Source organism: Equus quagga, chromosome 2, assembly GCF_021613505.1.
Source record: "Equus quagga isolate Etosha38 chromosome 2, UCLA_HA_Equagga_1.0, whole genome shotgun sequence".
Taxonomy (NCBI): Eukaryota; Metazoa; Chordata; class Mammalia; order Perissodactyla; family Equidae; genus Equus; species Equus quagga.
Window position 1 is genome coordinate 70,477,112 of NC_060268.1, and position 55,149 is coordinate 70,532,260.

A 55,149-nucleotide genomic window follows, 5' to 3' on the forward strand; every position below is an offset into this window, starting at 1 on the left:
AAGGGGCCTCTGGTCACAGCAAAGATGTGACACTGAGGAAAGGGAAGCTCCATTGCCCATGTTATGCCTCCCCATTTTGCAGTCCTAGGCCTTTGCCACCTCTCTTCCCTTGCTCCCACTGTGCCCCCGACCGGGGAGCCCCTCCCAACCCCATCTTTCCCTGGTGAAATCCCAGCCTATATCAGGCTCAACTCAAAGGGCCTCTTTTCCGTAAGCCATCACCCCTGGGGACACTCTTGTCTGGGCCATGGGCTGCAGAGCTGCTCTGCCACTTCTCTGCTTTCAACCCCTCTCTGGGTGCCCCCCTGCCTGGCAGTGCTCCCTCAAGCTTCTTCATTGAAGTACTCTGAAGGGCTCGGCACTCAGTCATGAGTGAAGTGTTCCTTAAAGCCTTGAGTTTTATTTTCAAAATTCATCCAATTTTCAGTCAGCTCCATACTATATTCATGTTTATTTTGCAAAAAATGAATGTCCCCCTCCCCAATACTCAAGGGACTGACACTCTTAGAAGATGCTCCAAATATACTCTGTGTAGCACTACAGAGAACCCCAGGGTGAGAAGCAGATACTTGCAAGATAAGACCCAGAATCCTATGCCTCCACCATGGGCCCCGTCTCCAGCCTTCTCTGGACCCTAGTCCCTGCATAAATCTGCTCGCGCTGTTTCCTCTGCCTGGCATGCCAGCCCCACTAGCTGGGGAGTTTGTTTGTGTTCTCACAGCCCTTTGCTTATTCTGTACCGTGATGCTCCATTCTCCTGGCTGCTGGCCCCCTGGATTCTCTGGATCCTGAGTCTGAACCCCATTTCCCTCCCCACTTCTCAAAGCACTTTTTGGCTGTATCTTTTAAAGCACTCAGGGGCCACAGACAGTGGGTTGGTCCTGACTGAAAAAATGTTTCAGGACCCCCAGTTATGTATGGCGGGTTTGCAATAAGTCATGCAGTCCTACCATCATTGGTTTGGACTTCCTCCACTTCCTGGGGATCCTGAGGGCACCTGCCACAGGGTGCCCCGTAGTTTGGTCCCTTATGGTCATGACCCCCTCCCTGGACTGAGCAGGAGCCCCTCAAAGCCAGGGACCTGCTTCTCTGATCTGCTCTGATTTGTATCTCCCTCACAACAGCCTCTGGCACGGAGCAGGTGTTGGAAGATTCCTTGCTGAAACAGAAATCTGTGTGGCCCTGACTCTTGACCCCTCAGCTTTCAGTTTCTCTGCTCTTCACTCACTGATTGAAATGTCAAGTAAACAGGGATCTGTAAACCTACTTTTAATTCCCTGAGGGTGGAGTGGGCTCCATTTTAAATGTCCTTCTGTTGTGGTTAGGATAAATTGACATATTTCATGAGTGGACAAAGGAAGGGGGTGTGTGTGTGTGTGTGTGTTTGGGGGAGAGGGTGTCTTTCCTGCAGGAATCCAGTTGTCACCTTGGATTATTGTAGTTGATTTCTTAGCACTGCCCCAAGGGAGGTGGCAAAATGGGGACAAAAAAATGACATTAATTTGGTCAGCAACCCATGGATTCAGAAACCGAGGAACGCATCCTCAGAGGTCCTAGCTAAGCCCCTGTTTTAGAGATGGGGAAGCAGAGGTCCAGGGAGGGGAGGCCACTGTCCAAGGTTACACAGGGAGACTATGTCACAGCCTGCCTCCCACAGTCTGACAAGGTCCCAGGAAGAAGGCAGGCCACCCCTGACCAACCATCCAATTTGCCTGGGACTGGTTTCCTGTGCGAAGACTGGGCAAATCTGGAAGGTGCTCACGCCACCACTGTAGGTCAGAATTTCTCTCTCCTCTCTGTCTGTAAAGTCTCCCAGACAAATTCTAGGGGGAGAAAAAATGAAAAAGGCAAAAATATCTGAGGCTCAGCCTATCACTTGGACCCACCAATGGCCCAGCCTGGCAGTGGGGTGGGCTGGGTTGCCCAAGGCAGCTGGGGCTCTGATGCTGCCCAGGCCCTGCCTTGCTGTGAGCACTTCCCCCTGGGTCTCCAGCTCATCCACAGTTTTGCTCTGTTGTACAAAAGACAATTTAAAAGCTCTCTTGGAATTGCTTAACTTTGATCTTTATAAACAACTCTTTTGATGAATGCCAGGATCCCTGTGGCAGATATTTTGAGAGACTCTGTTTAGCAATGTGCTGGCATGTTTTTCTGCTGCTTTGCAGTCTGAAGGAGATCCAGACAGCTGTCCCTAACTCTCTGTGTGACCTTGGCAAATTCCCACACTTTTCTGAGCCTTGATTTCCCCATGTGTGAAGTGGGAAATGCTTGTATCTATCTTGTTGAGTTGCTCTGAGAAGTAAAGGAGAAACCATTGGAAATTGCCTGCCACATAGCAATCACTCAGTGAGAGATAGCTGTTGTGATCTCAGGTCCCTGATGGCTGTAGGTCCAGTTGATCCCTTCCTCCACGGTCTGGGGAAGCCAGTTAGGGGTTAGTGAAGACACTGGGATTCTCTGTGGATGGAAATTTGAGATTTCTCTCTCCCGGCCCCTGCCAGTCCAGAACTCAACTCTGCTGTTAAATATTTATTAGTTTCCATGCAGAGGCTTTTCACCAGAGCCTCTTTCTTAGATTATCAGAGCATGGCTAAAGTTCTGAAGGGTGCTCATGATAGAGCTACAATTAGCTAACAGTGGAGGAGGTTGGACTTGGGTGGGTGGAAGTGGAGTAGATGGAAGGGATCAGGGCTGGTAGAAAGGGCACTAGCCTGAGCATCAGGAGACGTAGGACCATCTCCCAAGTCTGCTTCTCATTTGCTGGGACATAAACAAGGCCCTTTCCTCTCTGGGCCTCTGGCGCCCCATCTGTGAGATAAGCAGGTCAGAGTCAGTGATCTCCAAGGCTCTATCTAGGTCTTAATTCTTTGAGTCTAAGTTTCTGTACCTGACTGTGCTAGGTACACAGGCATTAATCAGTGTGGCATTTAATAAATGTTCATTCAGTGAATTAATTTGTGGGGAGGGTACTGACACCAGATGTGGACTTTGACCCCTGCCATTCTCTTCTAGGAGAAGGGCCCGGCCCCAGTGTGATATTTGTTTTTCTGCTGTCCAACCCACAGCAGCACAGTCCTGAGGAAAAGAAGAAGGGTTGAGGGCCAGGATATCAGTCTGCCTCCCTGGGGTCCTAACCCTGACTTCCTCCTTCCAGTGAAGCAAATTTCTCTTTCAACTCAGCTCCTCCCTGAAAGTAGCCAAGAGACCCTGACTCCTTTATCAAAACAAACTGAGGCTGCCTGCCTGATGGTATAAACTGGGATGAACCCTAGTCTTTAAGGTACCTGCAGGGGTGACTCTAGCAGAGACAAGCCTGTGTGCTCGAGATGCTTCAGGCCTTGATGGCAAGGATGGTTTGGACAAAAGAGCAGTTCAGAGGCTCTGCAGTTCTTGGAGCCGATAGGGTGACCGCCGTCTCCAGCATAGGCTTCCCTGTGTGAGCTCACTGCACTTTAACTCCTTGCCGCTGTTCCAGATGAAAAGGCGCAGCTCTCAACTTAGAACAGCAAAAACTGGATGAAGACAACCAGAGTTTCTCTTGGGAAGGAAAGGGCTTATCTGTCCTCAGTCACTGGCCACAGCCACGCCAGTCTTCTTTCCAATAATTAGTCTTCTCCTCCAATAATAACTTCTCCCATATTCAGAACTTTCACTCTTGAAGTTAGCTCTGTCTCTCCAGGACACTTTGCCTCCCATCCCCCGCCCCAGCTGGCAACCTTCAGGTCTCAGCCAGAACAGTACTTCCTCAAACAGGTCTTCTCTGCCCTCTAATCTAAAGTAGGTGTCCTTGCCACATTCTCTCAGAGTTCTTCGTACTTTTTAAAAATAGTACTTACTGCCATTAATCTTTCTTTCTTTCTATGTGTGTCTATTACACTCTGCTACTCTATTCAAAGACCTATGGGATGACAGCTTGCCTTCTTCATCACTATATCCCTAATACCTGGTAATCTTTTCATTTCTTACAGTCTTTTTTTCCCTGGTATTAATATAGCATCAGGGCCGCCCCGTGGCTGAGTGGTTAAGTTCACGTGCTCTCCTTCCACGGCCCAGGGTTTTGCCGGTTCAGATCCTGGGCGCAGACATGGCACCGCTCATCAAGCCGTGCTGAAGTGGCATCCAACATAACACAACCAGAAGGACCTACAACTAGAATATACAACTATGTACTGGGGGGGCTTCAGGGAGAAGAAGGAGAGGAGAGAGGGAGGAAAAAAAAGGAAATTGGCAACAGATGCTATCTCAGGTGCCAACCTTTAAAAAAATAATAATAATATAGCCTCACCAGCATTCTATTTGCTTGATATATCGTTTTCTGTGCCTATTTTAGGTGTATCTCTTGTAAACAATTATGGCTGGATTTTGTTTTATTTTTAATCTAGCCTGATAATCTTTGTCTTTTAACTTCCTAATTCAGTTAATTCACATTTATTATGGTATTGTAATAGCTGGATATGTTTCTATCTTATTTTATGCTTTATCATTATCTTAGTTTTTCTGTTTTAATTTCCTCTCTTTTCATTTGGATTCAGTTATTTTTCTCATTTCATCTTTTCCCTCTAGTAATATGAAAGGTTTTTTTAGTCTTTTAGTACCTATCCTATAATGCTCTACATTTCTTTTTAACCGCTCGACTATGGGGTGAGCCCTTCCAGATTTTTTTATTGTGGCAAAATATACATAATATTTATCACTTTATCCATTTGTAAGTATACAATTCAGTGACGATAAATACAGTTAAAGTGTTGTATAACCATCACAACTTCTATACCCAAAACTTTTTCATCGTCCCCAACTCATTAAATAATACCTCTCCCTTCCCCTCTGTCCCCAGCCCCTGGTAACTAGAGCTCTGTTCTACTTTTTGTCTCTATGAATTCAACTATTCTAGGTACCTCATATAAGTGGAATCATACAATATTTACAGTATTTGTCCTTCTGTGTCTGTTTTTTTTCACTTAGCATAATTTTTTAACATCCATCTGTGTTGTAGGTATATCAAAATTTCCCTCCCTTTTATGACTAAATAATATTCCATTGTTTATCCATTGATCTGTTGATAGACAATTGAGTTGTTTCCACCTTTTGGCTATTGTAAATGCTGCTATGAATATTGGCGTACAAATATCTGTTCAAGTCTCAAAGATTTTAAAATGGCTCTGTGAGGACCTGTTTCCTCCTTTGGAAAAGGAGCAATTGGGCAACTTCCAGCCCTAAGACTCCATGAAATGAATTGTCTCCCAAAAGGACTAAGGGGGCTGAGAGATCAAAGGTACATACACATCAGTGACCTGTCCCTCAGAATGTCAGGGCTGGGGCCAGCCCCGTGGCGCAGCGGTTAAGTGCACACGTTTTGCTTCGGCGGCCCGGGCCTCTCTGGTTTGGATCCCGGGTGTGGACATGGCACTGCTTGGCAAGCCATACTGTGGTAGGCGTCCCACATATAAAGTAGAGGAAGATGGGCATGGATGTTAGCTCAGGGCCAGTCTTCCTTAGCAAAAAGAGGAGGATTGGCAGCAATTAGTTCAGGGCTAATATTCCTCAAAAAGGAAAAAAGAAAAAAGAATTCCAGGGTTTCTCATGTGCCCACTGTTTTAGGGCCCAGGGCACTGTGTGCAGCAGCCTTCGTGGACAAGGGTATGGCTTGGGCAGCCCCTCCCTCCACAGCTGCAGTCCCAGAGAAACAGAGCACAGGCTCTGGGGAAGAAGTGTTTAAATTGAGCCTGGCAGCCAGTCTGATCTACCAGATCAGGTTCTGATTCCCTGAGGACCCAGGGTCTCAGGGTGGGGGGTTCCCAGCCAGGGGCTGGCCCTGGAGGGGATGTCTTTGGTGGAGAGGTGTGGGGCGTCTGCTCTCACCCTTGATGGCAGGAGCCTCAGACCTCAGCTGATCCCCACCATGCCTGAGATGGCAGGAGGGCAGGGAGGCCTGTCCCCACCATTGAACCAGTCCTGGGAGCTTCAGTGACTGACTCAGTCTACTCCAGAGTGTGAATATTGGCACACTGCAGGTTATAACTCACCCACAGGCAGGTTCTGTTTAGCCGAAATAGTATTGCGTTAAAAAAAGGTAATTGACAACACTTAAAAATCAGGAGTTTTTGCTTAAAATCTAGATTTCTGATTCATTTTTAAATAAAGTCAGAAGAGCTGGTGGTCCTGGGTCTGCGTGCCCATGGCTGCCTCTTTCGATCAGACATAAAAACTCTAGTCTCTCAGGCACCCCAACCCCTTCACTCATCTGCCTGGCCCTACAGTGCAGTCATTGGCAGACCAGGGCACTGGAGCCCTTTCAACTATACTTAAATCACTTTTCAACCAATCAAGAAATGCTTCATAAGTCCAAGAAAATGAAAGGTCAGATTTAAGAACTTGTTAGTTGACTGGTGCATAATGGCAAGAGCGTGGGTGCTCGGAGCCAGACTGCCTATACCAAGGTCCGGCTCTGTTATTCATGAACTGTGTGACCTTGAGCAAGTTACTTAACTACTTCGTGCCTCACTTCCCTTATTCTTATGAGGATAATAACAACAACACTTTCCTCCCAGGATTGTTATGACATTTAAATGAGTTAACACATGTAGTGCTTAGGAAAGTTCCTGGGTGATGGAAAATGAGAAGGGGTATGAGAGGAAGTGATTGTGGCATGCATAATTGGAAGGCGTGACAGTGCCCAAGCAACAGCTCGCACCACAGGTGTGTGTGAAGCCCAGCTCTGCAACTTGTTCGCTGTGTAGTCTTGGACAAGTTATTTAACCCAGCTGAGCTGAAGGTCCTTTCAGTACTTGGAGGCACTTCACAGAGTAGAGACTCCACAAATGGCAGCTATTACTATTAAGTGCTTGCTAAATGCTGTTGGCTCCCTTCCACAGCATTCACTAGCCCTCTGCCCACTCCTTTCAGAGCTGCGGAATGAACGTTGATCTGGAAGACGAGGAGACTGAGCTAAAAAGAACAAAGAGGCTCTGCTGGGCACAATGGCACCACTGTGAGCATATGGGCTCACGATTTCCTTTCTGTCCTTTCAACCAGCAGGGATGTCATTTGGGGCCTTGTGGGAAGGGCATGGGAGCCCATCCAGAGTTCTACCAACGGGTCTCAGGGAAAGTCAAAGAAGAACCAGATGCCAGAGTAGGAACAGCCCTGCAGGATCTTTGTGAGTCAGTCTCCTTGTTAGGTAGATAAAAAATCTGGGGCTCAGAGTGGGAAAGACACTTGTGTAACATCACAGAGCACATTAGGGTCCAGAATCAGAGCTTCACACGGGGCAGCTGGAGGCCTCATGTCTCCAGGTCTTATATTCCCAGAGAACATTTCAGACATTTACACTTTAGACATTGGACCTTTTCTGCAAATGAAGTTGTGTATTCTATCATTAAACACATTGACAAGATGAAAAAAGTAAATATTTATCTTGCAACTTAAATATTTAGAATATATCCAAACTCATACGATCCAGTTTTGGCATTTTTTTCTTTTTTAAATAATAGTTTATTGAGGTATAATTTACATACTGTAAAATTCATCTTTTTAAACTGTACAATTCCATGGTTTTTAGTGTGTATATATATATATGTAGGATTATCACTACTATCTAACCTTAGAACACTTTCTTCATTCTCCCCTCCAACCCCCTGGCAATCGTTAATCTACCTTCTATCTCTGTGGATTTGCCCATTTGATTTCTATGAATTTTAGACAATTCACGGAAATGGAATCATACAATATGTGGTCTTTTCTGGTTGGCTTCTTTCACTTAGCATAATGTTTTCAGGTTCATTCACACTGTAGCACGTATCAGTACTTCATTCCTTTTATGGCTGAATAATATTTCATTATCTGGATATATCAAATTTTATTTATTCATCACCACATGATGGACATTTGGTTTGTTTCCACTTTTTGGCAATTATGAATACTGCTATAAACATTTGTGTACAAGTTTTTGTCTGAAGATATGTTTTCGTTTCTCTTAGGTATATACTTAGGAGTGGAACTGCTGGGTCATATGGTAACTCTGTGCATAACCTTTTGAGGAACTGCCAGACTGTTTTCTAGTTGCACCATTTTACATTCTCGCCAACAGTGAATGAGGATTCCAATTTCCCTACATCTTCACCAATACTTGTTATTATCTGTCTTTTTGATTACAGCCATCTTAGTGTTACTGAGCCCTAGTTGGACTGGAGACCTAAACGGAGGTCCTTTTGGCTGGAGTCGCTCACACCAATAGGATGAGACTGGGTTCAGAATAGCAGAGCAGAAACTTTATTCGTTGGTCAAGGAATGGAGAAAGGGAGAGCTTCTGCTCTAAAACACCTTCTCCCCAAAGACAGGGAAACGGGGAGGGAACTCTTAAAGGGCAAGGGGTCCTGGCATCATTAGGCTTCCAGGAAAGGGGCAGTGACTTCCAGGCACAGTTGGTGTATGCACAGTCCTCCAAACTTCTTTGCCCAAGGCACCAAATGTGCCTAGCAAGGTACGAAGTGGGTAGGGGTTTGGGTTTGTATGGTAAAGAAGCAGAGGCAACTTGAAGTCACCTCCCAGTCCCTCTGTGCAGGCACTGCTCCTGTAGTGGGGTTAAAGCTGGTTTAAAGTGGTTTATCTGAGGCAGAAGCCTAGCTCAGGTGAAAAACATCTGAAAGGGAAATGTTAGATGTGGGCCAAAGCTAAGTTTTTCTGTTAAGAACACACGTTGGAGGGCCCGCCCAGTGGCGCAGTGGTTAAGTTTGCCATTCTGCTCCTCGGCGGCCCAAGGTTCGACGGCTCGGATCCCGGGTGCGGACGTGGCACCACTTGGCAAAAGCCACATATAAAGTAGAGGAAGATAGGCATGGATGTTAGCTCAGGGCCAGTCTTCCTCAGCAAAAAGAGGGAGATTGGCAGTAGTTAGCTCAGGGCTAATCCTCCTCAAAAAAAGAATACATGTTGGTGCACCAGGGATATGTATGGGTGACCCTAGCTAGCTTGGCATCCGTGTAGCCTCTCTTTGCCTTTTATGCTGCTGCCTTGTCCTCACTCCCATGATACCCAGGGATCCTACTTGGCTGTCCCCTCCCCTACGTCAAGCCTCGGGTGATCTATAATCCTATCTCATTGATAGGAATGAGATCCTTGGTAGAGAGCACACGGCATGAGACTCCTCACTTAATGGGCACTCACCAAGGGTAGAAAACAAGATCTTCATCCCACCAACCTCATAGACTGCTGGGGAAGCCAAGGCAGCAGGAACCACACTGTCCGTTCATCCAGTCCTCACAACACCTCTGCGAGGTGGGTAGGCAGTTTGTAACATCACATGTTTTATGAGTGGCCCAGTCCGCATTTGAACCTAGGTAGTTTCAGGCCAGTGCCTGTGTGCTTGCTCTCTGCACACATGGCAGAGGGACCATGTTGAGTCAGAAGGGAGTATAGTTGACGCTGCGTGTACAAAGGAGAGCACATTCGCCATCTAGTAAGCAGTAAAGTCTTCCTGGAGAAGGTGTGTCCTGATGGGGGTCTTCCAGGATGGAGTTGAGAGAGTGGGGAGCCAGCATTTCAAACTAAGGGAGAGGTGCACCTGGTATCCTGGAGGCTTGAAAGTACATGGCTTTGCTGTTTCCAGTTCAGTGTGGCTGGAGCATCCGGCACAGGAGGGGGTTGGCAATCGAGTCTGGAGAGGTAGGCTGTAGCAAGATCAGTCAAGAGCAGGCAGGCCTTGTTAAGGAGTTTGGACTTTGGACTTCATCCTGAGGCAGTGGACAACCTTGGAGAGTTTTAGAGGAAATATCAGAAAGATTGTGCTGGCTTCAGAGGTCTCCCCAGATCACTGAGGAGTCTGGCTTAGCTGCAGCTGGTATCCAGAGGGAGGAAGGGGGAAGACGGGAGAATCTTCATGATTCTCATCTCAGCCGTCTCCATGGCGACACTGGAAGATGGTACAGTTCCTATGAATGAAATTTCCTTACTGAAACTTCAAGCATTTTTTATGTTTCAGGCTGATCTAGACCCAGGCTTCACCCCCTTCTCTCTGAACATAGAGAGGTGAACTGAGAAGGTGAGAAAGTGGAGAAGGAAATTCTGGGGTGAGATGGTATGAGGCAGATGGGCCCCAGTTGTGTCACCAGCCTGTGCAACCTTGGCCACCCGTCCTCCAATCTCCATCCCCAGGCCTGCCCAGGTCCAACACATAGTGGAAAGCAAGTTGTGTCTCTTGGGAAGGAGAGGAGCTTTTCTTCCTGTCCTCACTCAATGAGACTCTATGGAGGGGACCAGCACTTTCGTCCGGGGGGTCTAGGTGGTCATCGGTTCATGAGCTCCTTAGAGACCTCCTTAAACTCTTACTCCTTTTAGCCCTCCCTCTCTCCCTCTCATCCCCCCGGCCCTGCCCCCATATTTTGCAGATGAGGAAACAGAGGCCTGCATTATGGAAGTAACTTGCATAAAGGTTAGAATTCCAAAGGAACTTCCTCAAAAAATTAAACATAGAATTACCATATGATCCAGCAATTCCATTTCTGGATATATACCTAAAAGAACTAAAAGTAGGGATTCAAACAGATATCTGTACACCAACATTCAGAGCAGTATTATTCACAATAGCAACAAAAGCACTAACAAACAGCAAAAAAAGAAAAAGAGAGAGAATAAAGACAAGCAAAAATTTGAAAAGTAAAAACTTAGGATTCCTACCACTCAAGTATCAACCATTGAAACCTTAACATATGGCCTTCTTTTTACTAAAATGAAAGATTGTATTTTATCTGCAATCTACTTTTTTCAATCATCTCCACTTTTCCATTACAGTAAATTTTCATCTTATCTAAAATTCAAACTATATGCAAATTCCTCTGGTTGACCCCCAAATCTCTTTTACAGCAGGTTTATCCAGAACAGTATCCAATCCAGGATCACCTGTTGTGTCTGATTATTATGGTCCCTGCGTCTCTTTTAATTTAGCAAAAGTCATTTCTAAAAATATAATAGTTACTTGTTAAAGACGCCTGGCCAGTTGTCCTGTAGAATTTCCCACCTTCTGATTTTGGGTTAGTGCTTCCTTGTGGTGTTATTCATCTGGTTCCTCATGCCTCTTTATTTCCTGTTAACTGGATTGATGTCTAATGGCTGACAGACCTACCTAAAACAGTTTTTTGGCTAGAATAAACAGTTACTATTGATCTTGTGTACTTCATATTATATTACTATGAAGACACACTGTCTTGAAGATTAGTAAACCACTAGCAAAACTCAGATTAATTTCTCAATTAAATAAGGTGACAGCCGCCATCATACAGTTAGATTGCCCCCTTGCATCTAAGGAGTAACCCGTGTAGTGTTACTTTGACCCTGTGTGAATATCCAGTTCCCCAACAACTATTAATGTAATGGTTTAACCACAATTGATAATCTTCATTTATAAGGGTTTGCCAAATTATGCTTTTTCTAATCCTACATGGTTTTGTTTTGGGTTGTTTTTCTTACAAAGTAGAGCACTCTCTCATCAGCTTGCACTGTTTGGTTACTTGCAACTACAGTTCCTACTAGAAAAGCAGAATAAATTTTTAATTTCATTTTAGTTGGGAGAGGCTTGAAGTAGCAATCCCTCCCCACCCTGGGGTGCTATCACCCATAGAATCAATGTCTTCATCTTTTCGTTTTTCGTGTGAGCCAACGTTCTATGTTATTTTCCATTAATTTCTGAGACTGCTTTAGCTTTTAATAATCTATTGTGTGAACAATACAGCATGGCTTAGTTGAACCGCCGTCATGCCTTAGAAAAATCCCACAAAAGTCAAAGCCACACTGGGCCGCGAGAGGCCAGCCGGCTTTACAGCTGTGCTTTAGATTCTGAGCTTTTCCAGAGGGCACGCAGGACACTCCTAGGGAGCCTGTTTTTGTACTTGGCCACGCAGGCGTCGAGAACATTCTCCGAGCCCTGTGCAGCAGACGCCAGCGCTCTGCCAGTGGGAGTCTCTGGGATACTCAGGAGGCGCCCCACGCTCGCTTCCGTTCTCTCGGCGGGAGTTTGGGCCGCTTTACCGCTGACCGCTAGAGGGCCATTTATACATTTTTATTAAAGAATAGAAGTTTGTGAGCGCAGATTCAGAAATGAAATACAATTTTGGGAGCAGTGAAAAAGCTTTACCAAAACAAATTATAAAGTAAATAATTTAATGCAAAACATAAATCTTGGAATAAGTTAAAGTAATCTTATTCCTTTGAAAACATCTAGAAAAGAGGTTAGTTTCAGCTGCCCGGCTAGCTCAGTCGGTAGAGCATGGGACTCTTAATCCCAGGGTCGTGGGTTCGAGCCCCACGTTGGGCGGTGCTAGTTTCACAGTTTTTCCAATTCGCCATCAGGACTCATCAAGGGTAATCCTTTACCCAGCTTCGGCTTTCGTCAACAGTAATCACTGCTTTCAATCCGGAGTTTACTTTCGAGCAATTCAATACATGAAAAACTGTAAGACTGAACTGCTTGAAAGAGGAAAAGGTAAAACTAGAAAACAACTTATCTTTATAAGTACACAGTTAAAGGTTATCTGGTGTAGAAAAATATTTGTTACTGAGAAGTCTAGCTGAAGGGCAGTGGAATACCAAAGGTTAGGGGATAAGAAGACATGAAAATTTATGAAATTGTAGAGTTCATAAATATTACTGAAGTCATCTCTGTCAAAACGTCGGAAATGTGTATTTTTAACTTATTGCTATATGATGCCCAAGATTAGTTTGGAGACCAGCTCTGATTCACAGGACTTGCTATGCATATTAATTTCATATCCTTAAATTCCTTTAAGTAAATTGATCTTCTTTTTGCCTGTGGGAAGGGCTAGGGATTATTATGGGTTGTTTAAACCTCTGTAAGATTGTTCAGTGTTTAGCTAATCAGGTAGCTATTGTGAATAGACCTTAAGACTGTTTGTATCCTTTGTTTTTAGTGATTCAAACTGAAAATTTTTTCCTTCAGCCGCTTTGGAGTCTCAAAACATATCTCAAAGCAAATAATTATCTTTTCCTTCATGTATTTTCCTAAAAGAACTCACTTTCTCAGGACAAAACTTTGCTTTTATGTTGACAGCTGCAAATTCCTTCCTTGGTTACATATTTTCAGACATTCCCAGCAATTCTCAAACATTCTCCACAATTACCATATGTTATTATCATCAAATAGAATTTCAGACTTTGGAAGAAACTCATGGAAAATTTCAGCATCAGAATGAAGGTCCCTAAATCCCGTATTATTACGGAGGAGTACTTAATCTCTAGGTGATGAGAAGTGAAGTAGAATTTTTCAAGAGGCAAACCCCATCAGAGAAAAAGCAAACTGGTAAATTGATGACATGTCAATGAAGATATCATACATATATTTACATTGAAGATTGATGCTACAGGTTGAATCATGTCTCCCTAAAATTCATATGTTGAAGTCCAAGCCCCTCGTGCCTCAGAATGTGACCTTATTTGGAAATAGGGTTGTTACAGATGTAATTAGTTAAGATAAGGTCATACTGGAGTAGAATGGGCTCTTAATCCAAAATGATGGGTGTAATTTTGTCAAAAAGGGGAAATTTAGATGCAGATGTGCACCCAGAAACGCACATTTGGATACACTGGAGAATGCCATGTGAAGATGAAGGCAGAGATCAGGGTGATGCCTTTACAAGCCAAGGTATGCTGAAGATTGCCAGCAAACAAACAGAAGCTAGGAAGGAGTCATGGAACAGATTCTCGCTCACAGCCGTCAAAAGGAACTGACCCTGCCAACCCCTTGATCTTGGACTTCTAGCCCCCAGAACTGTAAGATAATAAATTTGTTGTTTAAGCTGCTCAGTTGGTTGTACTTTATTATGGTAGCCCCAGGAAACTGATATAATCAGTCTTCTTTTGGGAGGTGATTTTGATTTTAAATTTATTTTTTTATACCTATACCTTATATTACACAACTGTCATCAGCTTCATTTCATTTCCATTCAAAAGCCTTAGGAAAAGCAATGGTTTGTTTCAATATAGACCTAAGTTCAGCTCAAGTGAGGAAGTTAGGATAACAGCTCCTTCAGAAGTAATATCTAAAAATGAGCTTGATCTCAAAGGATATTTTCTTTTTACTGTTGGCTGATAATTTCTCATGTTGACTAATTTACTACTATTTGTACTAAAAGAATATATTCAAAGATAGACCAAATGAAACACAGTTTATTCTCCCATGGAACTCATATTTGAAGATTTTACATTCAATTATTCTATGAATGAATCATTTTAAGAAATTATGCTAATTCTGTGGTCCAGTTTTTTCAACAAGTAAATGTCCAGAAAAAGAAAGAGACAGAGTCAACTCAATCAAATGAAATTCCATGAAATGAGTGGGCTGTGTTTGAATCCTGATTTGAACCAACCAATCATAAAAAAACATGTATGAGGCAATTGGGGGAATGTGAACACTGACTGGATACTTGAAGATATTAAGGACTTTGGTTTTTTAATGTAACAATGGTACTGCATCGAAAACAAGAGAGGCTTTATCTTTTAGGGATACCTACTAACTTGTTTATGAATGAAACAGGTATGATATCTGGGATTTGTGTGTATGTATTTGGGTGGGTGGAGGAATAAGTGGGTACCAACAAAACAAGATTGGCCACATGTTAATAACTGTAGAAGCTGAGTTATGGATACACCATGGTTCATTGTACTATCCCCTCTGCTTTTGCTTGTTTTTAAATTTCCATAAATTTAAACACTATTTGATTATGCAAAAACAAAAGTGTCCAAGGAGGCACGTAACCTCCTTGCCCAGTGATCAAATTTAGCATCACTGAGACAACCAGACCTCATGTGCCTTCTGATGTGAGGCAATGAGAAGTGCATAGTATCAGCTATAAAATATTGTCAAAAACACTCAACTTAGATCTAATCAAGTCTTGAGACCTAACGTTAAGTTTGTAGAAAATATAGCAAAAAGAGAAACGAGTTAAGTAACATCATGAGTAAACAGTCAGATAAATCCAGAATGTCAGACATTCAAAGAGCCTTAGTCTCTTCAAAAAGCAAATGTTCTGAACAAAAACTAATACCACTAACAATAAAGTGTATGTGTGTGGATGGACTGGTTTTGTGCCAAGGGCTCCCCTCCCATCCCCATGGCAGTCTGGTGAAGCCAATGAACTCTTTTTTTCAGAATGTCTTTATTTTTATTTATTTTTTTGCTGAGGAAGACTCACTCTGAGCTAACATCTGTTGCCAGTATTCCTCTATTTTGTATGTGAGCCGCCACCACAGCATGGCCATTCACGTACAAGTGGTGTAGGTCAGTGCCTGGGAACCAAACCCAGGCTGCTGAAGCAGAGCATGCCCAACTTAACCACTAGGCCACCGGGGATGGCCCTCAGAATGTTTTTAAATGTTTAAATAAAAAACATAGGAATATTAAAGAAAATAATTATATCAAAATACAACTATCAAAACATCTTAAAATATATGGTAATGTACGTTTCCTTTTTAATGCACTAAATAAGATCTAACATGGGTCTAATAAGTACAGTAATTTCAAAGGAATGATGAATGTAAATGTCTCTGAGATATATGCAAGAACTATAATGTGATACGAAAACATTTGATTTTTATTGTGACAAAGCCATGGGTGCTGCTCATACTATTGTGGTTTGCTACCTTCATTTATGATGAAAAGACATGCTAAATTTCACTTCAAGGTTGGTGAAACTAAAGATGTAACTTTTCTCCCATCCAATGGACCCTCTGAATTGTATCCATGGACTCCTACCTTAAGAACTTCTGGTCTGGGTTTTAAAAGACAAGAGATTTAACAAGTAAATACAATACATGGTCATTTAATGGATCCTGTTTTGAAAAACAAGCAACAAGCATACAAATATAAAAATATTTTAAGAACAAGTGAGGAAATGTGGAGCGGAAACTATATAATTTTAAGGAATTATTGTTAATCACGTTAGGTATGATAACGGTATTGTGGTGTGTAGGAGAATACCTATTTCGGGAGTACATACTGAAGACGCAGACTCCATTACCAACCCCCTTCTGGCCAGATTGCTGTCCTGTGCAGAAACTGGAGATGCTTTTCAAAGTAGGCTTCAGAGGCAGCCTTTTCTCTCAGGTCACGCCAAAGCCCACATCATTGTGGCCCTATATTGCCCATGAGCCTCCACAACTGGGCTTTTACCATTCTTTTATCGCCGGTGATGCACACTGCCGGTCTTCCCCTTGCCCCAACAACGCACAAAATCAAGTCCAGGCTTTAACACCCCTAGGCCGTCTCAGAGAAAGTAAACAGCGAGTGGAGGACGGGAAGGGGCCGCCGCCCCTCCCCCACCATCCAGCGGCGCCTAACGCGCCTCGGAACTACCAGTCCCGGCGTGCACCGCGACGGCGCGGGCGCAGGAGAGCCGGCGCGGCGGGCAGCCGTTGGCTGGAGCGGCGGCTGCGCGGGTCGCGGTGCTGTGAGGTCCGCTGGCGCTGGCAAATCGGGCCCAGGATGTAGAGCTGGCGGTGCCTGACGGCGCGTCTGACGCGGAGTTGGGTGGGGTAGAGAGTAGGGGGCGGTAGTCGGGGGTGGTGGGAGAAGGAGGCGGCGGCGGCGAATCACTTATAAATGGCGCCGAAGCAGGACCCGAAGCCTAAATTCCAGGAGGGTGAGTCTGGGCCTTTGGGGAGAAGGCACCTAACGGCGCAGGAGAGGGAAGCGGGTTCGACGTGGTCGAGGTTTGGGGGCCGGGGGCGGCCGGGCGGCGCCCAGAGAAGGCGGCGGGCAGGGCTTTGTGTAGAAAGCGCATTGCGGCGGTACGTTCGGTGCGTCATTGGGAGAAAACGCCTTGTGAGGCGAAAGCGTTCTGCCGGCGTGAGAGTGGGAGAGCGCGCTTGGTGCGTGGCAGAGCCTTAGTCAGCTGTTTGTTATTGTTCTGAGGAAGAGGGCGCGGAGAAAGTAGCCTATTGTGGGGCGACGACGGGTGCGCCATGGCGGCGGTGAGGGGAAGTGATGTGGCGTGGGGGAGGAGGGAGCGGCGGCCGTTTCGGGCGCTCGCGCGGCGTCTCCGGCCGCGGGGGCAGCCTGCGGCGGGCGCTCCGGAGCTCCCTCGAGCCCCGAGGCGGTGGCGTTCGGCGGAGCCGCCAGGCTGCGGCCGGCGAGTGGGCTTCGTGCCCCGGGGCGGGAGAACTGCGTTGTAAAATGGCCGCCGCAAGACGGCGGCGCATGATGGCCGCTGGCGGCGGCTCCCGGCCGCGGCGGCAGCTGGAGGGCGGGAGCAGCGCCCCCTTCCCCCGCCAGCGCGCGGAAGCCAGTTGCTCCGCGCCGACCTCGGGGAGGTGGCTAGGGACAGGAGAAAAGAGCACGAGCGTCTTTGTCTGCTTTGTGTCGCCCGAAGGCATCCTTTTGCTCTCCAAAAAGCCCAGTGCCAAGATCCGATGGGAATGTGAGTGCGCTCGTGCTGTGTGATTGCTCGTAAAAAAATAAATAAAAGCTCCGTCAGTGCTGTATTGTGATGTTTCCATTTAGAAGTCCAGTTCCCTTGATGTCGTCTTTTAAATACAGTTGTTGGCTAATTGCAATAACGTTTAACAGTGACTTGAAAGTTGTTTTTTAATTGACTTTTGATCGACAAGTCTTGGCTAACAGTAGACCCTGACTTCCAATGGAAGACACGTGTTTAATTCTCACGATTAACGCGTTTATTAACGTGTGGTTCAAGAGGAGGCTTAACAGTAAACCAAAATGGCAGTAAAACTGTAGGGAAGCGGGAACGCTTTAAAATGACCTTTTCATTGCTATCAATATATGTGCTGGTTACCGTAGATGGCCAGATATCTGCAAAGAAAATTTTGTTGTGAGGATTTTCAAACTTTAATGTGCGTTAGAATTACTTATGGAGTCATATAATCAAACCCCAAGTATATTGTAACTTTGTGGACTATTTAAGAGGTTTTCAAGGGTATTTTTGATAATTTCAGACTTTTAATACCTGCCTTCTCCCACCTTGAGAAGCTGTAACTATCTCCTGTGGATTTTTTTTTTTTTTTTTACCAGGGATTCTTAATCTGGAGTTTGTGAATATAATTCAGAAGATCTGTGAACTTGGATGGGAAAAAGTTATTTTTCTTTATTGTCTAACTGAAATTCAGTATTTCAGTTATGAATGTAGCTCCCTCTCCCCCAACCCCGCAGTAGTAGTAGCAGTATGTTTTCATATCCCAGCAGTATAGTTGTGGGAGATAACATTCCGATGTCATTTATGCTCCTCATTACCTCAAAATTACGGTAGTTACTGGATCTGCAGATGGAGCTCATGCAATATCATAGAAAGTATTTAAAACGTTTAATAACTATTCCAATATAGTTGGTTTCCTTTGTAATACTGTGTTTTGTGTGTTTACAAAAACATTCTAGGAAAAGGCCTTGTAGGTTTCACCAAACTGTCAAGGGTCCATGGCACAAAAAGTTAATCCCTACTGTAGGTTATCAAAGGAAAATCAGTTGAGATTCAGAACAGTCAAGGATGGCTTTCTGGAGGAAAAGCTTTAGTTCTAAACTAACGGGATGATAGAGTGAGGGGGGATAACAGCAAACTAGAATCCATGTGCTGCTCTAGTGGTGAATTAAGAGTAGGGACCAAAGTACCCTTGGTACCCTTTTAAAGGTACCCTTAGAAAGTAATTCTTCAGAGTACCTTTTGAAAGCTACCCTTATTTTGCCCTTATCATCACTTTACCATACACAATTGAGCTTGTGTAATGGTGGAAATATGAATCATCAGAAGTACTATTTTTTCATGATTCTTTTAAACTGTAAGGTTTTTCTCATTTAACAATGGTACAACATAGTCTAAATAAGCAGTTTTTAAGCATAGTGACTGTTTTGCACTGAACTTGCTCTTCCACTTCAAATTCTGTTAAAGCACAGGGTAAAGAAACCTGTTGGGGGTCTAGCCCATTGTCAGAGGGAAGGTTTTTTCCGCCTTGTCAGGAATTGAGATTGACTGATGCTGGCTTTTGAGTGATGTTCCTAGTAAGCACAAACCAGTGGGAAGATGAGGACTTGGAATCTCATCAGCCTTGAAGTTGAGAGCATTGGGCAGAATTACCTTTGTAGTTTGTTACTAGAAAGGAATGAGAGGGGAGAAAGGTTTGAAAAAACATTTACGGTGGTTTCCTCTTTCCCCAATTAACCTATCTTTCTCTCCAGTTCCACTTCCATAAATAGGCATTTGTTATCCTGGGTCACCCGCCTCAGGTAGCTGTGTGATTTTTCAACAGTATTAGGGTCCGGGAGCTAGAGTAGAGATCAAGATTGCAGTTAGCTTCGTGCACTTGTCTTTGATAGCGGCAGCCAAAGGGAGTGGGGAGTAGGGGTGTTTTCAGGGTGCTTTTAAAGTGTACCTGGAGAGTGAAATTAGGAGACAGATATCTGATCTTTGGTGCTGCTCTTTATTAATGCCATAGCTTATCTATATCCCCACAGTTTCATTCTTGCCCGCAGTGTTCAATCATGGTTCCAGCCCAGCTCTTTCCTGAGCTCCAGGCATGTGTAGTCAACTACTTACAAGATGGCTGGGTTTCCCATGTGCTGTAGTCACATATTCCGAAATTGATCTGAAACCCCTTCCCTCCATTTTCTGTTCTGGTTAGTGCTCTCATCAGCCTGGAAGTCATCTAAACTCTTTCTGCTTTTGCTTAGTTGTCCTTAACTTCTCATTGCTTTTCATTCATACTTATTTCAATTCTTATCCTGAGCATTGGAGGAAGTCTTTGACCAGACTCCCTGTTTCCAATCTTTACTTGAAGTTCTGCACAGGTCCAACAATCTCTGGCAGTGGTTCTTCAGAGTGGACTACTGCACAAGAATTATGTAGAGAACTTTGGTAATATTAAAAGTTACACTGGGGCTACTTGGGGAGATTCTAATATAGGTCTCTGGTGAGGCTTGAAAATCTAGTTTTAAAAACTGCTGCAAGAGATTCTTGGTCAGATTTGAGAATACTTCTGTACAGGATAAAGTGCAGACTTTATGACATGTAAGGCATTCCGTAATCTTCGTAACTTTCATTTCTACTTTTATATGTTTATCCTATGTTCAAGTGATAGTGAACCGTTCATATTTAAATAGTAATCTGTTAGTGTCACCTTATCATGTTTCTATGCTTTTGTACCAGTTGTTTCCCTCTGCTTGGATTCCCTGTGACCTTCCCAAGTAGCTCATCGGTCCTCCTTTTTATCGCTTATGAAGATAGTTAAAATATGAAATCCAATAAATTGTGCAAATCTACTTGCTTACATATCAATATCCCCCATTAATGTGACAGTGCTTATTAGCACAAGCAGGCACACAAAAGACACTGGGTAAATATGTTGGAAATGAGTATGCAGATTTGCTGTGGGATAACAATATTTCAGGGTTGAAGATTTATAAGTTGTGGTAAGTTTTCAAAACTATGTTTTAAAAGCAGTAATTTTTTTTTTTTTTAAACGTTGGCACCTGAGCTAACAACTGTGGCCAATCTTTTTTTTTTCTTTTTCCCTGCTTTATCTTCCCAAATCCCCCCCGGTACATAGTTGTATAGCCTAGTTGCAGGTCCTTCTAGTTACGGCTCATGGGAACGCTGCCTCAACGTGGCCTGATGAGCAGTGCCATGTCCGCGCCCAGGATCCAAACCCTGGGCCCCCGCAGCGGAGCGCGCGAACTTAACCGCTCGGCCACGGGGCTGGCCCCTAATTATTTTTTGTTGTTTGCATCGGATACTAAGGTATTTTTGTTGTAGGGTACTGTTGAAGTTTGATCTGAAGTGTTGATTCATACATAGCCGTACCCAGTTGGCTGATTTTTCGAGGAATACCATAGTAAAAGTGTGATGGCTTTCTCAGATGTGAATCTTCTTGTATATGGAGAGAAATTACAATTAACCTAGTATTTTTTTTACTTTTGCAGGTGAGCGAGTGCTGTGCTTTCATGGGCCTCTTCTTTATGAAGCAAAGGTATGAAACCCCTCTTCCTTTGAGATGTTAGCTGAAATTACTGGTTAGATCTGACTTTTTCGTATCAAATTTCAATGATTGATAGCTTTAGTAAGAGAGTTGCCTTTTTCATAGATTAGTAGTTCGTAGAGCTCCTCATCTTCTTTCTGGGTGTCTTACTGTTTGCTTAGTTGGTCAAAGCATTGCTACCTTGCCATTCATCTCACTGACTTGCTAAAGCCCTGGGAGTTAGGAGGAGTATTTGAAGGGAAAGATAGAAGATTGGTTGTGGGAGCAAATAGCATCGTATAACTGTGAGAATGTGAGAAAATAACTGCCAAAATCAATTTTACATGCCAATATGGGATGCTGAGTAAACAGTGAGCTAATTATATTATAGGTGAAAGCTAACATTAAAAATGAGTACATTTAACTTTTGTTTGTCTGGCAAAGTTTGAATCCTGGGGGATTCCCTTTCCTCTGTATCAGTGTTATACAGACTGATTATAAAAACTGATTATACATTTAGCTGAAGATAAATGGGATGATGCATTCCAAAGTCAGAAATGTTTTTGGTATTTTGTTTCTGGTAACTTTTTTTAAGCACAAATATTTAAGATGAGACTACTTTTAACAGTTGTAATTTTTAAGAAAATCAACACGGTATACAGAATGGTATAAAATTTAGTTAAAAGCAATTTTTACGTATATTCTCATTGAATAGTTTCTGTCTGTGAAAATAGTCATAACAATTGTAAAGTGTCAGACAGTGTGATAAAATAACCATTTTCACTACTTTTTACTTGTTTTGAATACATAGATGTGTTTTTTTAAAGTTGTCAAACGGCCGAATTTGGATTCATGGAGGTAGTCAGGAATTTTATGTACTTTTATCTTTTTTTTTTTTTTTTTTTGTGAGGAAGATTAGCCCTGAGCTAACTGCTGCCAATCCTCCTCTTTTCACTGAGGAAGACTGGCCCTGAGCTAACATCCGGCCCATCTGCCTTTACTTTATATGTGGGACGCCTGCCACAGCATGGCTTGCAAAGCGGTGCCATGTACGCACCTGGGATCTGAACTGGCGAACCCTGGGCCGCCGAAGCTGAACATGTGCACCTAACTGCTGAGCCACTGGGCCGGCCCCATATGTACATATATCTTAATGTTAGAATGCTAATACAGTTTGTAAGTAAATACGAGTCCTGTCGATCATTTTGTTCTGTCAACTTCTGGCAAACTACTAAACTGGCAGGTTTTTCTCCTCTGGCAGCAAAAACACTCCAGTGAATGATTTTTAAATGGTTATTGGAATAGCTTAAACTATCGTGATTCTTTGATGAATACTTTAAACTCCAAAACCAGATAGTCATCACTTGTCATAGTTAAATTCATTCTAATTTGTTTGGCTGCTTTTAAGAAGAACATGAAGTGTTTAATTTGTTACTTAGGTAGTTGCTGATCTTCTGCAGCAAAACAGCTTATTGTCTTTCTTAAGATAATGAAGTTTTTTAGTGATGTGTAAATATTTTTCTTCAGCTGAATTTGTTTTTGAAATAAATACAGCTTCTGGCTAGTTAGACTTTGAGAAATCAGAAGCATAGCTTTCACTAGCTGTTCTTGGATATCTAGCCAGTTGATTTAAGGTGTAGGATGACCTTTTATGCTTATGGTTCTTTGGCTTTGTTGGACTGACTCCAACAAATTGTGAATATTTGACAGTTTTATAAGTCTTAATACTCAACTACGCTAAAAGCTTAAGTAATGTTCTTTTTATAGAGTCACATTTTGTTGTTTTCATTTTGACCACCAAAGAGTTTAATTGTAGAGAGTGGCTTTCAAAGATCAGGTACTTTAAAATCATCCAGGTGATCTCTCTTGGTCTCTCTCTCTCTGTTTTTTTTTTTTTTTTTTTTTGATATTTCTAAGTGAATTTTTTCTTTTTTATTTCAGTGTGTAAAGGTTGCCATAAAGGACAAGCAAGTGAAATATTTTATACATTACAGTGGTTGGAATAAAAAGTGAGTATTAGATCTTTAAAAGCAGTGTTTTATTTATAGTTAACAAGGTATCTTGTGTCATAGACTGGTACAGGCATATGCTTCTTAATTCTTGTACAGTTTAAATATAATACATATTAAAGCAGGGGTGAACCATTTGTAGTATGGTGAAAATATATTAGAAATTAGGGTATGTAGCCATTTTATTTTAAATTCTTTGGAGTGTTTCTTGTGTTCTAGTATAATGTCTAATAATCATTAGTCAACCAGCTACTTTTTTATTATTTTGGACAGCTTGAGTTTTTTCCCTTAGCACAAACTCGATAATTATGTGCCTTATTTCAAGCAGTTATACTCAAAGCCAGTTGGATTTTTCTACCTAGAGAAGGGAAAACGATAAAGATTGCCTGATTTGAAAGAAATCACCAATTTATGTTCTGAACTTTGGAAACATAATTAAATGTTGACAGAAGGTTGTTTCATGTGGTTCACTTTTTAGCATTTGGTTTAACAGATAGAGAAATGTAATTGCACAAACTAGTTTTCCATGTTGAAGAGTTAGACTTTTTTTTTTTTTTTTAAAGCAATGGTGTATTGATCAGCTGTTACTGGGAGTGGACAGTGGTTGTAGATTGAACATAGTCTAGAATATCCAGCTGGTGGAGCTCTTTTTACAGTGATGAGTCTTTTTCCTGGGGGCCCACAAATACCACATCTAATAATTTACCCATTTTTGGTGTTTCTAAGTGGGTAGGCTATAATTTTTACTATGAGAAGTTTTAAATTAATTTTGTTAATGATGTTTTGTCTTTCAAAGATAGCACTGCCAGAAAGTACAGTTCTTTAGGAGTTGTTTTCTAGCAGCTTTAAGGCTTTGTGTCACCTGAGCCATGCTCTGATACCTGGTTCTCCGTGTGAGCACTGCCATCTGACTTGATGAGTACTCTATTGCTATGGAAGGAGGTTTTCTCTGACATTTACTGACCCTGTGACTTTGATCTTATTTCCTACAGTCCCCTACCCAGGTCACCAACCCGGTTAGTTTTATTTGTTAGAAGATCTTTTTCACAAAATGCTTTTGGCTAAGAAGTGTCAGACTCTTAACTTTTCTTCCAAGTGTAGTTGTAGAAAGGTGACAATCTAAAATGTGTAAAAGCACATTCTAACAACTTGTGATTTTTCTTTTTTTCCATTACTAAAAATGGTAGGTAGCTAATACCAGTAACTCAAAAGTTACCCCATGAGCTTTTAAATACTGAGAAATTGGGAAAATAATGGAGAAAACTGTCTTTTGTTCTTATAGAAGTAAACTTTCTATGATTTTAAATGTGATTTCAGTATTAATGTTAAATTGATTCTAATATCCAGGAAAGTTTATCTTATGGATCCTACCATATGTTATACCTTTTTCTTCCCTGTTTAAAAAAATGAAATATGAAACTATTTTAGTCTTTTATTAGACTGACATTTTACATATTGATATTTTATCAATATCAGGTAAAGTTGAGAGTATTATGATATAATGAAAATCTCAATTCTTGACAAGAAATAGAATATCTTACTTATCTGTATTATATATGGGAAAGTTAAAGTTTATCCAGGAAATCAAAAACAAATAACAAATTTATGGGATAGACATGTGCCCTCTCCATGTACACTTGTAAATAATTATTTTAGGATTTCATCTTAATAGCTGTGGACACAGCTTTTGTGCTTAACTCTTGAATATATAATATTTTGTATAAAATTACGTGTGTAGTCATGGACTGCACATAGAACGGTGGGCCCATAATATTAGTACTCTGTAGTCTAGGTGTGCAGTAGGTTATATCGTCCACATTTGTGTAAGTACATTCTATAACCTGTTGATGTGTTTCAAAGAATGTATCCTTGTTGTTAAGTGACATGACTGTAAATGTGTATAGCTTAAAGACTGGGTTTTTTAAGTGGCATTTGTAGCTTATAAGAAATTGTGAAAATACCAAATGCTTGTATTTTCTGATTTTACTACTTTGAAATAAATTAACACTTTTTTCCCTTGTTACAGTCCAGTAACAAGTAAATGATAGGCAGCATAGATTGTGTTTTATATTTTGTTTCCAGCTAATTTTATATTATTAATTATTCCTTGGAAAAAGAATTTAAAAATGGCATTAAAATTGGAGCTCTTCATTAATGTCTTTGTAGATGTATTGAGGAGTATTAATGAACAGTGTATTTTTTGTAGTTCACTGGATACGTAGGTAAATGTATGTAATGTTGGAAAGTTTGATTTTTAGTAAGTAGAGAAGCCTTTAAACCCATTTTGAAATGGGGAGGGTTACTCAAGTGCACGACAACTATGTTATGTCTTTATTTAGTGCCTTCTAAGTAGTGCTGTGGATCATTGTGACTTTGGGGATTAGTAAATCTACCTTTAGAAAATTCTGAGATTCTTTTTAGTGTAGTGTGCTGCCGAAGCGAGCACCTGAGACTCTTTTATGCTTGACCTATATGTAAAAATTGCTGCACGTTTGGCCTTCGCTTTCTACCTTAGTAGTGATGTTCTTCAGAGCAAAAGATGTTATTTCATTTTCCTGTAGTTCAGCAAGGGTTTTCAGCTCCTGACATAGAAAGGAAACTATAGAATTGACTTAGTTTTTAAGATAAAGGTGCTTGTTTAGATGCATTTTATGTCAGGGGAAAGGGATTTGCAAGATTCTAAAATGGAACTTTGTGGTAAATAAAAGTTTGCTAGCTCCCTTTAATTTAGACAGCATTGGAATGGATGTAAGTAGATACATAAATAAAAATTAAGATCCTCATTTTGAAAATGGTTTTCAGGATACCTTACTCTCAGAAAATCATACAGCAAAAACCCAATCTCCAAATTGGAATTTTCTTTTTTTTGCTGAGGTGGAATCGCCCTGAGCTAACATCTGTGCCAGTCTTCCTCTCTTTTGTATATGGGTTGCTGCCACAGCATGGCCGCTGATGAGTGGCGTATGTCTGAGCCCAGGAACTGAACCCAAACTGTGGAAGCAGAACGTACTGAACTTAACCACTAGGCCCTGAGGCCGGCAGCTGGAATTTTCGATTTATTTATTTGTTTTTTAATTTTCTTTTTCATTTTTATTTTTCCTTTTTCTCCCCAAAGCCCCCCAGTACATAGTTGTATATTTTTTACTTGTGGGTCCTTCTAGTTGTGGCATGTAGGATGCCCCCTCAGCAAGGCCTGATGAGTGGTGCCATGTCTGCAGCCAGGATTCGAATTGGCGAAACCCTCGGCCGCCGAAGTAGAGCATGCAAACTTAACCACTCAGCCAGGGGGCCGGCCCCTGGAATTTTCTTAAACTTCAGTAAATATGATACACTTTTCAAAAGCACAGTAGATAATATTTCTAAATTTTCAAATTTTCCTTATTGGAATTTGTTGACACAAACATTTAAATATTCCATTTGTAAATAAATCTTAATAAAGCTTAAGCTAAATTCTGCACCTAGTTACTGAGATTACTTTGTACTATGCTGTCTGTATCAGAAGTGCTGTGAGGCCCAGGCGCTCTGAAAAAACTTTGAAGACACGTGAGGATATTGTAGCCCTTTTTCCTGTTCCTGAAGGAGCTCCCTCAGTACACCACCCCCTCCTGACCTCTAGGTAAATGCATGTTTTAAAGTTTTCTCTAGGAAATCATGTGGAGGATTGCTTATTTATATATTTATTCTCCTTTTGACTGTGTTATATAAGAGGTCAGAGATGGGGAATCATTAAATAAGACTTTGCTTTGAGGATACATCTAATTGTGTCACTAAAGGAGCTCCATCAGCAGGAGAAAAGAGTCATTTTGCACGAAAAGTTAAGCATTGCCTAAGAAATCTCTCCCCGCCCTTTGGGAAAAAACCACATCACAAATCTTGCTTTGAAGGAGCTTTTTCTAAGTGTCAGAATGTGTTAGCAACTGAATATTTTAAGAGAGTGATTGGTTCTACTTGTTGCTGTTTAGAAAGTTATCTTTCTGGTTGTGCCTTGGAAGTTAGTGTTTTCATTTGTGAGTGAGTGAAGGTTGAAGATGATATACTCTGCTAAACCGTTGTAATACTTTAATTTACAGTCTTAGCTGAGTTGATCTAGATGGTATTTGAGTATTGTAGATGTAATGTGTTTCTGACATACTTTGAGTGTTTATTTTTTATGTGTGAGACGGAAGTGTTTTACATCTATTACTTATTTCTCATAATAATCCTTTGAGATAGGTACTGTTATCCCCATTTATAGCACAGAGTTCTGTAACTTCGCTGTTCTACACAGCTAACTATCCAGTTAGTTTAGTTCTCTAAGAAGTCAGCTTATGGACTACTGTGCTTCATTTTTTGGAAATTAAAGTTGTTTAAAGTATCTTTATTCTGTAAAGATAATTCCTTAGGAACTTAGGTTCCTCATTGCTGTGTTCTTAGGCCATTTAAAAAAACTATTTGAATAATCTGCTTTTGGACTATGGCAGTTTAGATTTAGAATGCTTCTTTTGAGACTATGAAGTTTACTTCCTTTACAGAACAGAGATTTTCATTTTAGTTGAGAATGGATTTGTAGTGCTTGTTCATCCGATAACTTCAGAGAAATCCAGAGTCTTGCCTTTTGGATCTCTAAAAAATAATTGGAAGACAGTCTGAATGGTAATGAAAATATTTTTCAATGATATTTTAACTTTTCTCTTTTTCAGTTGGGATGAATGGGTTCCAGAAAGCCGAGTACTCAAATACGTGGACACCAATCTGCAGAAACAGCGAGAACTTCAAAAAGCCAATCAGTAAGTTTGTTTTGCAACATGAATATTGAGGAGAAATGTTTTTAAATTAATTTTTGGAAATGGAATGAACAATAGGAATCATGTTGGCTGCCTTCCCATAAAACAATTCCTGGTACCTGTCAGCTGCTGTTTTATGGCTTTGACTTCAATTAATCAGAGAATCTTTTCCTAGGAAAGGAAAGTAGCATACGTGCCATTTCTTGAGTTTGTCCTTAGAGGTAGGTAGGAAACGAGAGCAGGATGTTGTTGGAAATTTCTGTAGTTGCAAACTTGTTATCTTCTGGGCTCTGTAGAAGGTACACTTGATGGGAAACAAAGCAGAGAGAAGGGGCATCCCTATTAAACTACTGTTCATCTCCGAAAGCATGTTGAGAAAAGGAGCCCAGAAAGACTATGTGGTCTGTAGGGTAATTGGTTTCTTTTAATTTCAAAGCTGAAATGTGTGTCAAGAAAATGGAAATGAAATGGGATCAAATAAAAACATTGGGATTAGTGAATCCCAAAACAAATGGAATTTTTGATTATATGAGAGAAGATCTATTATGGTCACTTTTTACTACATTTACTTTAATTTTAGTAGATATAAAAGAGCAAATTCTTGGGGATTTTTACTCTTGCTTTCTTGAATTGAGTTTTGTAAATATATTATCTCTTTGTCCAACTTGTTAGGAACTTTGTATCAGAATATGTATAGGCTTGGGGCCTCAATTTGAGTATAAAATTCAAAATGGAATTAAGCTGCACAATTTATTTTTCCACGTCAGTACTCATTTTATGATAACTCTATTGAAATTATTTTTCAAGGGAGCAATATGCAGAGGGGAAGATGAGAGGGGCTGCTCCAGGAAAGAAGACATCTGGGCTGCAGCAGAAAAACGTTGAAGTGTAAGAAGCTCTATCTTTGTTTTAATTCTGCATACTGCTTTTTAAGTGAAATTCAAAGTTCATACCCATTATCATGTGTTAGGGTTTATTGACAAGGGAAACTGGAACATTGTTGTAACTTGAAAAATGCCAATGAGAATCCCATTCTGAGGTGTGTTGGGTTGTTGATAATACATAGTAATGCCTTTATTTTCCTTAGCAGATTTGCTTACCCCCTTTTTTTTATTATGATAAAACATACATAACATAAAAGCACTTAACTCATTTTTTTTAATGTATATATATTTTTTCCTCCCCAAAACCCCAATACCTTAGTTTTAATGTTCTAGCTGTAAGTCCTTCCAGTTGTTCTGTGTGAGCCACTGCCACACCATGGCTACTGACAGACGAGTGGTGTGGTTCTGTGTCTGGGAACTGAACCTGGGCCACTGAAGCGGACCATGCCAAACTTTAGCCACTAGGCTATCAGGACTGGCCCTTAACTTACTTTGAAGTGTATAGTTCAGTGGCATTAAAATAGATTCACAACCCTTATCTTCAAGTTGTATGTGTAAATCTATATATATGCATGTAGTATGTTTTCTTTTTCAAACATAGTATTGAATTATCACTAGGACACGAGTTTTGAGATATTTTTGGGGTAGATTTGCTTTTCCAGAAGTGCTAAAAATACATTTAATTCCTCTCAAAACACATGGTAAGAATACGTGAGATATTAAGGTTTCAAATTACCGCTCCCCACCCCCCCCAAAAAGAAAACCATTCCTTGTTAATGCTTAAGATTCGGAATATCTTGGTAATAAGCCTGTTTGTGAAAGTCACGTGCACACACGTTGGCGTATATCTAAAGTTTATGTACCTGAAAGCCAATGTAGTAATGGTAACTTTACTTAGTAAATGAAAACAACATAAAGCATTAAAAGATTATTTTATTTCTTGACACTTGAATATTTTCATTTAAGAACAGATAATTTTAATGAATAGTCATGGGCTTTTTGTCAAAAGATTAAAAGTAACATGCTCTAAAATGTTTATTTAAGAGAAGTTTGTATATTTTTCCTTGAAATTACATTCTGTTGCTTTTAGAGTTACTGGTCTGACTTTACCTAAAAATTAGGTGTTAGTGAAGGTAATTATGCGTTTTGAAATGTTTGAAGTTTTACCTTTTTGTTGAGAAGATAATTGACTTGGCAAGATTAAGTGTTACTATTTGAGGATGGCTCATAGCTTTTGTTAATAAGTAGTAGCATAACCATGATCTGGTTCTTTGGCTCTATAGTAGTATTCATTAGGATTTAATAGCAGTTAAGTCTTAAAAGGCAGTGACTTTCTTATTATATGGAAAAATACAATGGATTGTTCTCAATAAAGTCATATTTTGGTTTATTGCTAATTCTTTATCACTGTGCAGAAAGTCAGTGTAGAAACCTAATCTAGGTAGTAGTAGGCCTAAAAATTATTTGTATTTGAATGTAAAGTGTTGCACAGTTTTGACTGCAAAAATAATGGTTGAGTAAGTATATAATAAAGTAAAGCTTTAAAATTCAAATTTGCCGTCCTTGGACAGTGGGGGCCTCTTCAAATGAGTTGGCTTCCTGAGTCCTTTGAGGGATGGATCTTGGACCTTCCTTGTCAGTAGGTGGGATAAGATGTTCCAGGCTCACCTTGCACGTTTTCTGCCCTGAGACATGGAACCTAATACTTCTCCAGGAGTTTTCCTTTTAGTGGGGCAAGTGTTTTATTTATTTATTTATAATGTGAGGAAGATTGGCCTTGAGCTAGCATCTGTTGCCAGTCTTCCTCCTTTTGTTTGACAGAGATCGTTGCTGACCTAACATCTGTGCTAATCTTCCTCTATTTTAAATGGGTAGCCACTACAGCGTGGCTTGACAAGTGGTGCTGGTGCACACCCAGGATCTGAACCTGTGAACCCCCGGCAGCCCAAGTGGAGCATGCACACTTAACCACTGCAAAAGTGACATTTCGATAAGATTATAATCTGAGTGCTTAGAAGGTATCATGTAATCTTGAGTGTTGCTTTTCTGTGGTAGTATAGGCAGTCTATTTTAAAATAAAAATATTGAGTAATTTAACCTGGTCATTTTTTTTCATTCTTTGATTTTGATGAAATTTTTATTGTTCTGTTTTCTTTTTTCTTTTTAGGAAGATTAGCCCTCAGCTAACTACTGCCAGTCCTCCTCTTTTTGCTGAGGAAGCCTGGCCCTGAGCTAACATCCATGCCCATCTTCCTCTGCTTTATATGTGGGACGCCTGCCACACCATGGTGTGCCAAGTGGTGCCATGTCCACACCCAGGATCTGAACTGGCAAACCCCAGGCTGCCAAGAAGTGGAACGTGCGAACTTAACTGCGGCGCCACTGGGCCGGACCCTGGAGTGATTTTTTTTTTTAAGAATGACTTATGCGGCCAGCCTGGTGGTGCAGTGGTTAAGTGTGCACATTCTGCCTCGGCAGGCCCGGGGTCCACTGGTTCAGATCCTGGGTGCAGACATGGCACTGCTTGACAAACCATGCTGTGGTAGGCGTCCCACATATAAAAGTAGAGGCAGATGGGCATGGATGTTAGCTCAGGACCAGTCTTCCTTGGCAAAAAGAGGGGGATTGGTGGCAGATGTTAGCTCAGGGCTAATCTTCCTCAAAAAAAGAATGACTTAGGACTTTAGTTACTCTTCAAATTGACTCTAACAGCTTGTATTTTGACTATATAATATTTAGTCATAGGGCTTGGAAATAGGAATAAAAACAACGCCAGCAGTTTTGGAAATAGGAGTATAAACAATGCCATCAGTTTATTGTATGAAATCCTGTTGGATGGTTTGAAAAACTAACTTGAATGTTTAACACAAGCAAGAAGGTTGAAGTGAGAATGTCCAAGAGTCTTTACTACTGGGATTTATTGAAGTATAGTTTATAGATCTTTACTTTAGTGTTGGGATCAGTTGTCAATATTTTTTAAATTTTATGGTAAGGAGTGAGTGTAAGGGCTCTGTGTTTCTCTTCGTTCCCACGTGTTCTTGACATGTACAAGTAAAAGTTCATGGTTTAATCTGACCCACAAATTCTATCCAACAAATACTTGTGTTACAGATGAGATGTTAACCTTAGAGAAGCAGGAAAAAACCTGCACTTTCATGTGGCCATATTTTTGTGTTTATAAGCAAATATAAGTTAATTTGAGTTGTAAAATGAAACCCAAGCTCTAAAAATGAGTACAGTTAATTAATAATGTTTATAAATATTATTTAAAACTATAGAAAAGTAAATACTCAGGTGTTTCGGTGTGGTCTCACCAGATGTAATCCGTAATCAGTGGGCTTTGCAAACTGTTTTCCTTGTATTCCAGAAATAATTATGTATAAAGTCAATGTTAGTAATTTCCTATTTGGCAGTATATAAAGAGACATGAATTAAGTTGCTATTAGATATGATAACCAAGAGGAAGGAGACATTAGCTTTGTTTTACACATGAGAGAATAGAGTATTCAGTATTGAAAAGGAGGGAATGTAGTTTAGAGAAGAAATAGAGTGAGAGTTCAGACCAGGGAGAGTGGAGTAATGGATTGGTCTTTTTTTTCTTCTTCTTCCCAAAGCTCCCCAGTACGCAGTTGTAGGTCTTTCTGGTTATGTGTGTGGGGTGCAGCGGTGCGATGTCCGCACCCAGGATCCAAACCGTCATAACGCTGGGCTGCCAAAGTGGGATGTCTGAACTTAACCGCTTTGCCACAGGGCCAGCCTCTGGATTGATCTTAAAGCATACAAATCTAAAATAAACTTACGTTGGTACTAAAGTAGTTGAGAAAAATATTTTGACCTTTGAAACTTTTTTTTGGTGGTATGAATGTAATATTCTTATAAACTATTTATTTGTAACATATGCTATAAACTTATAAGTTAATATAACCCGGGAAGGAAGCTTTCTGATGTGTCTTGGTTTATTTTTCTGTTACATGGAGAGAGATGTGAATTTAGCCAACTATGAATAAAAATCCTGTGTCCTAGCAGGAAACTATGTTCACTGGCTGATCTTATGCAAGGCAGTATTTCTCTCAACTTAACCCTGTAAACAGAGGCAGTTTTACTAGCAATAATTACTTAACTTTCTTTCTCCTTTTGTCACCCCTTTCAGGAAAACAAAAAAGAACAAGCAGAAAAGTAAGAATATTAACTTTGTTAAAATTATTTTACCTTTATGAAATATTTACATTTTGAATTCACTGGTAAATTTTAAAAGTTATAAAATTTTAGAGTTAGCTTCTCATGTTTGTTGATGGTGTCAGATACGAGTCACAGCAATGTTACAGAGTGAGGTACCTTGTAGTAGAGACCTAACTCTGATACTCTTTACCATGGAGAAACCTGTAAGCATGTATTACCTTCATGTTCTTTAGTCTTAATGACTAACCCTGAGAAGATAAAAATTTTTAATAAATGTAAGATGATAATATTAAATGTTGCCTTATACTAAATGTGTGGTAGGGCTGTTGATAAAAGTTATATTTTTGGTGGGAATATGATTCTTTAATGTAGATTCAAGTAACACCTATATAATGGAAAAATGAAGAGAGGGTGTGTCTTGAGACTATTTTCCTTAAAGGAGTTTCTCATTTGCTAAGCTAAAAGTCCTCCCTTCTGACCCCTGAATTTTTATAGCACCTGGAAATGGAGATGGTGGCAGTACCAGTGAGACACCTCAGCCTCCTCGCAAGAAAAGGGCTCGAGTAGATCCTACTGTTGAAAATGTGAGTTTTTCCTTAAGTTTATGAATAGCATCTTAGAATTTTTAGTCTTGTCAATGTTCCAACACAATGAAATAGTCATAGAACTTTGGATCTCAAAAGCATTGCTAACATGGTTAACTACTGAAATGAAAATATTCCCCTTTTTTGGATAAAGGATATATTTGTATAAATCTTTATGTCACTTGTAGCTCTAGATATGTCCATATGTCCCTGCTAGATTTCCGCCTCACAACTCATCGGTGGATGTATGTTTATAAGCTCTTTGTTCATGTACATGACTAAATACTTTTTTGGTGTTAGACTGTATATTTATTAGGTCACATTAAATGATTTAATATGTCCTAAGATGATTTAATAAACCAGTTAAAAAAAAATACCATAAAAGCCTGTCAGTTCCACATATGTATGTGTGGGTGTAATAGTTATAGAATTCTTATGTAAGTGATAAAATGTCTTCTAATTTATTATATTTATACTTTTCAAAGTTGTGAATTTGAAAATTTATTAGGGTTTTAATTTTTAACTGATACAGTTTATATTTCTGAAGCTAAGGTTTTAAAGCAGTGGTATACTTATGAATAGTGGTATGTTCTGAAAAATTAGGCGCCTTTGGGCACTTCTTGAAGACTTGATTAGAAGTCAGTGTATTTAATTTTGTGTATTAAAGATGTAACTTTTAAGATAGTTGTGTTTGGGATAGTCATTTGATACCAGCAGTCAATATGAAAATACTAAAAGTGCATCAAGTAAGTGTTCATTTATAGAAGAAAAGGAAATTGGCTAAAGAATTTTTGCCTTCATGTGAAAAGGCACTAAATAGACCAGTTATCTATCAAGATAAGATTCTTTGTCCCAGCAGCTAGCTGTCTGTTGTTTTCATTTACAGTTTTTGAAATGACAATTCTGCAACTCATTGGGGTACTTTAAAGAACTAATTTATACCCAGTGCCTCTAATACTTGAGAAAAGCCATGTGGGTTTTTGTTGGGGGGTGGGGGTGGGTAAGAAAGATTGGCCCTAAGCTAACATCTGTTGCCAATCCTCCCCTTTTTGCTTGAGGAAGCTTAGCCCCAAGCTAACATCTGTGCCAGTCTTCCTGTATTTTGTATGTGGGTCACCGCCACAGCGTGCCTTGATAAGTGTGTAGGTCTGCGCCTGGGATCTGAACTTGTGAACCCGAGTTGCCAAAGCAGTGTGTGCCGAATTTAACCACTACGCCACTGGGTGGCCCCAACCCCTGTCTTTTAAAGTTGCTATTCAGCAAGAAAAGACAGATTTTTAATCCCTTCTTGTTTCTATATAGGAGGAAACATTCATGAACAGAGTTGAAGTTAAAGTCAAGATTCCTGAAGAACTAAAACCATGGCTTGTTGATGACTGGGACTTAATTACCCGGCAAAAACAGGTAACTTGAAAGCTACGCAGATTGTCGTCTATATGATAAGATTTTGCTAGTGTGGAAAAAAGTTTCTTTTTAAGGGAAAAGTTGTATAGACTTAAATATTGAAGGTATGACATTATTTTAATTCAGAGACTAAACAATTTGATCATCAGAAAGAATGGCTTGGAGAGGGATAAACAAAGAGGTATGTAAAAGTATGAGTTTATAATGATAAAAAAGCTGGAGACAACTCATTTGTGGAGGTTGCTGGAGCAGGAAATCATTTTGAAAATTACTAGACAGAGAAGCATGTGTTTCCTAACTTACTGTAACTGAAAATGAGACGTCCTCACATATGTCGCTGCTAATGGAATGTAATAGGAAGCATGCAGTAGCACCTGCAAGGTATTCATGGTTTCCAAAAGTACCTGAATCTAATCGAGCTCATAGGTCTAATTAGTAGTGTACAGAAAATAGGGATATTATGAGGTACATGTAACATCACAAGGGTACGGTCATCAAAATCCAGAATGAGGAACTCTGTAGGACAAATGAACCAATTTCTTATAACAAATGAAGGGAAGAGTAGGGACTGCTGGAGGATTATGAGACTTGAGAGACACCAGTCATATGCAATAAGTAGACTTTGATTCTTAATGGGGCTCTGAGCTAAACTGCTAGGGCTCGGACCTTTGCTCTGCCACTTACTATATATGAGTTTAGACAAATTGCCTGGCCTTTTTGTGCTTTAGTTTCCACATTTAGTGGAATAATGGTTTCCTGCCTTGTAGTATTGATGAGAAGGTGAAAAGAGAATTCATGTAAATGCTTTAGGCAGGGTCTAGCACATAATATGCGCACAGTAAATGAAGACTTCATGATACTATGGAGGAGGTACATTTATGTCTGGTACATTCTATATGTAGTAATATAGTGTATGTGTGTCCAATAGATTACCAGTCTTTAGAGTTGTGCTGTCTAGTATGGCAGCTGCTAGCCACATTTGTCTATTTAATTGAAAGTAAGTACAACTAAATTTTTAGTTCCTCAGCCACATTGGCTGTGTTTCAAGCACTGAACAGTGCCTTTTCCTGTTTTGTAATACCATTAGGTGATCTTTTATTGCATTAAAGCGTTTCCAGTGTAGTTTTTCTTTAAAAAAGAAAATACTGACATTCAAATGTTTTTGTTTCCATAGCTTTTTTATCTTCCTGCCAAGAAGAATGTGGATTCCATTCTAGAGGATTATGCAAATTATAAGAAATCTCGAGGAAACACAGACAATAAGTAAGAATATATACATCTTTGAAGTATACCCAGGCATTTTCTTTAGAATATTTTTATTTCCAAATAAGTCAGCTGAAATGTGTACTTAATCTAAAACAATACCATCAGAAATTAGTAAAATAGAATTTCATTGGTTTGATACAGGAGGTCTGGCTGGCAAACTTTCTTAAAGGGCCAGATAGTAAAGATTTTAGGAAAAATTGAAACTATTATGTGTACATACATACATAACCATTTAAAATACTATTTAAAAGCGTAAAAACCATTGTTAGCTTGAGGGCTGTAGTTTGCTTGCTGCTGATGTTTATTTTTGGAAATGATTTCTTGTGCTTTTGTTAAATCCCTTTTTTAAAACATCTGTTCAGTAAAGGTTCGTTGTCATTCGTTCAACCTTTAACTTAATCCCTTCCCTCATGTTGGTTGAATTAGCCCCCATCTCTCACTTCTTTTCAGTGACCTGCTTTGAAAGTAAAATATTTTTGTTCATTTATAGGGAGTATGCTGTTAATGAAGTTGTGGCAGGGATAAAGGAATACTTCAATGTAATGTTGGGCACTCAGCTACTCTACAAATTTGAGAGACCACAGTATGCTGAAATCCTTGCAGATCACCCTGATGCTCCCATGTCTCAGGTGTATGGAGCGCCACATCTACTGAGATTATTTGGTAATGCACCATTTAGAAAATAAAATTTTACTTGTTTTCCTTGGGCCTTTAATATTTTATCCTTCCTAATTGATATCAAAGTAACATAAAGTAACATTTGAAAACATTCCATTTTAATTTGAACTTATCTAAAATGTGAAATATCAGAATCTGTTTAAAAATCTAATCTATTTTTTAATTCATTAATATAATTTATTAAATGTCAAAATCTTGAGAAGAGATTCTAAAGTCATGTATTTTAAAGGAATCAGTGATGGTTGCATATACATACATGATTATGTTCTTATAGTGCTACTTTGGGTTAACTTTGACTAAGTTCTTTTGTTTAAATAGTACGAATTGGAGCAATGTTGGCCTATACACCTCTGGATGAGAAGAGCCTTGCTTTATTACTGAATTATCTTCATGATTTCCTCAAGTAAGTCTTAAGAGTGTGTTTGAATTGAAAACATGAATTTAGTACAGTATACTGAAAATTACTCTGATAGATTGATACTGTAGTTATTAAAACGTAACAAAACTAAACAAAACAACGTGGTATTGGTACAGGAGTAGATACATTGTAGATGGAACAATATAAATGCAAATGTATGGAAAGATCAGAAGTGGTAGAGTGGCATATTGGAGCAATATGGAGAAAAGATGTAGTACTTAGTAGATGGTGATGGGAACAACTGGCTAGTCTTTGGAAAGAAAGAAACTTAGACCCACACTTACTGTCGTGCACCAAAATTCTGGATGAATCAAAAATTTCAGTGTAAAATTAAAACTACTAAGATAATGAAGGGAAAAAGGGTAATGTTTTTACGATTTTCACAGTGAGAAAAGTCTTTCTAAAAATAACACTCAATACAGGAAATGATTGATCAGTTTGACTATGTAAAAAGTTAAGATTCTATGTGATAAAAATATTCTCTTAAAGATGAAGGGAATATATGTTAACATATGATAAAGAGCTGGAATCTTTAATAAACAAAGAAGAGTTCTTATTCAGTAAGAAAAACATTAGTGAAAAGTAGGACATGGGAAATTCACAGAAATTCACAGTACAAAAGGCCACAAAAAATATGTTTAACATTAAGATAATTAAAATGTCTTGTCAGATTGGCCAAGATTATAAAGATTGAAGAAGTGGGGAAAAGGGCAATCTTGGTTTCTCTACAGCCTTTTGGAGGGCATTTTGGCAATGCATGTTAAAATTTCAAGTGTGTTTATATCCTGTAGAAAATACTTAAATACACAAAGATTTCCAAGCATGTTTATTGCATTGGGTATTTTTTTTAATAGTAGTGATGAATTGTAAACAACCAAGCAGCTATTAAAGGGATGGGGTAGGTCTAAATACACTGATCAGGAAAGATATCCAAGTTGTGTTAATTTAAAAAAAGTTGACAATAGAGTATGATATGACTCCCTCATTTGTAGAGAAACAGTTTCAATTTTTGGAAGAACGTGGATCATACTTAACAGTGGATTATTTCTTGGACATAGTGTTGGGAAGGGAAGGTTGAAGTTTTCAGTTTTTACTTTCTACTTTATTTCTGTATTTGAATTTTCAAAAATGTGTATTTCATCGTAAAGATTTTAAAACTGCAACATGGGCCTGGAATCTAAACAGCCTTAATAGTCCTCACTCTACCAATGATAAACATCTTCTCTTTATCTCAGTTTATTTATGAAATAAAAGTGCTCTTCTGCTTGACATTTCAGATCCCTTTGCTTTTTATGGTGTTAATTTCAAGTTTAAATTTGAAATTTACTTGTCAATTTCTGAATCTATATTTAATATAACGAATTTCAAAGAGTTAAAGAAAACACCAATATGTTAGTCTTTTGATAATAACATCTATTTCTTAAAAGATAGTCCAAGCTCTCAAGTTGGTATTCTGAAGACAACTGTTTGCTGTTTGGAAATAAGAGGAGTAATTCTGGACTTCATTCTTTTGTGCATTGTTGTTTGGTATAGCCCTGTTTATTTGAGTTTGTAATTACATGGTTTTACTGTGAGGTGTGATTATTTTAGTATATTTTAAGAAAGTGTTTTGTATGGCTTTTGTATATAATTAAGTGAGAAGGGATTTGGGTCAAGATATGATTCTTCTTCGTCTTTGTAATGATGAACATTTTATTTTTAGATACCTGGCAAAGAATTCTGCAACTTTGTTTAGTGCCAGCGATTATGAAGTGGCTCCCCCTGAGTACCACCGGAAAGCTGTGTGAGAGGCGCTGACACTCACTTATGTTTGGATCTCTGTAAACACATTTTTGTTCTTAGTCCTTCTCTTGTACAAATGATGTACTTTGAAAATGTCAGTGTATAACAGAATTGATGTTTGTTTGTTTTCTGTTTGATTTTAAACAGAGAAAATAAAAGGGGTTACAGCTCCTTTTTTCTTTTTTTTTCATTTCAAAGTTACTACCAGTGTATTCATGATGGACAATGGAGAGACATACTGTAGAGTGTTTTATTGCCTAGTTGACAAAGCTGCTTTTGAATGCTGGTGGTTCTATTCCTTTGACACTACGCACTTTTATAATATGTGTTAATGCTATATGACAAAATGCTCTGATTCCTAGTGCCAAAGGTTCAATTCAGTGTATATAACTGAACACACTCACCCATTTGTGCTTTTTTTTTAAATGGTGCTTAAAGTAAAGAGCCCATCCTTTGCAAGTCATCCATGTCGTTTCTTAGGCATTCTATCTTTGCTAAGATTGTTGAAGAATGGTGGCTTGTTTCATGGTTTTTGTATTTGTGTCTAATGCACGTTTTAACATGATAGACGCAATGCATTGTGTAGCTGCAGTTTTCTGGAAAAGTCAATCTTCTAGGAATTGTTTTTCAGATCTTCAATAAATTTTTTCTTTAAATTTCAAAGAGCAATGTGCTTGTGTGGGTGCATTAAAAAACCTTTGTATACTGTGTATTCCTTCTTGTATTTGACAGTGATTTTTTTCAGCTGTTTCAGGTTGTTTAATTTTCTTGTTTGATCTTAGTGAAATGAGAAGCTTGGCTTCAGTACCTAACACTAATCCACAGCAGTTTTGGCAGTTTGCTCTCTTGAGTCCGGGCTAGAAATTAGAGGTTCACATGACTGTTTTTCTACTTTTCCTAGACTATTACTAATTTTGAGCATTAAGGGAATCTTTGCATATATGACAACTTTTTTTCTGTCTATAATTAAGGAGTTTACCAACATTATTTACAATGCCTAAAAATCAGGATTTTCTTAATGATTTATTAAGGACCTCCCTACCCCCACTTTAAATATAGCATAAGAATAGAACATTGGTAGATTTGCCCGATTATACTTAAGAAGGCAATATCTTCCCTGGACATTAAATCTCTACAGTATTTTTGAGTGTTTTTCCATTTACTCATCATTCTTTTTTTTTTTTTTTTTGGCTGAGGGAGATATGACCTGAGCTAACATCGGTGCCAGTCTTGCTTTGTTTTGTATGTGGGTCACATGGCCGCTGACAAGTGGTGTGGGTCCACACCCGGGACCTGAATTGGGCCACAGGGCCAGCCTCCTCATTTACTAATAATAATTTTTTTTTTTCTTTTTTAAGATTAGCACATGAGCTAATATCTGTTGCTAGTCTTTTCTTTTTTCTTCTCCTTTCTCCCTGAAGCCCCCCAGTAATAGTTGTAGATTCTAGTTGTAGGTCCTTCTGGTTGTGCTATGTGGGATGCTGCCTCAACATGGCCTGATGAGTGGTGCCATGTCCGCGCCCAGGATCCAAACTTGGCCAAACCCTGGGCTGCCAGAGTGGAGTGCACGAACTTAACCACTCAGCTATGGGGCCGGCCCTATTAATTTTTAGTATGGCTCTAGAATATCTTCTGCAGAAATAAGAGTAGCTATACTTAAATATAGTCAAGATAATCCTGACCTGATGATTACAGTTAATCATTGCTTACCCAAAAAATGAAATTGGATTAATATTAAAACCTTTTTTTAAATTGAGGTATACACAACAATATAACATTAGTTTCAGGTGTACAGCATACTGATTTGAAGTTTGTATATATTGTAAAATGATCACCTTGCAGTAACTCTAGTTAATACGTATTGCCATACGTCAGTTAAATTTTTTTTTTAGCCGTTTTGTTTTTATACTTTCTTTTTAAACCTGGGTCTTGCACATATTTGTTCTTCCCAGTACTTACTCAGCTCTCCAAGGCAGTTTCGAGTCACAGTCATGCTTCAGACTTCTGGATCAACTACCTCATGCACTACCATCTAGAATTTTTGCTTTTAAGTTCATTCCTTAAACTAGTGATTCAATCAAATTAAAGGAATGGACTTAATGGACAGGAGGCTGCATTGCTGATGATGTGGGTGTGTTTAAACTAATATTCTCTTTGCTTTTTGCTGCCATCTCCTTTCCTTGTTGAGTATTATAGTTCAGTTAAATGTCCAGGACTGTTGATAAGTTATACATAGTTTTTTAAAGTTAGCTATTTTCAAATAGTTGTCGGGAAAATGGCAAACTGTATGTCATGCTTTAGTACAGTCTCAGTAGAACTTGATAGACAAGTTTATGGAGAAATAGATTTGTAAAGCTGTAGGCTCTAATTGTGTCATTAGGAGTGGGATCTACTTGTGAAATAGTTGATTATTTAGCTTTGGCGTGTCCATGGCATTTGAGTGTATCAGTGTACTGGTACCTTGTTTACATATAGGCACTTTCTTTTTTATTTTGTCCTATTGAATCAGTTGTGATATTTTTAAGGTTTTGAAATTATTTTCTCAAAATTGAGATATTTTGCTCCTGCTTAGCCTCTCCTCCCCTTTTTTGGCCTTTCTGAGCATGATTTTGTGCAGCCCTGTGACTGCCATCTGTTTTATGAGCATTTGTTAGTAATAGCTGCTACCATTTTTGCTGTATGTATTGAAAACAGGAAGTCACGGTTACATAGGTAAGTAACTTTGCCATGGTGTTTTAGCTAAACACACCAAAACCCCCAACCCCTCACTTCCCATTGCCTAGTCACACAGACATCCATTCAGTGGCTGTGTCTTAACAATTATCAAGTATTTTTTGCCTTTTTTCTATCTGCTGCTTTTGTGTCTGTCTTAGAGTGTGTATTTTAAGTGTTCTAGTTTTAATACCTGCTGGCATTCCCTGCCCCCCACACATTGATTCATTCTCCCACTGTCACTGGTATTTAGAACAATCATGCTGCTCCCCTGCTTAAAAGAAATGGTTTGATACTGTTTGAATCATGGAAATGAAGTCATGTTAGGTTAAAGTCCAAACTGTAAGTAATACTCTTTTTCCTGTTTTCACTTTACCATTCTGTGTTTCAGCCAGGTTCCCCCCCCCCGGCTTGCTTTCACGTGCTGTTGAATGGAAAAAGCAAGTGGAGAACGTTATTGCAGTGTATTATAAAATAGCATTTTCAGGGATGTGCATGTGATTTTTAAAGGTCTGAAGACTTGTTTCAGGGCATTAGACTATATAATCAGAAACTGTTCCCACTACAGATTGTGTAGAAATACAAGATAAAAGTATAACTGTCTTGTGCATGCATAGGTGAGCACAAAAGAGACAGGATAAAATTCTAAACACCCTCAGTGTTTGCCATAAATCTAGTTAACATATAAGGATACTGTATATCCTAATCTTATATTTACCTAAGTAAAGTGTCTTTAATAACATTTAAAGAGAAAAAGATAAACCTGACAAAAGGAAGAAGACAGACTTGAAAGACACCAGTATAAAGCAGTGGCACACTTGGTAATTCAGACTAACCTCCCATTGTGGACTTTTACTAGAAAATAAGCAGAAATATAAAACATCTGCTTGAAGGCATTGGAGAGTTAAGATGGGAAAAACTTAATGTCAGGATCTGGAAGAGGACGGTTCCAGGGATGTAAGCCCATTGTTTAGCACTACTTTTTTCTTGGAGGTGTTTGTCAAGGTTGCCTGATAGGCTGACTCGTGCTTTGGACAATCTCCCTTGGACTAAAGAACATGAGAGTCTGGGACCTGCCAAGAAATTAGGATGCCATAAGGTTTTATACCTTTGGGATACAGGTGAACAAGACATATTCTTAAAAAAAATTTGCGAATGAAATGTTTAGCACATAATAACAACTTAGATATGTGAGATAGAATGAAGAGCAAAATTAAAAGCATCAAGAGAAGCAAATTTGAGACAGACTCAGGATATAGGCTGTTAGATTCAATTTACAATTTAACCAAATGACACACTCTAAGTTCTTTAATAAAAGTCACTCAGATATTGGAGTTATAAGACACATATGCTTACTATATTTAGATAAGAGTTGTGATTGAGAATTTAAGCAGAGGACTTAAAACTAGAAACCAAATGGGAGTTGTAGAACCAAAACAACAGCTAAAATAGAAACTTAATAGTTTAACACACAGATATCTGAAGAGAGAAGTAGATTGGAAGACTGGTTTGTTATGCAAAAGTAGTTGCTATTACTGATTGCTGAGTCTGCCAATTCCAGATAAGGTCCGATTTCCTGGGGTTACCATCTAGCCACCTGTCGACAGGTTGATTAGTTTGGATCCTTGCCATCATATAGAGGACACCAATTTGTCCTTACTAGAATAGATATGTGTTCTGGATGTCTAGGTAATGGATTTGCCTTCTCTCTAATCCTTTTGCCAACACCTTTATCTGTGGACTCAGAAATCTTTATTTACTGTGATGGTATTCTATACAACATTGCTTCTGACATACCCCATCAAAGTAGTAGTATGGGCTTTGACTGAATCACCCATATATGGTGGTAATCTCACAGAATACACAGGACTGGAAATTAATGAGTAGAAGTAGGAGTGACCTCTCTCACGTTGGAGAATGAGAGCATTTTGGACTCTTCATTGCACTGAACCAGTAGGTGAAGAAAGCTACTGTACTGGCTGGAATGATTGGCTCTGGTTACCAAGGACCAATGTAGGTGCCGTTATACAATGGGGCCAGGGAGAACCATGTCTGGAATCCAGAGGATTCTCTGGGACACCTCTTAATACTTCCATGTCCCTAGGTAAAATTTAACAGAAGACTACAGAAACGAAAAAAGGTAAGACCACTGAGGATTCAGATCCTTCAGGTGTGATTTTTGTAGTCACTCCATCTGGTAAAAACAAAACAACAAAAGAAGAAATAGCTGAGCTGCTGGCTAAGAGCAAAGGAAACATGAAATAGGAAGGAGAAGTTTTAAAATATCAGCTATGGCCTTGTGAGAATTACGGAAAGGAAGACTACAGCAACTATGTGCACTTTCCTACATTATGGAATATTCATGTGGGAATGTGTTTGAGTTAGAGGAGTAATTGCACAGTGATGGGTACAATGACTGTAGGCACTTCTTTTTTGGTGGAGAGCAGGAGAGTGGCTTCCTTTGTATGGGGGATAGTTGCATTTTGTTAGACAAAAGCGTGTTGTGTTTCTGTTATTATATGGTGGTTAAATATGTGTAGAAGGGTATGCATGGATGCAGAGCATCCTAAGGGGAGCACTGGATTGGTTTTGAAGCTATTTGGTCTCACCTCTGTATCTGGCTTTGAGACACTGGGGTTGGGACTCCCTATTTCTTCTTTGCTGGCTTCTTGCTGGTTCTGCCGGTAGGGGGGATTGGGGAGCAACTGGAAGGAAGGGTTGGGGAACAGGGTCTTCCTCTTTCCTGGTGACTTGCTGTTCTGTGAGCTACCTGATAACAGCTGTTGATTCCAGTCTCTATTTGGTGGCGAGTGAGGGGGACAGGGGGAGGGACTCCCAGAAATAGCCTTATCCTGGTCCCTCATGGGTTCCAGCACCAGCCAGAAACAACAGTTCATACTTTCATTCTGCCTCATTGCTTCTTGTAACTCATATAAATCATATCTTGGGGGTGGAACTGCCCAAGTTGAAAGGTATTCTCTTTGTTATTAGCAAATCTCTTTTTTTCAGATGGAGGAAAGATTATCAAAAGGGAAATAGCCATGGCTCATTCCCACCATGGAATGTTATTCAGCCATTAAAAAGTTTATAGAAGGCACCAGCCGCGTGGCCGAGTGGTTAAGTTGGTGAGCTCCGCTTCAGCGGCCCAGGGTTTTGCCGGTTTGGATCCTGGGTGCGGACGTGGCACCACTCATCAGGACATGTTGAGGTGGCATCCCACATGCCACAACTAGATGGACCCACAACTAAAATATACAACTATGTACTGGGGGAGATTTGGGGAGAAAAAGGAATAAAAAAAATTTTTTTTAAATGTGTAGACAAGGTAATTTGACAAAATTTGAATAATGTGTTTGAGTAAAAAAAGATGAAGTGCATTGTATGATCCTAGCATCTTGGAAGCTCATACTATCAGATCTTGGAAAATTAGCCATCACCCCTCCTTATTGACCCCTCTTTTCTCCACTACTGATGACTTTCATGCCTGGCCCACCGCTTTCCTTTCCACTCATGCCTCTATCAGATTTCTTAGAGACTTCAGCATCCTCATGGAAGACCTATCCAAAATCTTGGCCTCATTTTCCTACCGGCCAATGATTTTGTACTAGAGACCATTGCCTGCCCTCAGGCCCACTGCGTTGCACAACCTTGGTGGGCACTTATATAGATTGCATGTGATTAGTGTCCCTGGTTGTGTGACACACCCCTGCCCTTCCTGGTGTTATCTAGGCCTTGCTTTAGTGGAGGAGCACATTCTCTGAGATTTGCCTTTCTGTCAGGCAGCTCTGGAAACCACAGCCCAGGCCCCAGGGGTTCCAGACTTCATGTCCCAACTCCAGCAGTCCTGGTGGGCAGCTGGAGAGCATGTCAGATGTGAGAGCGTAGGATTGTGGGAAGCAGAAGTCACACACTTACAAGATGCTTGACCTTACCCATTAGTTATCCCCTGAGCAAGTAAAGGACTGTTTATGCTTTGAGGCTAATCTATTTAGGTAACATTTTCATCCAAATCTAAAGGGTGAATTCCTAAAAAGGGCAACAAAGTGATTGCAAAGAAGGCTTCAGATCTGTCTACAGTCCGTCTACGATGGGAGTTGGTTTATTCCAGGTTCCTTGGCCCAATTTGAGAAATTAGTTTGCTTATTCAGTTGTTGGTTTATTTCACAAATATTTATTCCATGCCTACCATGTGCCTGGCGCTAGGCTAGGCATTGTGCATGCAGAAACAGATGTCCTTACCTAATGAAGCCAAACGGTAGAGTGGGGTGGGGACAGTGGTGGTCTATTTAAAGACTGCCCCCAAATAAAGTTGCAAATGTGTGAAATCCTGGGAGAGCCTGTGAGAGGGGATTTGAGTTCCTCAGGGAGGTCAGGGGAAGCTTCCCTGAGGAGGTGATGCTTGAGCTGCGATCTGATGCATGAGGAAGTGTTAACCAAGCAGAAGGAACAGCCTGTGCAAAGCCTCCAGAGCAGGAAAGAGCGTGGAATATAAGGCCTGAAAGTCCAGTGTGTGTGGAGTCAAGAGGGTGAGGCTGCAGGAGGGCGGGGGCTGGAGCGTACTGGACCTTGCTGTCTCCTCTATTCTAGGAATGATTGGGAAACATAGGGTTTTAGGTGAGTGGAGGAAAGAGAGTGGTGCATGATAGGAATTGCATTTTGAGAAATTCCCTCCTGCTGCAGGGTGAAGATCGGATAGAGAGTCGGATGCAGAGGCCAGGCAGGTGGTTGTGCTCATCCAGGCCTCAAGGAATAATGGTCATTAGGCCCAAATTATTGGCAGTGGAGATGGAGGGAAGAGGAGCATTCAATAGATGTTTAGGCAATAATATTTGTGGCTGTGGGGTTGAGGAAGAGATATCAGGAATGACCAAAGTCTAGAAAATGAGATACAGAAAGGAGTAGGTCTGATTTTTCAACCAAGATTCCATAGTACCCTCTCCTCAAAAGGGTTTAACATGTGTAGCTCCCTGATTACCCTTACCTTTGTTCTGTGGAAGTTCTTGAAGTTAAAGGGAATCTCAGGGGCGGGCCCTGTGGTGTAGCGGTTAAGTTTGTGTGATCTGCTTTGGTGGCCCAGGGTTCGCCGGTTTGGATCCTGGGCGCAGACCTACACACCACTCAGCAGGCCAACCTGTGACAGCGTCCCATGTAGAACTAGAATGACTTACAACCAGGATATACAACTATGTACTGGGGGCTTTGGGGAGAAGGAAAAAACAAAAAACAGAAAGATTGGCAACAGATATTAACTCAGGGCCAATCTTCCTTACAAAAAGCATACCTTTGAAGAAAAAAAAAGGAATCTCATCTGCTTCTAGGAGTCCCCCTGTGATTTCCTTTTTGTTCCCCTGTGCAATCCATATTGCCCCAATGGTGAAATGTCCAGATGTTCTTGGGAATGGTTATAAATCAAATCTACCGGGAAAAACCTGGCATTTGAAGCTGTAGAGAGCTAGCTCAAACCTGGGCTCTGCCCTTTCCTGGCAGTGCGGCTCTCACTTCTCCACTTTGAGCCTCAGTCTCTCCATCTGAGAAGTGCGGGTTGTTAGGAGGATGCCATAACTTACCAGACAATTGTCATGTGCTGTCAAAGTGAGTGATTCTTGTGACCGAATAGAGTAGTCCTCCTTTTACACTAGTAGTCAAGAGAATCAGTTGGCTCTGGAAGCTCCCTTCCTCCCGTTTTAGTGGTTTAGCAAGGAGCTGGCTCAGTAGGTGTGGGTTAGCTCAAAGGAACAATAGGCTGAGGCTGAACGCTGAATTCCAGAGGTTTTCCCGCTGGCTAACAAGGCCACCTTGTTAACCAGGAAGCGCTGTTGTTACACAGATGTTTCTATGTTCCCAGCCCCCACCTGAAATATGTAGAGCATTATGGGGGCAGGTCCTGTGTCCAAACCCGCTGTGGCCACCCTCAGCACCCCTCCCCACCAGCGGGTCATGAGAACTTTGTGGGTCGGGGCCTCTGCTGCTTCTTGTAGGTTTTCTCCCAGTGAGCCGAGTGGGCTAGTGATGTGTGTGAGAGTCCACGACCCCACTGCTTGACGTGAGCTTTCTGATTATTGCTGGCAGTGTACTCACACGTTTTCTTGTAACCATTTGAGACTGTTTCCAGGGCAGTGGTGAGATTCTTGGCCCTGTCCCCAGAGACTCTGGGTCAGCAGGCTCAACATGGGGCTCACAAATCTGCTTACTGTTTAGTCAAAAATTTTTCTCGACTTTTTATTTTGAATTCAATCTGACAGAAAAGTTGCAAGGATGGTAGGATGAATACTTACATGTATACTCCTCACCTATGAGATTTACCCCTTGTTGATATTTTGCTGTATTTATGTGCTCTCCCTCTCTCTACACACACACACACACACACACACACACACACTCTATCACTTTATTTTTCTGAATCATTTGAAAATAAGTCAAAATGCGATTGCATTTTTAGCACTATCAGTGCACGATTCTGTTTGAGAAAAACTGGCCTGGGGACTTCACTACTTAGTAACTTATTGGAGTGGGGAGGGAGGGAGAGATGGAAAGGCATTAACAAAATCAATATTTTCTATCTGGAAATTAGGCCACTGTCACCTTTGAGAAAGACAGACCATGTTTAAATTGATCCAGGAGCCACATGTTGAGGTCAAGGAAGAGCCTTTGGATGGCCCCTGTGCAGTTAGGGCATGGGGACGCCCCGCCCCTCACTGCATTACTCTGTGGGAAACTGTAGAGTGAGTCAAAGGGGGAGGAGAAGAACAGCTCCAGCGCCTTCAGGGAGTTCACAGTAGGGGACGGATATATAAACAGATAATTATGTAGTCTTCTTAAGCAGATCTTTGAAAAAAACTCCTTAAATATGACTTTAAGGAGAAATCTCTTCTTTCTTCAGATTTCTGTCTATAAAATAGTAAATGGGTGCTGCCAACTGGTCAACATTCTTGGACGATTTTGGGAAGGAAAGTTGTATGTCTCCCACCCCTCACTCCCACAAGACACACAGTGATTTGTTTCTTATTTGTCCAAAATGGCAAGAAGGTCATGGCTCCCACTGATTGGCTCTCACTGAAACACACCTGTTAAGCCTGGGTGGGTCTGAAGTCCACCATGTTCTCCGTGTCCCCCCATGACTCCTGCCCCTCTGTGTCTGCAGGTTTGCTGTGTGAGGCGGCTGGAGACCCTTGGGTCTCGTAGGGCCAGGCTAGGGGGGCGGTGGGGGGGGCGGGTAGAGATGGGGTGAGGGAAGCCTCTCTTGGCTGTGAGATCCAGCACTAAAGCAGATGCTGTTTTAGTCCCAGTGGCTCCTGTGCTTGTTTCTTTTTTTCTCAGAACTCTAGTTACAAAACATGTATGTACTTTGTTAAAAGAAAGTCACGTAACTCAGAGTATCGATTCTTCTTCCTCACACCTATCCAGAATTAAATACTGTTAAACAGCCTGGCGCAGGTCCCTCCAGACCTCTCCCTATGGGACGACACAGCTGGGTTTCACTGGGACCAGGGCAGAGGGGAGAAACTCAGCCCCACTGCAACCAAGAGGAGGGAGGAGAGCAAACATTCTGTGTTATTGTCATGCAGTGGGGGGACATCTCCACCCTGGGGCTTGCCAGGCTGGGTTGATCCCAGCACCCTTTGGAGAGCTGCAGAAAAGAAACCAAAATAAAATAGTCTGTAAGTATTGCTTATTTATATTTCACATCTAGAATACTGGAAATAATTAGAAAAATAGGAATTGAAAATGAGGAAGAAGAAATGAGAGATGAAATAGATGGTTTCAGAAGAACAAATGGATGTACTTTGTAAAGCAGCCTTGAGAGAGATAGGAAGGCCACTGAGCCTGGGAGATGATCCCTGCCCCAGGCCGGGGTCAGGATGTGGGAGACACAGGTGTTGTGTCCCGGAGTGATTAAGGTTAGACAAACCTCTGTGTGTGTGTGTGTGTGTGTGTGTAAGAAGGGGGCAGTGTGGTACGTCCTTGATTTGGCGCTCTCTGGCATGAAGTTACCATGGGCAGAGCTAAAGGCAGACCATCGTGTGGGCCTAGAAATGGTACTAGCATTGCCAACTCCACCGTCGTGAGCAGGAGTAGGAGAGGTAACATGCATTCCAGTGCGCTCATGACATAGGTGAGGGCACTGTGCCTTCATTCAGGGATAAGTCATTCTGCCCTTCCTGGTCCCAGAGCTGGAGACACGACGATGCCTGGATGGGGAGACTGGTCTGGGACCCTGGCGGTGCCTAGTATGACCCTGTAACCAGCTTTGCACATCTCTTGCACTTTTGCTTTTCCAGATGATTGCTGAAGCCCTCACCTCTAAAAGCAAGGAATCTGGTTCCTCCCTCTTGACCACCCCTCCCCTGGTTATCCAAGAATTCCAGGGGCCAGTCCTCCTTCCAAAGCTGGACTGAGAGACCAGCAAATTAGATATGTGCACAAATGGATGGTGGTGACCACAGGCGTCACTATTGTAAGGGTCTCCCCACAACACTTGGACCTAGCCCACTCAGTGGGGATGCCTGCACAGGGCTGTGGTAACACCCCACTCTTGTGCCCTAAAGCTACTCCTCTCTTGGCTGTCATGTGTTGAGTCTTTGTTTCTCAGAGCAAGACATCTGCCAGAGTTCTTACGTCCTCAGGGGCTTCGCTCAGCCCTGCTCAGTGTGGGAACCTGTCCTCATGAACCTTTAGATTCTGAACTTGGGTCAGCCTCTAGAGTCTTTTCCCTTTCCCTTAAGGGCCTTTCCTGCCATGAGCCTGCTTCAGAGCCACCCCAGACTGCTCCCATGGCTGTCCCTGACTTCGTCCTCTGTGTTTCTGGGCAACTCGGTCCACCCTGCACGCTGGAATCCCAAGAGAGGCAATCTTTGCTGAACTACGACAGCACTCCAGAGATCTCGTTTGTCCCTTTTCCCCAGAACAACTTGCTGGTTTTACATTCACATAACCATGGGAGGCTGGTCAAAGGATTTTTTTCTGTTATAATGAACATCCGTCCGCTGTTTCTGACCTACACTTAAATTCTGTATCTCCGTACATTAGAATACTTCCTTTAAAGTATTTTTCAGGAGCCGGCTGGTGGCGCAGCAGTTATATTTGGAGGCCTAGGGATCATCGGTTCAGATCCCGGGTGCGGACATGGCACTGCTTGGCAAGCCATGCTGTGGTAGGCATCCCATGTATAAAGTAGAGGCAGATGGGCACCGATGTTAGCTCAGGGCCAGTCTTCCTCAGCAAAAAGAGGAAGACTGGCAGCAGATGTTAGCTCAGGGCTAATCTTCCTCAAAAAACATATTTTTTTCCAAATATACCAAGAGCTATAAAAAGAAAATAGATGAAATTACCCTTCAGGTACTCCTTTGTATCAGTCAGGGTCTCGGCAAGAGAAAAGGGCAACTCATTTGGGTAGTTTGAGGAGAGTTTAAGAAGGAACTTCTCTGCCAGGGCAGACAGGAGGCAGAAACCCAAAGGCATGGATAGTGCCCGCAAGGGCAAGGCCAAGGCTCTTGAGGGCATATTCTAATTACTTTCAAAGATTTTAAGAAATCTTCTTTGGAGAGGCAGCAGAGCCAAGGGGCTGAGGGCACAGACTCTGGAGCCAGAGGGCTTGCGTGTGAATCCAGTCTCTGCCACTTACTGATCTTGTGATTTAGGGCATGTTGCTTAACCAATCTGTACCTCAGTTTCCACATCTGAAATGGGGATCATAATAGTGTCTACCTCACAGGGGTGCTGTGCCGAGTGGATGTACTGTGCATTCCTAGGTGCAGTGCCTGGCAAGCAGAACGTCCCTGTTAAGTAAGACCACTAAGAAAATGCTGGTGTATGTGATGAGCTGGCGTAACCTGCTCTACTCCCAACAAGGGAGGGCCTCTGCCTTGCCCTGGGTTGTAGGCCACAGGCTGGCATGTCCTTGGGCTCCCAAAGCACCGCAGGAGCCACCGGGAAAGGATTCTTTCAGTCCTCCCACCTCCTTTCTGCCGGTGCTGGGCACAGGTGCCTTGAACAGACCAGGGGTGCCCTTGGTGGGGCTTTCCACAGGGGACTTGCCTGCAGCCCTGACTCAGCAGAATCCCTCCCTCTCTGTTCCCCAGGGTGGCAGTTTCCTAGGAGGCTTTGTGGTCTTTCAGGCAGGTTGCCTCTGGCCCTGCTCTCCTCCTCATCAGTCCCTGTGGACACAGCCTCCAGCGGAAACTCGAGTGTTTACTTCAACTCTGCTGCCAGTTCATTTGCCTTTCAAAAGCTATTTGGGGGGCTGGCCCAGTGGCGCAGTGGTTAAGTGCCCATGTTCCGCTTCGGTGGCCCTGGGTTCGCTGGTTCGGATCCCGGGTGTGCGCATGGCACCGCTCGGCAAACCATGCTGTGGCAGGCGTCCCACATATAAAGTAGAGGAAGATGGGCACGGATGTGAGCTCAGGGCCAGTCTTCCTCAGCAAAAAGAGGAGGATTGGCAGCAGCATGTTAGCCCAGGGCTAATCTTCCTCAAAAAAAAAAAGAAAAGCTGTTTGGATGCTAAAAACAATTAGTAAAAGTTTAAACTTCATTCTGAGTCCAAAAACTTCAGTGAATTAAGTGACTGCTGGTGGGGATCAGGTAAACCTTCCATTCAGCTTAACTTTTAATACCAGCATGGCATTTCTTGACATTAGGAGAAAAACCTCAGGGGTTTTTGTTGTGATGGGAAGTTAAGAGTAGGGTGGCTTATTTGATTCATTAGATTAATGAATTTCTGTAATGAGATATTTATATATTCCTGAGAGCTGATGTACTTATACACATTAACTTATCATCTGTAGAGAAAAAAGCATTTGATACAGAATAACTGAAATTTGACCTCTTGGTTTTTTTGTGGAATTAACTAAATGTGGTTGAAGGGTTTCCTGCGGAGGTCGGGTTCTCCCCAGTTTGCTGTAGCAGTGCTTGTGGGCTGGGTTTTTATCCTAATGTCGCTCTACAACTGGAAGCACAATGGTCTGTGCTATGGTCTGAATGTTTATGACTCTCCAAAATTTGTATGTTGAAACCTACCCCTAAAATGAAGGTATTAGGAGGTGGGGCCTTTGGGAGGTGATCAGGTCATGAGGGTGGGGCCCTCATGAATGGGACTAGGGCCCTTATAAAAGAGACCTGAGGGGCTGGCCCCATGGCTTAAATTTGTGCACTCAGCTTCTGGGGCCTGGGTTCCTAGGTTTGGAACCCGGGGGTGGTCCTACACCACTTGTCAGCCCTGCTGTAGCAGCAACCCACATATAAAGTGGAGGAAGATTGCACAGATGTTAGCTCAGGGCCAATCTCCCTCAGGGAAAATAAATGAAATAGAATAAAATAAAATAAAGGAGACCTGAGAGACTCCCTAGCAATAACGAGTCTGCAGACCAGAAGACGACCCTCACCAGACCATGGACTTCCAGCCTCTGAAATGGTGAGCAATAAACTTGTGTTGTTTATAAGCCACACAGTCTGTGCTGTTTTGTTATAGCAGCCTGAACGGACTAAGACAGTCTGTTTGTCTCAGAAGCCTTAGAACAATGCCGCACCATCTCTGAAAAGCACTTGAAATGAGAGGTCTCCTGTTAAAAGGGAAGGAAGGAGAATGACTCATTTGTTCGCATCTCATTGCCTGTGCTGTGCTGTGCTGTGCTGCCGATTTGCAGACATTTTCTAATAGATGCCTCATCCCATGAGAAAGGTGTAAATAACAGTTGCATTTTCGAGGTTTAGAGCAGGACTTGGGAAGTAGGAAAGTATAGCAGTAAAGAATTTGGGAACAAGACAGACCTGGGTTTGAATCCAGCTCTGTCATATTGTATTATGTATGGCCTTAGGGTCATACTCCCACCTGTAAAATGAGGATAATAATGAAACCCACCTTATAGGGCCATTGTAAGGGTTGGAGGTAATAAGTGTAAAATGGCTTAGTCCAGTATAGTACAGTAAGGAAGCTGTAGGTATTTATTATTTAATTTTTTCCCAAGGTGATCAAGTCGATGGCTGAGCTGGAATTTGAACCTGGGCAGCCTGAGGCCACTGCTGTGTTGTACGTTCCTTGTGTTCGGGTAATGATTAATTACCACAGGTGACAGTAGTGATCAGAGTCTGAGCTGGTGTCCTGAATGCCTTCTGCTCCTGGAAGCCAGCGAGGGTCCCTGGCTCAGTTTCTGGGCCTTCGTTTGGCATGTGTTCTGGATGAGAACAGGAGTCTGGCCCTGACCAAGCATCCAGGTGGCGGCCAGAAGCAGGGCTGGTGGCCCCAAGGGCAGATGAAGACTGCGTGTGCATCAGAGCACTCACAAACCATGGGGCCCTCAACGGGGTGACCAGTTCTTCCCGGCATGGCTTCATCATTTGCAGGGCCAGTGCAAAGTGAAAATGCTGGGCCCTTTGTTCAAAAAAAACAGAAAAATAAGTTCATTAAAGGGACAAAAATATAAAAATGTTTTCCTTTCTTCTGTAGTCCCTCTCTTGATCTCTCATGATGGTTTTTCGATTTGTTATTTGATGTCGTGCTCCTTTGGGTACAGGGAGAGTTGCCTGGTGAAGACTCTCATAGGTGCCCAGGGACCTACCAGCCTCCGGACCAATGTTTGGGACTGGCCTGGGCAGGAAGTCGAACCCTCACAGAATCACCTGCCTGGCTGGCATGCTGTGGAGCTGCCGGCTTGGGTCAGGGACAGCCACTGCCATGCTCCACCCTGAAGGGCCACAGGGCATGTGCACTGACTCCAAACCTTCCCCAATCCTAAGCCTCAACCCCTGCAGAAGCAGGTAGTTGAGAACCTGTCCAGGAGAGGCAGGGAGGTGGTGAGAGGTGGGACTGCACGTGAACTGAGGCCCCAGGGCCCTAGCACATGCTCCATTGTCCCATCGTAAAATGCAAATTCAAAAAGAAAATTATTAAGAATGTTAAGATGGTGACTGCAGAGCATTAAACCCCAACCATGGGCCCTTTTGAGTTTAGTGCCCTGAATAACTACCCCTGGTCACATGCGCATGAAGCAAGCCCTGCCTGCCCATTTTCCCAGAAATGTTGCAATTTTAGTATTAAAAGTGCCAAGTCCCAGGAATACTATCAGTGCCAGGCAAACTGGGATGGTGGGTCACCCTACACCCCAGACAAGGCTACCCCAGCCTAAGTTCTCCTTCGATGATCTTAGATAGAATTTGACAACCCAGAAGAAAGCTATTTTAATTTTTGCATGTATGTATATTTGTGACACTTCAAAAACATCAATCTATTATGAATTTTATTCGCACACACATATCTGAGTAGGAGTAGAAGCTTAATCTTTTCAGGTTTGAGGACTGCTGAACGTCTTCAGCCCCACCCCCAGCAGAGCAGCTTCTGTGACCGGACGCTGTTGTCTAGGGGTGGCTCGATTCGGAGGAGGGGATCGCTCCCACTCGGCTCTGTAGGAGTGGATGTCCTTGCATGTGCCCCTAATCACTTTTGCAGACCATGAGCACTTGTCCTGAAGAGAAAGTTCTTGTACTGACACATCCAGCCCTTCTCACAGATGCTTGGGG

The 55,149-nt window shown here is 41.3% G+C and overlaps 1 protein-coding gene and 1 non-coding gene across 3 annotated transcripts; both read left to right on the forward strand.

Annotated features, from left to right (window-relative positions):
• The first annotated feature begins 12,231 nt into the window (after positions 1-12,231).
• TRNAK-CUU (transfer RNA lysine (anticodon CUU)) lies at positions 12,232-12,304 on the forward strand. The gene has a single exon. It is a non-coding gene; the product is annotated as a tRNA-Lys (tRNA).
• A 4,189-nt stretch (positions 12,305-16,493) lies between these two features.
• On the forward strand, positions 16,494-39,591 carry MORF4L1 (mortality factor 4 like 1). 2 transcript variants are annotated; one of them, XM_046654101.1, is made up of 13 exons: positions 16,494-16,643; positions 20,927-20,973; positions 22,903-22,970; positions 26,470-26,586; positions 27,650-27,736; positions 28,541-28,621; positions 32,768-32,793; positions 33,292-33,380; positions 34,683-34,784; positions 35,959-36,047; positions 36,541-36,713; positions 37,047-37,131; positions 38,849-39,591. In XM_046654101.1, exons 1-13 carry the CDS (start codon positions 16,604-16,606, stop codon positions 38,931-38,933), a joined length of 1,089 nt encoding a protein of 362 aa, XP_046510057.1. In that variant the 5' UTR covers positions 16,494-16,603; the 3' UTR covers positions 38,934-39,591. The 2 variants fall into 2 exon arrangements, with proteins under 2 accessions (XP_046510057.1, XP_046510058.1); XM_046654102.1 differs by lacking the exon at positions 26,470-26,586 and having other exon boundaries at positions 16,497-16,643.
• The last annotated feature ends 15,558 nt before the right edge of the window (positions 39,592-55,149 follow it).

Coding starts and splice junctions, on each gene's coding strand:
- MORF4L1 (XM_046654101.1), top strand. CDS start 16,604: ATGGCGCCGAAGCAGGACCCGAAGCCTAAATTCCAGGAGG. Junction 22,971..26,469: donor TACAGTGGTTGGAATAAAAA/GTGAGTATTAGA, acceptor TGTCTGTATCAG/AAGTGCTGTGAGGCCCAGGC. Junction 37,132..38,848: donor TATCTTCATGATTTCCTCAA/GTAAGTCTTAAG, acceptor TTTTATTTTTAG/ATACCTGGCAAAGAATTCTG.